We start from the raw sequence: 72,089 nt of genomic DNA, 5'->3' as shown, positions 1-72,089 counted from the left end.
TGCTACAATCATCCTTGCTATACACACCTTTTGAGATGGACACGCATGAATCGTGAATTTATTAGAATACTCTATGTGCTTCACTTATATCTTTTGAGCTAGGCAATTTTTCTCTAGTGCTTCAAATATATCTTTTTAGAGCACGGCGCTGGCTTTATTTTATATAAATTGTTGAACTCTCATGCTTCACTTATATTATTTTGAGAGTTTCTCTAAACAGCATGGTAATTTTCTTTGGTGTCCTAATATGATAGGCATCCAAGAGGGATATAATAAAAACTTTCATATAAAGTGCATTGAATACTATGAGAAGTTTGATTCCTTATGATTGTTTTGAGATATAAAGATGGTGATATTAGAGTCATGCTAGTGAGTAATTGTGGATTGGTAGAAATACTTGTGTTAAAGTTTGTGATTCCCGTAGCATGCACGTATGGTGAACCGTTATGTGATGAAGTCGGAGCATGATTTATTTATTGATTGTCATCCTTTTTGTGGAGGTCAGGAGCGCTAGATGGTTAACTCCTACCAACCTCTCCCCTAGGAGCATGTGTCTAATACTTTGTTTCGATATCTAATAATTTTTTGCAATAAGTATGTGAGTTCTTTATGACTAATGTTAAGTCCATGGATTATACACACTCTCACCCTACCACCATTGCTAGCCTCTCTAGTACCGCGCAACTTCCGCCGGTGCATTAAACCCACCATATACCCTTCCTTAAAACAGCCACCATACCTACCTATTATGGCATTTCCATAGACATTCTGAGATATATTGCCATGCAACTTCCACCGTTCCGTCATATTTTTGTTCTAAGTTTCGAGTTGTAATTCTTGAGTTGTAAGTAAATAAAAGTGTGATGATCATCATTATTAGAGCATTGTCCCATGTGAGGAAAGGATGATGTAAGCTATGATTCCCTCACAATTTGGGATGAGTCTCCGGATTTTATAAAAAATAAAAGAGGCCAAAGAAGCCCACAAAAGAAAGAGGCCAAAGATGTCCACCACAAAAATGAGAGAAAAGAGAGAAGGGACAATGTTACTATCATTTTTTCACACTTGTGCTTCAAAGTAGCACCATGATCTTCATGATAGAGTCTCCTATGTTTTCACTTTCATATACTAGTGGGAATTTTTCATTACATAACTTGGCTTGTCTATTTCAATGATGGGCTTCCTCAAATTGCCCTAGGTCTTCGTGAGCAAGCGAGTTGGATGCACACCCACTTAGTTTATTTTTTAGGTTTCATAAACTTATAGCTCTAGTGTGTTCGTTGCATGGCAATCCCTACTCACTCACATTGATATCTATTGATGGGCATCTCCATACCCCATTGATATGCCTAGTTGATGTGAGACTATCTCATTCTTTTTTGTCTTCTCCACAACCACCATATTATATTCCACCTATAGTGCTATATCCATGACTCACACTCATGTAAAGTTGAAAAAGTTTGAGAATGCTAAAGTGTGAGACAATTTCTAGACTAATACCGGTGTTTTCCATGATTTAATACTTTGTGTGATGAAGATGGAGCATAGGCAGACTATATGATTTTGTAGGGATAACTTTCTTTGGCCATGTTATTTTGAGAAAACACGATTGTTTTACTAGTGTGCTTGAAGTATTATTGTTTTTATGTCAATATTAAAATTTTGTTTCGAATCTTATGAATCTGAACATTCATGCCACAATAAATAAAATTACATGGATAAATATGTTAGGTAGCATTCCACATCAAAAATTATGTTTTTATCATTTACCTACTCGAGGACGAGTAGGAATTAAGCTTGGGGTTGCTTGATATGTCTCCAACGTATCTATAATTTTTTATTGTTCCATGCTATTATATTATCTGCTTTGGATGTTTTATATGCATTAATATGTTACTTTATATTATTTTTGGGACTAACTTATTAACCTAGAGCCTAGTGTCAGTTTCTGTTTTTCCTTCTTTTTGAGTTTTCCAGAAAAGGAATATCAAACGGAGTCCAAACGGAATAAAACTTTCGCGATGAATTTTCTTGGACCAGAAGGCATCCACGGAATTTGGAGATGAAGTCAGAAGAGTCCCGAGGGCACCACAAGCCCTCAGGGCACGCCCTAGGGGGGCGCCCCCTGTCTTGTGGACCCCTTGGGAGTCCACCGACCTCCCTCTCAGCTCTATAAATCCACAACTATTACAATATCAACAAAAGTGTCCACCAAAATACTTTTCCGCCACAGTACCCTTCTATTCCCGTGAGATCCCATCTTGGGGCCTTTTCCGGCATCCTACCGGAGGGGGATTCGATCATGGAGGGCATCTACATCAACTCTATTGCCCCTCCGATGAAGCGTGAGTAGTTTAGCACAGACCTATGGGTCCATAGCTAGTGTCTAGATGGCTTCTTCCCTCTCTTTGATTCTCAATACAATGTTCTCCTCGATGTTCTTGGACATCTATCCGATGTAATCTTCTTTTGCGGTGTGTTTGTTGAGATCCGATGAATTATGGATTTATAATCAGCTTATCTATGAATATTATTTGAATCTTCTCTGAATTCTTATATGCATGATTTGATATCTTTGTTTTTCTCTTTGAATTATTGGTTTGGTTTGGCCAACTAGATTGGTAGTTCTTGCAATAGGAGAGGTGCTTAGTTTTGGGTTCAATCTTGCGGTGTCCTCACCAGTGACAAAGTAGGGGTAGCGAGGCACGCATTTGTATTGTTGCCATCAAGGGTAAAAAGATGGGGTTTTCATCATATTGCTTGAGTTTATCCGTCTACATCATGTCATCTTGCCTAAGGCATTACTACGTTCTTATGAACTTAATACTCTATATGCATGATGGTAGCAGTCGATGTGTGGAGTAATAGTAGTAGATGCAGGCAGGAGTCGGTCTACTTGACACGGACATGATGCCTATATTCATAATCATTGCCTTGAATATCGTCATAACTTTGCGCTTTTCTATCAATTGCTCGACAGTAACTTGTTCACCCATCGCATTATTTGCCTTCAAGAGAGAAGCCTCTAGTGAAACCTATGGCCCCCGGGTCTATTTTCCTTCATATATTTTCAGATCTATAAACCAAAAACCCAAAAATACCTCGCTGAGTTTTATTTATTATGTTTTAGTAATCTTTTATATCTATCTCTATCAGATCTCACCTTTGCAAGTGATCGTGAAGGGATTGACAACCCATTTTTCACGTTGGGTGCAAGTGTTTGATTGTTTGTGTAGGTTCATATATTGGGGACTTGCGTGTTTCTCCTACTGGATTGATACCTTGGTTCTTAACTGAGGGAAATACTTATCTCTACTTTGCTGCATCACCCTTTCCTCGTCAAGGGAAAAACCAACGCAAGCTCAAGAAGTAGCAGTGGCCCGAGGATGAGGGTCACCACCGCCCTCCACCGCTGCGGCCAGAGGCATCGCACCCGCGAAGCCCTCTGGCTCTGGGACCACTAGGAAAGGGTTGTCCCGAGGCCCCTCGTGCAGTTTGGGGAGCAGCCCCCACTGATTGAAGTGTGGCATTCTTCCGGTGAAGGTCTCCTTGCTCGTGTAGTTATACAGGGGAAACCCTTGCTTGGGGTGCTCGCTCGACTCTACATCGGTCAGGACTCAAAGTATCTCGTTTAGCACGTCGGGAGGCAGGCGGGCTAAATCTTTGTCGCCCTCCACTCATTGAAGTATGTCGCGATCATCGGGCGGACCTTATCGAGCCCCTTGAGGTTGAGCACTATGGACCGGCCCAGGGCAGACTTTGGACCCACTCGGTTGTCTGCCACCGCCACCACCGTGCCCCTCTTGCTCGGGGGCACCATGGCGACACAGTGGAGTGAGGGCGGCGCGGGTCTGGTGAGGAAGATGCAAGCTTGCTCGAGAAGGAACGTGCCGAAGGACGAGCGTGCAGGAAGGTAATGATGGCCCTGCGCTGCCGCCCGCCAGGCTTTATGTCAGCCTGTGCAATTGCCAAGGCATCATGGGGAAGTGGGGGCATCCCTCGCCCCGTCATGCACCACGCGTCGAGCCAGGCCTGCAGGCGGTTGGGGCCCACACCATTTCGCCCCTCCAACCAGCGGAATCATGCACGCCGCAAGCCTGGGGGCTACTATCAGGCTCGTGGGATTGGGGGTACCCAGGCCTGTCTGCCTGCGACCCAAGACGCGGCGTGTGGCATTGGCCTAGCACAGCCCATCTTCAAGGCTTCACGACAAGGACCCTCGCGAGGGCCCCGCCTCGCAAGGAATATGTCGCCAAGGGCCCGCCGAGGGCCTCACGCATGGCAGCCTCCCAAGGCTGCCTCCCGGGGCCCCTCACGGGGTGCATATGTCTAGGCTCGCCAAGCCTGCCTCACGCTGCACGTGGGTGATGCAAGCCACGACAAGCGTCGCCAGGAGCCGCGCCAGCGGGCACGGATGAGGAGGTTTTACTCTTCGGTGCTAAAGAGGACAGGGCCAGCATGCGAGTTCCCAAGGTGACCCCCACAGGTTGCATCTTTGGTGCTAGAAGGCCAGGACAGCAGGCTCGCCAAGACGGAGGTCATCGCCAAGCCCACCGGCGCGTAGGGCTGGACTAATGAGCAGCTCGGCTCGTTAAGCTCGTGCTCGTTAAGGCTCATCTTGTTAAGCTCGTTAAGATTAACGAGCAGAAAACCCTGCTCGGCTCGGCTCGTTTGAAGCTCGTTAAGCTCGTGAGCGCTCGTTAACAGATTATAATGTGTTACGATATACATGATGAATGTGTAGGTATGGTTTTCAAGATAAAATATTATGACTAAGAAAAGAAAAGAAGTAGTATGTTGCCTCATATGTCGATTAGATCAAATAGATGGGCTGAGGTGCTACAAAAAGTTTGTCACGTAATATGAAAATATATGTTGTGTTGTTACTAACGAGCTCAACGAGCTACTCGTGAAACTCGTTAGCTCGCTCATTAAGCTCGTTAAGTTTAGGGAGCTAAAATCAATGATTGTCTCTGTTCATTAAGAAGCGAGATATGAGCTTAACGAGCTGAAATATCAAGCGCTCATTAAGCTCGCGAGCTACGAGCTTTTGGTCCAGCCCTACCGGCGCGTCATGGCGGGCAGCTTTAGCAGGCGAAGGCTGCTTTTGCCAGGATAGGTTGTACTCCTGTTCCTCTTCAAAATAGGTTGTTGTGGGCACCCTTCCCGCCTAGCATTTTGGGGGAAGAGGACCGGGCCAGTATAAGTATAGGCTAGTCACTACCTTAGAGGGGGATCGGAGATCATATCCTGAAGCAACGAGCAGATGGTCTTGTGCTCTCCCGAGGCCGCTCATCCCTTGTACTCTCATACTCATCCTCCCTTGCGAGGCAATCCAACCACAAAGCAGGAGTAGGGTCTTACACCGCAAGGTGGCCCAATCTGGGTAGACTGTCGTGTCCCTTGTTCTTCTTCCTCAGCTCTAGCACGCCAAAGCATCGCTGTGAGATGGTGAGTAGCAGGTAGGGCGAGGTGAGGTACTATGAGCACACCCCAGACACTACAAGAAATATGTCAACTTATGACCACCACTATTGGTCACTGAAAGGTCACAAATTTCCATTTATGACCTTTTTGTGACCAAAAACAGAAGGTCAAAAGCTGGCCACCGTAAACTGACTATAGCGACCTTTCTTCTGGTATGGTCAAAGACGTTTACGACCAAAATATTCCTACTGTGGCGTTTTGGTCACTAGCAACCTCCCCCAGGCCACGTAGGCATCCAGCGTGGCAAGCTGATGTGGCACAAGATTCAGCCCGGTCCAATTCGGTTTTCTACATGGGCCGAGCCCAACAATTCAGCCTATTTGTGTTTTTTTTGTATGTCAATTTTTGGTTGGGTTCATGGGCCAAGCCCAATATTGCAGCCTTTTTATTGTTGGGTTGTGGCCTTCTTACCATCAATTGATTTTTTATTTTTCAATCATTTTATTTTAGAGCTGGTCCCACTAGTCAGATGGGCACCACACGTCAAAAATTTCAAAATATCTCAAATTATATTCATAAGTGGGACATAAATTGGTCCCGCTGGTCATGTTTCCATTTCACATCTTTTTAACATACATAACCACTTTCAAATAGGACGGGACAAATATAATTCATCAAATAACACTACATTAGTCTTTTACAATCTATTACAATATTACAATTTACAGTCTACTACAGAACCAAAAAACTCTTCGCTAAGTAGGGCTTCACTGATTCGCACTTGGCTTCATGGCTTCACACTCCAAAAAAATTAGGCCCGAAGCTCCTGTAAAAGAGTGAACAACTTCAATATTAGTGTACTAGTGCTGAGGCCAGAACCAAACAACTTTGATATTACAATAGAAAGAAGTCTCAGGTTTATCAAGCACAACAAAACAGCAGTGTGACTGAAAACAAGAGAGGTCTCAGGTTTAGACTGAAAAGGAAGAGTTAGATATGCATGATGTCCCAGGTTTAAAGAAAAGATCAAGAGCACAATTTTAACAAGAGATATATAGTCAGTCCAATTGAACAAAGGCTGGACAGTAGCATTATGAGTATTTAAGTGGAGATGTAGCAGACAATCAAATGAATATATTGTGGAGACCATGAATAAAATTAGGCAATCATCGATGGAGAGCGTCTAATGCTCCTAATTAAACAAACGGATATGTTTAGCCAACCAAGAAGGAAACACTAACCAAACAGTGGCAATTTGAGGTGGTGAGCTAGATGAGGTACAAACTGATATGACATTCAATCATCCGGTAGCAAAACAAGCTTACTAGCTAGCTAGTACACTAGAATGTGACCATCCAACATGCACACACGCATCATGCAGGAACATATATGAACATTTTCTGTAAGGGGGACATCAAGACCTTGTTTTGGAAGGACTAAAGAGCACTTGAACGAGTTCTGGTCGTCAGGTGCTTCTTCACCATCAGGCTCATTTGTTGCTGCTGCTCATCCTCCTACTCCATCTACATGGACAAGAGCAAGTTAGTTGTTTGCATGGCATTCACTTAATAAAACTGCATGTATATTCATCTACATTACTTCTTCAGTATAGTACAGTACAAAGGATGGATGGGTTTGAGTTCAAATGTTTGCTTGCACATGTACTACTCATATACTTAGGCACATGGAAAATCAACTACAAGCAGGAACACGATGAGCCAGAACAAGCTAGTAAGACACTAGCAGTAGAGCAACCATAATATGAAGCAAACAGAGGAATCACAAGGTAATTCTACTAATTTCATTGAAACAATAGTGACAATTTTAGGCAGTGTGCTAGATGAGGTACAAACTGAGATGCCATTCAGTGAGATATAGTAAGAATGATTGTGGCAGCAGTAGATATAGTAAGAATGCAAAAGTACATTCAGTGAGAATTGTATTCTTCTAAGCTACCAGCAGAGAAGCAGAAAACAGACGAACAGCCTGGCCCTACATGTGAAATATTTTTCAATAAATGAACTCGTCTAAGAGGACATGACACAATATCTACCAGCTACAAATCCCAGGAAATATCTACTAGCACAGTTAACCAGAACAATTACAAACAGCAGAGGAAATCATGAAAAACATTGCATTTCACAAACTTCTGTCATGCATAAGACATCCAGATACAAACTTGCATATAAGAACAGCATATATAGATGAATCATGAAAGAAATAGTCTATCTACTCTCGATGGACACACTGCACAAGCAACAGCCTTAAACAAACTATGCAGAAGTAACAGAGTTGATAACCAGAGAACCTGTCATCGTCTATTACTACTAGACACGCCGGATAGGATCAGCTGGCTAGCATGCCCCGTGCGCGAGCCAACAGGGCGCCAGCGGTCAATCGGCTAGCTGGACGGGATGCAGACAGAGGAGGGAGAGCCGGCCGGCCCGGAGACGAAGCGCGAGAGGGGATCCGATTGGAACCTCGGTCGGCCGGCCAGGGCAGGAGGAAGGGGTTGGGGGGAGTCCGTACCGGCGAGCAGAGCAGAGCGGAGGAGGCTTGTTCCGTCACGGCGACACCGTACCACGCCATGTCCTCCTTGGTGTTCACCCCCTCGACCTGCACCAGCGACGTGCTCTCGTACTGGTTCGGCTTCGACCTGCAGATCAACCCCCCACATCGCCATCAGCGCGCCACCCAATCTCACCATGAAATGAATCGCCAGATTCGGTGAGAGCATGGCCAAGAACGGGGTTGCTCACCTCTTGAAGCCGAGGATGGTGCTCCGGACGTAGAGCCTGACGTGCTGCCCCGTGCGTCCCTTCACCATGGCGGCTGCCGCCGCTTAGGGTTTCAACGGGATGAGGACATGGGAGGGGAGGGGGAGGGGGAGAAGGTCGGGCGCGGGGGGGGGGGGGGGGGAGGCGATGGGCGGTGCGGCGGCGAGGGGAGAGGGAGAGGGGAGGCGAGGCGGCGAGGGGAGAGGGAGAGGGGTGGCGGATCTGGATCTAGAGAGGGGAGGCGAGGCGGCAAGGGGAGAGGGAGAGGGATGGCCTCGTTCCCGACGAGATCAAGCTCGGATGTGGCCATGGACGTGCGGTTTGGTTGGGTGAGGGAAGGGGAGGGGTGAGAGGAGTAGGGCGTGCGTGAGGCCATGGACGGCGGCCAGCTCCGCCGGAGGAAGGTGCCAGCGGCGATCTGGAAGGGAGGAGGCAGCTCTCGTCGGGCAGCGAGGAGACCTGGAAGGGAGGAGGCAGCGAGGAGATGGATGGGTTGGTGTGGGGGTGGGAAAGAAAGGAGGCGGGGGGGTGGATGGAAAATGACCAGCTAGGGTTTCGGGGTTGGTGTGGACAGCCGTTGGATCCATGAGCATCCAACGGTGTATGATGCACGATCCGCGTGAAGGGTCTACAGACCAATCAGAATGCAGTATGATGCTATGACCATCTAAATTGGTCATAGTTGTTTAAAAATAATATGTTAAAATCATGACAGCTATTTTATGACCTGAGAAATTCAAAAAGAAAATAGAAAACCTTCTCATTGTGTCACCAAAATGTGAACGAGTTTTCAGAAAAAAAATAACAAACACGAAAAAAGATAAATATCTTCAAAAAGGTGTAGTGAGAAATGAGTTTTTTTTTGCAAAAATAAACATTTTTCATTTTTCGAGTGCCCAAAAGGAGGTATTTTGTGAAGGACCTCCCAAATAATTGTTGCAAAATCGGACCAAATCATTTTTCTAAAATACTAGGCCATATTTAATGTACAATTGACAAAATGGTTGGGTGTCAAAAGTTTTGATCCACCTCTGGTGAAAAAGACAAATTCCCGCCGATTCAGTTGGAAGCGGGTCAAATTTGAACTGTAGGTGCCTCATAGTTTGCTATTTATTTTTTCCAAAAATCATTTCTAGGTACATAAGTACCTATTTAATCAGAGAAACGCCAAAAAAATTCCAAGATTCAACCACTAGCTAGGAACGGTCATTCCCGCCGTTTTGACCGCATTTTGAAACGGGCATAAAAAATTCAAAAAAATTCAAAAAATTGGGAAACCTTCGCATTGTGTCATTATATGTGGCCAAGTTCCCAGGAAAAATAACAAACTTGTAATACGGCAATTATTTTAAAAAAGTGTTCTCAGAAACGAGCTATCACGTGTGGAGATCAATGACTTTCAAGCCAAATGATCAATCTTATGGCCACATTCATGGCATAGTTTGTTCAAATGATCTCATACTGTGCACAAGAGTGCATATTGGAATGGCAAACAATGTTGCCTAAGGAAGTTTTCATTTTCTTTGGACGAAAAAACCATTTTCCATTTTTCGAGTGCCCGAAAGGAGGTTTTTTTGTGAAGGACCTCCCAAATAATTGTTGCAAAATTGGACCAAATCATTTTTCTAAAATACTAGGCCATATTTAATGTACAATTGACAAAATGGTTGGGTGTCAAAAGTTTTGATCCACCTCTGGTGAAAAAGACAAATTCCCGCCGATTCAGCTGGAAGCGGGTCAAATTTGAACTGTAGGTGCCTCATAGTTTGCTATTTATTTTTTCCAAAAATCATTTCTAGGTACATAAGTACCTATTTAATCAGAGAAACGCCAAAAAAATTCCAAGATTCAACCACTAGCTAGGAACGGTCATTCCCGCCGTTTTGACCGCATTTTGAAACGGGCATAAAAAATTCAAAAAAATTCAAAAAATTAGGAAACCTTCGCATTGTGTCATTATATGTGGCCAAGTTCCCAGGAAAAATAACAAACTTGTAATACAGCAATTATTTTTAAAAAGTGTTCTCAGAAACGAGCTATCACGTGTGGAGATCAATGGCTTTCAAGCCAAATGATCAATCTTATGGCCACATTCATGGCATAGTTTGTTCAAATGATCTCATATTGTGCACAAGGGTACATCTTGGAATTCCAAACAATGTTGCCTAAGGAAGTTTTCATTTTCTTTGCACGGAAAATTCATTTTTCATTTTCCGAGTGCCCAAAAGGAGGTTTTTTTATGAAGGAACTACCAAATAATTGTTGCAAAAATGGACCAAATCAATTTTATAAAATACTAGGCCATATATAATGCACAATTGACAAAATGGTTGGGTGAAAAAAGTTTTGATCCACCTCTGGTGAAAAAGACAAATTGCCGCCGATTCAGCTGGAAACGGGTCAAATTTGAACTGCAGCTGCCTCATAGTTTGCTATTTATTTTTTCCAAAAATCATTTCTAGGTACATAAGTATCTATTTAATCAGAGAAACACCAAAAAAAATCCAAGATTCAACCACTAGCTAGGAACGGTCAAGCCCGCCGTTTTGACCGCATTTTGAAACGGGCATAAAAAATTCAAAAAAAAAATCAAAAAATTGGGAAACCTTCACATTGTGTCATTATATGTGGCCAAGTTCCCAATAAAAATAACAAACTTGTAATACGGTAATTATTTTAAAAAAGTGTTCTCAGAAATGAGCTATCATGCGTGAAGATTCATGGCTTTCAAGCCAAATGATCAATCTTATGGCCACATTCATGGCATAGTTTGTTCAAATGATCTCATATTGTGCACAAGGGTGCATATTGGAATGGCAAACAATGTTGCCTAAGGAAGTTTTCATTTTCGTTGGACGGAAAAACCATTTTCCATTTTTCGAGTGCCCGAAAGGAGGTTTTTTTGTGAAGGAACTACCAAATAATTGTTGCAAAATTGGACCAAATCATTTTTATAAAATACTAGGGCATATTTAATGCACAATTGACAAAATGGTCTGGTGTAAAAATTTTTGATCCACCTCTCGTGAAAAAGACAAATTTCTGCCGATTCAGTTGGAAGCGGGTCAAATTTGAACTGCAGCTGCCTCATAGTTTGCTATTTATTTTTTCCAAAAATCATTTCTAGTTACATAAGGACCTATTTAATCATAAATACATGGTTTGGTGGTGATACATCGAGGTTTGGGCGGTGGCCGAGGGCCCCAACTCTAGAGCGCGTAAACTCGCATGCCCGCCGCGTGGTCACCGCGTGACCGTGGCGTTGCCATGTGTTCTGCGCGGCCTAGGCATGTCTAGTGGGTTGGGCACTCCCCAGGTTGGTGCTAGGAAGAAAATTACAACATAAGATTCTCACGAGGAGACCGATCGATGCTCAAACATGAATTAGCAGCCAAGTGTTTGATTAGCGGTACGGGAAATGTACATGGCTAATGGGCGTGAGTTTTGGCTGAGGATGATCAGTTACTAAGAAGACCGTCTTCACAAATTTTCAGCTCAAAAGGAGGAGCCTAGGTGGTACTTGCTTTGCAAACCACCACACTGGACATAAATACGAATGTTGAAGCTCGGCTCAAAATAATGAATGGATTGAGCTGGCATTTGGTGGAGGATGGTTATTTGGGCATAGGAAAGCACTGTAGAAAATGGATACCATTTGGACATGCCAAAGTGGTACTTCCTTCACAAAGTGCTGCTCTAAACAGAATAGGAAAATGAATATTTTTGAATTAGTTTTGAACTAGGCAAGGAAGATTTTTACATATTTGACGAAGATATGACCCAAAGAATTTATGAGATTTTTTTGGGAATTTTGGGAATGACAGAAATATAGGTTGCTTCACAACCTAGGGTAAAAACTGCCACATGGACATGACACATAGGCAAAACTGATGAGGTGGCGCCTAGTCATAGCAACCCACCAATTTACAAGGCTATGACCATCTATATTGGTTGTTAACAACTAGAAATAAGGCAGCAGACTAGCGCTGTTTGCTTTATGACCTTTTCGTGTGAGGAAATTACGACCTTTCTGACCAAAATGGTCGCAGTGGTTTAGGGTTTGGAGCCCCCCGAACAGCTTTTGACCAATTGGTCTGAAATGGTCATAAATTTATGACCAATTCTTCGAGGGTCACTGACAGAAGGTCATAAGTTGACATATTTCTTGTAGTGAGATTTCGAACCTTTCTTGGGTCCCCGTAGCCTCGATTCCGACAATAGATGCCATCGCTACCTGGTTATCCGGCCCCTTCTGCTTGTAACGGGCCGCGTCGTTTGTCTCGTTATAACATCACAGGGGATGCATCCTTTGTTAAATAGGTTACACGCATTGAGTAATGGCAGCGAACATTACGTGAATAATGGTTAACCTGTTGTGGGCTAACAGCATCACCTTGGCGGCCAGACGCTGCACCTCGGCACTTTCTTCTTGAGAAGTACTTTTTGGCCGCCAGTTGAACCGCTTCTTTAAAGGAGAGACCGAGTATTCGGGCAGACCCCTCCGAACTAGTTTGAATAGAGGAACGTCTCCAATATAAAACCATTCCGGGGTCCACTCTTCAGAATCCTTCTTTTGGGTCCCGACGGGATACCCCGTCCTGGCTATGCGCCATACCTCGATTCCACACACTTCAAGAATTGACCCCCCCCCCCCCCCCCGCAGGTGCGGGATACAAGGCAGAAGTACTTCCTCCATAACTCGAAGTGGGCCTCGCAGCCCAAAAACATCTCGCAAAGGGCGATGTAGCCCGAGTTGTGCAGTATGGATCCGAGGGTGAGACGATGGAGCTGGATCCCGTAAAACTCTAGCAAGCCCCTCGGGATGGGGTGAATAGGGAAGCACAAAGCTCATAGAAGAAAGGGCACGAAACATACCCTCTCTTCCTTGGTTGGGGCAGGGAAGTTCTCCGCAAGAGCTTCACCATTCGCGGAGGTCAATCCAGTGCGAATAGATGTGAAATCTGAAGCGAGAAGATATCCTTGCATTTGGAGTCTGCTTAACTGGAGGTGAGAAACTGAGCAGCTAGCCCAATCGCCTAGGAGAGGGCCGTGATGGTGTGAGGGTGAGCCTGGGGCACCAGCCATTTTTTCATATCTCTCTGGTCTTGTCTAGGCTTCTTGATTTGGGATGGATGAACTACCCGTCATGCTCCTGACCTATTAAATAGGTACATCCTACCTGGCCCCGAGGGGCGTATCTATAAAATACTACTAGGCTGTTCTCCTCCTATCGGCCCACAGAAATCAAGGGTGTCTTTAATCCTTAATACAAAATTGATGTTGAGGTCCCCATGACGACTCGACAGATTGAAAGGTAATTGGCGACCGAACTATCAATAGCTGAGCATGGAAGGGGTGAAGAACTCATCTCGCAAGCCGGAGACTTTGGGCGCGCAGGGCTGCTGGAAATCACGAACCCCGGTGTTGAATACTAGTTCGCGGGACTACCGAGGGAGTCCTGGACTAGGGGGTCCTCGGGTTGCCAGCCTATCTCTTATGGGTCGGACAGGTGGGCCACTATACGACTACTATAAGGCCGAACTATAAAGGCGACTCCTTGTCTGGGCAGGAAACCTTCGAAGCCTTGGTGTGTCCTCCAAGTCAAGATTAGAGAATCGGCATGTTTATTCCTTCCTTGTAACCAACCAAGTGTACCTAGTACCCTTGGTGTCTATATAAACTAGAGGGTTTTAGTCTGTAGAGGCTAGAAGAACAACCATCATCCTACTCACCTAGGGTTTAGTTCATCTGATATCGTGGTAGATCGACTCTATAATCATCCTATACACTTCAATATAATCAAGCAGGACGTAGGGTTTTACCTCTTCGAGAGGGCCCGAACCTGGGTAACGTCGTGTCTTTCGTCCCTTGTTCCCCATTGATCTAAGATTCATAACTCGGGACCCCCTACCCGGGATCCGCCGGTTTTGACACGGACAGAGTGGGTGCCAGACGGGCTGAGTGCGTGTGAATTGTATGACCCATATATATAAGCTCGACCGTTGGCTGGTTACTTAGCGATTAAATAAAATAGCCCACATTTCCTCTTTTTCCCTGATCTTCCCTAGTTTCCTTCTTCTTCCCCAAGTATCCCCTCCTTTGATCCCAAATCCGAGCGAGAAATTCTTTGTAGAGTGTGGCTAGATATCAGACTTAACCAAGTCCTAGTCAAGTGACACAACATGTAAAAAAAGTCTAAAAGAAAATTTTGCATGGATCTCTGCATGAGATCTCACGAATATAACATTGACTGAGATTGGTGAAGTCTCATTCGACTGAGATTTAGCAATCCTGATATGACAGCCTCGGTACAGAAAATAACCTCATGAGTTTTTTTTTCTTTTACAAGGATATGTCAGGAATGACATATTGATATCATAGATAGAAAGTGCTGAGGCGGCACAACTCAACCACGGCTAAACAGCCACCCCACTGAGCTTATACAGACTACTCGCCACTAGCCAGCCTATCCACCCTAACCGGGTAAGGAGTTGCCTTCTCTAAACAGAGCCACTACCCTCCAATTTTGGCCATCCATGGCAATTTGATTTAGCACCGCGTCAACCGACGGTGCCGCACCATTGAAAACAATGTTGTTCATGTGCCTCCATAGTTTCCATGCTACCAATGCAATGACCGTCCAGGTTTCTTCCATTAGGCCATGTTGTGGGTCCAGGGATGTCCACCAGTCCACTAGTTTACTATTATGATGTGGTACCCATGTCGGCCTTCCCAAGTTGTTAGCAATGATCGTCCACACCAGCCTGGCTAGGACGCACCCTAGAATTATGTGATTGATGTCTCAGGTTCTTGATCGCAAAAAGGGCAAGTGGCTGGATGAGGGAGTAGATGATGCTACAATCTATCTGCAGTCCAGCATCTGTCTTTCATGGCCAGCCACGCAAAGAATTTGCAGGTTGGCGGGGCCCGCGATTTCCAAATTTATGTGATGCCGGGGCCTCCACCCTGCCAGTGAAGAATGCCCGGTAGGCTGATCTTGCAGAGAAAGAGCCATTCGCCTCCCACAGCCGAGCGATCTTGTATTCCACCCCTTCCATTAGTTCAATGCCTTGCAGTCGGTCGACCTGGGCCAGGAACTCAAGCAACGCCTGGGAGCTCAAATTTGTTGGGACCTCCTGCCACCATCCAACCGAGAGAGCATGTCGTACTGAGCAGTCAGTTACTGCTTTCTTCTTGACAATTATGAATAAGGCGGGCATTAAGCTCTGAATTCTTCCCTCCGAGAGCCACCAATCTGCTCAGAACCTGACCTTGGCACCATCTCCTAGCATGCACTTAGTGTCCGCCTTGTAGATGGTCATCAATTCCGGCGATACCAGGAGGTTAAACTCCTTCCACGACCTGTCATGGTCCTTCCTCGTGATCCATGTGAAGGAAATATGCCCAATAATAAAGTTGTTATTTAATATTTCCTTATATCATGATAAATGTTTATTATTCATGCTAGAATTGTATTAACCAGAAACTTCGTACATGTGTGAATACATAGACAAAATATAGTGTCCCTAGTATGCCTCTACTTGAGTAACTCGTTAATCAAAGATGGTTATGTTTCCTAACCATAGATATGTGTTCTCATTTGATGAACGGGATCACATCATTAGGAGAATGATGTGATGGACACGACCCATCCATTTGCTTAGCATTATGATCGTTACAATTTCATTGCTACTGCTTTCTTCATGACTTATACAGGTTCCTCAGACTATGAGATTATGCAACTCCCGAATACCGAAGGAACACTTTGTGTGCTACCAAATGTCACAACGTAAATGGGTGATTATAAAGGTGCTCTTTAGGTGTCTCCGAGGGTGTTTGTTGGGTTGGCATAGATCAAGATTAGGATTTGTCACTCCGTGTTTCGGAGAGGTATCTCTGGGCCCTCTCGGTAATACTCATCACTATAAGCCTTGCAAGCATTGTGACTAATGAGTTAGTTGCGGGATGAAGTATTATGGAATGAGTAAACAGACTTGCCGGTAATGAGATTAAACTAGGTATGATGATACCTACGATCGAATCTCGGGCAAGTAACATACCGATGACAAAGGGAACAACATATGTTGTTATGCGGTTTGACCGATAAAGATCTTCTTAGAATATGTAGGAAACAATGTGAGCATCCAGGTTCCGCTATTGTTTATTGACCGGAGATGAGTCTCGGTCATGTCTACATAGTTCTCGAACCCGTAGGGTCCGCACGCTTAACGTTCGATGACGATTGGTATTACGAGTTTATGTGATATGATGTACCGAAGGTTGTTCGGAGTCCCGGATGTGATCATGGACATGACAAGGAGTCTCTAAATGGTCGATACATAAAGATTGATATATTGGACGGCTATGTTCGAACACCGAAAGTGTTCTGGAGAAGTTTCGGATAAAACTGGAGTACCGGAGGGTTACCGGAACCCCCCCCCCCACCGGGGGGGGGGGATTAATGGGCCTTAGTGGGCCTTAGTGGAGAAGAGGGAGGACCGGCCAGAGGTGGCGCCCCCCCCCCTTGCCCAGTCTGAATTGGACAAGAGAAGGGGGTGCGCCCCCCTCTCCTTCCTTCTCTTCTCTCCTCTTTCCCTTCTTCTCCTTCTTGGACTAGGAAAGGGGGGAAACCTACTCCTACTAGGAGTAGGAGTCCTCCCCCTTGGCGCGCCCCTTGTGGACGGCCAGCCTCCTCCTCCCCTCCTTTATATATGGGGGAGGGGGCACGCCATAGACACACAAGTTGATCTTTTAGCCTTGTGCGGTGCCCCCTTCCACAATTTTCCACCTCGGTCATATCGTCGTAGTGCTTAGGCGAAGCCCTGTACCAGTATCTTCATCATCATCGTCACCATGTCATCATGCTGACAGAACTCTCCCTCGGCCTCAGTTGGATCTAGAGTTCGAGGGACGTCACCGAGCTGAACGTGTGCAGATCACAGAGGTGCCGTGCGTTCGGTACTTGATCGGTTGGATCGCGAAGACGTTCGACTACATCAACCGCGTTACATAACGCTTCCGCTTTAGGTCTACAAGGGTGCGTGGACACACTCTCCCTCATTGCTATGCATCACCTAGATAGATCTTGCGTGATCGTAGGAAATTTTTTGAAATTACTGTGTTCCCCAATAGTGGCATCCGAGCCATGTCTATGCGTAGATGTTATATGCACAAGTAGAACACAAAGAGTTGTGGGCGATAATAGTCATACTGCTTACCAGCATGTCATACTTTGATTCGGCAGTATTGTTGGATGAAGTGGCCCGGACCGACATTACATGACCGTGTTCATGAGACTGGTTCTACCGACGTGCTTACACACATAGGTGGCTAGCAGGTGTCTGTTTCTCCAACTTTAGTTGAATCGAGTGTGGCTACACCCGGTCCTCATTAAAGGTTAAAACAACACACTTGACGAAAAATCGTTGTGGTTTTGATGCGTAGGTAAGAACGGTTCTTGCTAGAAGCACGTAGCAGTCACATAAAACTTGCAACAACAAAGTAAAGGACGTCTAACTTGTTTTTGCAGGGATTGATGTGATGTGATATGGTCAAGGCATGATGTGATATAAATTGTTGTATGAGATGATCATGTTTTGTAACAAAGTTATCGGCAACTGGCAGGAGACATATGGTTGTCGCTTTATTGTATGAGATGCAATCGCCATGTAATTGTTTTACTTTATCACTAAGCGGTAGCGATAGTCGTAGTAGCAATAGTTGGCGAGACGACAACGATGCTACGATGGAGATCAAGGTGTCGCGCCGGTGACGATGGAGATCATGATGGTACTTTGGAGATGGAGATCAAAGGCACAAAATGATGATGGACATATCATGTCACATATTTTTATTGCATGTGATGTTTATCTTTTATATTCTTATTTTGCTTAGTTCGACGATAGCATTATAAGATGAGCCCTTACTAAAATTTCAAGGTATAAGTGTTCTCCCTGAGTATGCACCGTTGCGACAGTTCTTCGTGCCGAGACACCACGTGATGATCAGGTGTGATAAGCTCTACGTTCACATATAACGGGTGCAAGCCAGTTTTGCACATGCAGAATACTCGGGTTAAACTTGACGAGCCTAGCATATGCAAATATGGCCTCGGAACACTGGAGACGGAAAGGTCGAGCGTGAGTCATATAGTAGATATGATCAACATAGTGATGTTCACCATTGAAAACTACTCCATCTCACGTGACGATTGGACATGGTTTAGTTGATTTGGATCACGTGATTATTTAGATGGCTAGAGGGATGTCTATCTAAGTGGGATTTCTTAAGTAATATGATTAATTGAACTTTAATTTATCATGAACATAGTCCTGATAGTATTTTGCAAATTATGTTTTAGATCAATAGCTCGCGTTACAGCTTCCCCATGTTTTTTATATGTTCCTAGAGAAAACTAAATTGAAAGATGATAGTAGCAATGATGCGGACTGGGTCCATGATCTAAGGTGTATTCTCATTGCTGCAAAGAAGAATTATGTCCTTGATGCATCGCTAGGTGACAGACCTATTGCTAGAGCAGATGCAGACGTTATGAACGTTTGGCTAGCTCAATATGCTGACTACTTGATAGTTTAGTGCACCATGCTTTACGGCTTAGAACCGGGACTTCAAAAACGTTTTTGAAATGGCACAGAGCATATGAGATGTTCCAAGCGCTGAAATTGGTATTTCAAACTCATGCCCGTGTCAAGAGGTAAGAGACCTCTGACAAGTACTTTGCCTAAAAGATGGAGGAGAATTGCTCAACTAGTGAGCACGTGCTCAGAATGTCTGGGTACTACAATCACTTGAATCAAGTGGAAGTTAATCTTCCAGATAAGATAGTGATTGACAGAGTTCTCTAATCACCATCACCAAGTTACTGGAACTTTTTGATGAACTATAGTATGCAAGGGATGACGAAAACGATTCCCAAGCTCTTCATGATGCTGAAATTGACGAAGGTAGAAATCAAGAAAGAGCATCAAGTGTGGATGATTAAAAAAGACCACTAGTTTCAAGAAAAGGACAAAGGGAAAGAAAGAGAACTTCAAGAAGAATGGCAAGCAAGTTGTCACTCCCATGAAGAAGCCCAAAGCTGGACCTAAGCCTGAAACTGATTGCTTCTACTGCAAAGGAAATGGTCACTAGAAGTGGAACTGCCCCAAATATTTGGCGGATAAGAAGGATGGCAAAGTGAACAAAGGTATATTTGATATACATATTATTAATTTGTGCCTTACTAGTGCTTGTAGTAATCCCTGGGTATTTGATACTTGTTCGGTTGCTATGATTAGTAACTCGAAATAGGAGTTGCAGAATAAATAGAGACTAGTTAAGGATGAAGTGACGATGTGTGTTGGAAGTGGTTCCAAGATTGATATGATCATCATCGAGCACTCCATATACTTTCGGGATTAGTGTTGAATCTAAATAAATGTTATTTGGTGTTTGCGTTGAGCATGGATATGATTAGATCATGTTTATTGCAATATGGTTATTCATTTAAGACAGGGGATAATTGTTATTCTATTTACATGAATAAAACCTTCTATGGTCATACACCCAATGTTGATGGTTTATTGAATCTCGATCGTAGTGATACACATATTCATAAATATTGATGTCAAAAGATGCAAAGTTGATAATGATAGTGCAACATACTTGTGGCACTGCCGTTTAGGTCATATCGGTGTAAAGCGCATGAAGAAACTCCATGCTAATGGACTTTTAGAATCACTTGATTATGAATCACTTGGTGCTTGCGAACCGTGCCTCATGGGCAAGATGACTAAAACTCCGTTCTCCAGAACAACGGAACGAGCTACTGACTTATTGGAAATAATACATACAGATGTATGCGGTCCAATGAGTGTTGAGGCTCGTGGTGGGTATTGTTATTTTCTTACCTTAACAGATGATTTAAGTAGATATGGGTATATCTACTTAACGAAACACAAGTCTGAAATGTTTGAAAAGTTCAAAGAATTTCAGAGTGAAGTGGAGAATCATCGTAACAAGAAAATAAAGTTTCTATGATCTGATCATGGAGGAGAATATTTGAGTTACGAGTTTGGCCTTCATTTAAAACAATGTGGAATAGTTTCACAGCTCACGCCACCTGGAACACCACAGCGTAATGGTGTGTCCGAACGTCGTAACCACACTTTATTGGATATGGTGCGATCTATGATGTCTCTTACCGGTTTACCACTATTGTTTTAGGGTTATGCATTAGAAACGGCTACATTCACTTTAAACAGGGCACCATCAAAATCCGTTGAGACGACTCCTTATGAACTGTGGTTTGGCAAGAAACCAAAGTTGTCGTTTCTTAAAGTTTGGGGCTACGATGCTTATGTGAAAAATCTTCACCTCATAAGCTCGAACTCAAATCGGAGAAATGCGTCTTCATAGAATACCCAAAGGAAACTGTTGGGTACACCTTCTATCACAGATCCGAAGGCAAGATATTCGTTGCTAAGAATGGATCCTTTCTAGAGAAGGAGTTTTCTCTCGAAAGAAGTGAGTGGGAGGAAAGTAGAACTTGACGAGTTGTACCCTCTCCCGAATTGGAAAGTAGTTCATCACAGAAATCAGTTCCAGTGATTCCTACACCAATTAGTGAGGAAGCTAATGATGATGATCATGAAACTTCAGATCAAGTTACTACCGAAGCTCGTAGGTCAACCAGAGTACGATCCGCACTAGAGTTGTACGGTAATCCTATTCTGGAAGTCATGTTACCAGACCATGATGAACCTGCGAACTATGAGGAAGCGATGATGAGCCCAGATTCCGCAAAATGGCTTGAGGCCATGAAATCTGAGATGGGATCCATGTACGAGAACAAAGTGTGGACTTTTTGCCCGATGATCGGCAAGCCATTAAGAATAAATGGATCTTCAAGAGGAAGACGGACGCTGAGAGTAGTCTTACTATCTACAAAGCTCGACTTGTTGCAAAAGGTTTTTTGACAAGTTCAAGGAGTTGACTGCGATGAGACTTTCTCACCCGTAGCGATGCTTAAGTCTGTCTGAATCATGTTAGCAGTTGCCGCATTTCACGATTATGAATTGGCAGATGGATGTCAAAACTGCATTCCTGAATGGATTTCTAGAAGAAGAGTTGTATATGATGCAACCAGAAGGTTTTGTCGATCCAAATGGTTCTAACAAAGTGTGCAAGCTCCAGCGATCCATTTATGGACTGGTGCAAGCCTCTCGGAGTTGGAATAAATGCTTTGATAGTGTGATCAAAGCATATGGTTTTATACAGACTTTTGGAGAAGTTTGTATTACAAGAAAGTGAGTGGGAGCTCTGTAGCATTTCTAATATTATATGTGGATGACATATTGTTGATTGGAAATGATATAAAATTTCTGGAAAGCATAAAGGAGAGTTTGAAAGGAGTTTTTCAAAGAAAGACCTCGGTGAAGTTGCTTATATATTGGGAATCAAGATCTATAGAGATAGATCAAGACGCTTGATAAGATTTTTCAATGAAGACATACCTTGACAAGTTTTTTGAAAGAGTTCAAAATGGATCAGTCAAAGAAGAAGTTCTTGCCTGTATTACAAGGTGTAAAGTTGAGTAAGACTCAAAGCCCGACCACGGCAGAAGATAGAAAGAAAATGAAAGTCATTCCCTATGCCACAGTCATAGGTTCTATAAAGTATGTTGTGCTATGTACCAGACCTATTGTGCACCTTGCCATGATTTTGGCAAGGGGGTGCAATAGTGATCTAAGAATAGATCATTGGACAACGGTCAAAATTATCCTTAGTGAGGACTAAGGAAATATTTCTCGGTTATGGAAGTCATAAAGAGTTATGTCGATGCAAGTTTTTACATCGATCCAGATGACTCTGAGTCTCAATCTGGATGCATATTGAAAGTGGGAGCTATTAGCTAGAGTAGCTCCATGCAGAGCATTGTAAACATAGAATATTTGAAAAATACATACGGCTCTGAATGTGACAGACCTGTTGACTAAAATTCTCTCACAAGCAAAACATGATCACACCTTAGTACTCTTTGGGTGTTAATCACATAGTGATGTGAACTAGATTATTAACTCTAGTAAACCCTTTGGGTGTTGGTCACATGGAGATGTGAACTATTGGTGAAATCGCATGGCGATGTGAACTAGATTATTGACTCTAGTGCAAGTGGGAGACTGAAGGAAATATGCCCTAGAGGCAATAATAAAGTTGTTATTTAATATTTCCTTATATCATGATAAATGTTTATTAGTCAGGCTAGAATTGTATTAACCGGAAACTTAGTACATGTGTGAATACATAGACAAAACATAGTGTCCCTAGTATGCCTCTACTTGACTAGCTCATTAATCAAAAATGGTTATGTTTCCTAACCATAGACATGTGTTGTCATTTGATGAACGAGATCACATCATTAGGAGAACGATGTGATGGACATGACCCATACATTAGCTTAGCATTATGATCGTTACAGTTTCATTGCTACTGCTTTCTTCATGACTTATACAAGTTCCTCAGACTATGATATTATGCAACTCTCGAATACCGGAGGAACACTTTGTGTGCTACCAAACGTCACAACGTAAATGGGTGATTATAAAGGTGCTCTGTGTGTCTCTGAGGGTGTTTGTTGGGTTGGCATAGATCGAGATTAGGATTTTGTCACTCCGTGTTTTGGAGAGGTATCTCTGGGCCCTCTCGGTAATACTCATCACTATAAGCCTTGAAAGAATTGTGACTAATGAGTTAGTTGCGGGATGAAGTATTACGGAACGAGTAAACAGACTTGCCAGTAACGAGATTGAACTAGGTATGATGATACCGACGATCGAATCTCGGGTACGTAACATACCGATGACAAAGGGAACAACGTATGTTGTTATGCGGTTTGACCGATAAAGATCTTCATAGAATATGTAGGAACCAATATGAGCATCCAGGTTCCGCTATTGGCAATTGACCGGAGATGAGTCTCGGTCATGTCTACATAGTTCTCGAACCCGTAGGGTCCGCACGCTTAACGTTCGATGACGATTGGTATTATGAGTTTATGTGATATGATGTACCAAAGGTCGTTCAGAGTCCCTGATGTGACCACGGACATGACGAGGAGTCTCGAAATGGTCGAGACATAAAGATTGATATATTGGACGGCTATGTTCAGACACCGGAAGTGTTCCGGAGAAGTTTCGGATAAAACCGGAGTACCGGAGGGTTACCGGAACCCCCCGGGGGATTAATGGGCCTTAGTGGAGAAGAGAGAGGGCCGGCCAGAGGTGGCGCGCCCCCCCTTGCCTAGTATGAATTGGACAAGGGAAGGGGGGCCCTCCTTCCTTCTCTTCTCTCCTCTTTCCCTTCTTCTCCTTCTTGGACTAGGAAAGGGGGGAACCTACTCCTACTGGGAGTAGGAGTCCTCCCCCTTGGCACGCCCCTTGTGGTCGGCCGGCCTCCTCCTCCCCTCCTTTATATACGGGGGAGGGGGGCACCCCATAGACACACAAGTTGATCTTTTAGCCGTGTGTGGTGCACCCTTCCACAGTTTTCCACCTCGGTCATATCGTCGTAGTGCTTAGGCGAAGCCCTGCGCCGGTATCTTCATCATCACCATCACCACGCCCTCGTGCTGATAGAACTCTCCCTCGGCCTCAGCTGGATTTAGAGTTCGAGGGACGTCACTGAGCTGAACGTGTGCAGATCACGGAGGTGTCGTGCGTTCGGTACTTGACCGGTTGGATCACGAAGACGTTCGACTACACCAATCGCGTTATATAACGCTTCCGCTTTCGCTCTACAAGGGTACGTGGACACACTCTCCCCCGTTGCTATGCATCACCTAGATAGATCTTGCGTGATCGTAGGAAATTCTTTGAAATTATTGCGTTCCCTAACACCATGACCACCGCGATCAAAGCGCCATGTTGGCACGCCGAGTCCACCAAGCTCCTTGGGGGGGGGGGCACACCTTATCCTAGGCTACGAGGCAATGCCCGTCACGGCGCCCCTTCCATAAGAACCCTCTTCAGGTCTTGATCACTGCCTCTAGGATTTTCATTGGCAAATCTAAGGCAATCATGCCATTTATGGGCATCGCCGCGAGGGTGGTCTTCAAGAGAGAGCTCTAGTTGTGTATCATTCCATTGATAGGTTAGAAGGGAATACATCGGGAAAAGAGAGAGCTCTAGTCTCCTAGAGCGATGCAGCAGCCTTGCCTGCCACGTCGGTAGTCGATCCGCCATCTTAGGGCATGTACAATGGGAGCATCACCCTGATACTGCCTCAACTCTTAAACTAATCAAAAAGTAAGGAAAGCCACCGTTTTGAAAAAAATTATGGCCAACCGTAGCCACACTGTTGTAGCGGGACCCATCGTCCTTAACATGCGTAGTATTTGTTCTTCCTCTCTCTATCTCTCTCCTTGCATGCATCAGCAGAGGTGCCCTTTTCTTTCTTTCTCTCGCTTTTCACACCGAAGAGGCCGGCTCTTCTGCAGGCTACACCTGCTAGTGCGAGGCTATACATTTTAGTCCAAACCTAACTCCGATCCTACGTGGACCTGCGGGGCAGCAGATTGAGGCCACCCATTGGCCATGCCCTTATCAACCAGGAACTGCAGCTGGGCTGCCGTGGCTTTTCTCAGCCCAAGGACCAGCCAGCCCAGGACCTGACAGCCCCCAACTCAAAGACTAGCGTACCCGCTCGGTTGAGCATCTGATCGGATGTGCCGAGCACTTGGCGATGTTATAGTTGGCAGACCCGAGGCCACGCCAAAGAAGAAAACGACATGTACAGAATTGTACAGGTACTGTTTCCATCACGAAAGTAACCTGGGCCTATGTACAATTGTACATGCTATACTCCCTCCGTCCGCTGTCAATCAAAAAAGAAAAAAAACGAACGCAGGCAGGCGCTAGCTGCACGACATGTGGTCAGTGGCCATTCGGCACCACAGGTTAACCGGAGGCGCCTTTCGTCCCGGGCGGTCGGCCTCGCGCTGCTCTGCCCCGCATGTTTGATTGCGCCGCGCGCGTCGCCGTCGACCCCAATCACAATCAGCGGGGAGTTAATGGGGGAAAACGGACGTGCATAAAACCGCTTCTGTTGCGGTTGCCGGTTACTATGTAGTAGTAGTAACAGAGCCGAGTTGGATGGCCGGGAATCGGCCATGTCGACGATCTGTAAGCTGCAGCTCGACTTCACCCGGTCGGTCGAGCCGCTCTGCTAGCTGCCTGCAGTACAAGCATTACCAAGCCCCACTTTTTTTTTCTTTTTCTTTTTTATGTACAGATCTCACAAACTGTATCCATCCATCTTTATCACACAGACCCGAGGAGCTGCGGAAAGGGAGCTCGATCCTACCCCGACTTTCTTCCCGGGTCGAAATCGACGGGAAGGAAGAGCCTTCGGTTACGCACTTGAGCAAGCAAAGCAAAGGAGGTTTTCGCTGGGCAAACGCGATTACTATCGCTCGAGCCGGTTGTCAGTGGCGCCGGCCCATGCCTAGCCAAGCTAGGTGAGCAAGAGTCCACGCCAACGTACGTACTAGTAGCCAGGAGCCGGGAGCTTTTAGTTAGTACGTTGTCAACGACGGGGCCGCCCTAGCTGCCTAGGATGTGCACGCCGCAGCGGCACCGTCGTGCCGTACGTACCATCCGTCCACGTCGCCTGATCTCGCCGATCCCCGCCGACCTGCATCTTTTCGCCAAGCATTCAATCAACGCCGCCGCGGTCACCATGCATCAGTTTCATATATAGCCATAAACAATAAACTCATGAAAAAGAAACAGAGACACAGCACACTCTAGTGAACTGGATGGGACGATCGTACCGTCAAAAAAAAGAGGACTTCAATATAATAAATCAGATGCCAGATCACGCGTGCCAATTTTTATTTTTTTAGAAAGTATGGTTGCATTGAAATCATGAAATAATGCAAAGTTCTTGACCCGTACAAACACACCCTAACACACACACAAAGAATCAGAAAAACAAAGAACGCCATAAAACAACTAGTAAAGCACGAAGATCTCTAGAATTCTGTGTCATCATTCCTGAACCTTGCGAGAAGACGCCTACAACACAAAAAATCTACAACCAGAGCCAAGCAGGTCATCATTTTCAACCATGGCATAATCACCGCCGCGCTGCTCCCCTTTTCTTCGCATGGCACCGAAAAGACAAGGACACACATGTGCATCCAGCACGCCTGCGCTAGCCTTCCCCATCTATGGCTTTGAGTACCGCTATATGTGTCCCTTCCAAATGAAAGAGAACTCGGATCCGATTCAGGCGTCACGGCCAGGCCAACCACCCGGGCAAGCAGGACATCCCTCTAGAGCAGCAGCACAGAGTAAGAGGAGGAACATCAACAAAAAATCATACCGATGAGCAGGAAGAAGAATCTCCGTCTCCACACAACCACCTCCCATCCGAGGACCCGACCGGCCAATGTCGATCGACCTCCAGACACCCATAGCCCGCGACCTCGATGAGATCTAGGGATCCTCCACCCCGCTGGCCCCTAGACGAAGACAAGAGCTTCACCTGACCGTGAACGCGGCCCGGGGAAACTTATACAGACGCGACACCGCCGCAACAGCCTCGGCAGCGTCTCCCTCAACCTTAACCCTACTGCGAACCCACCCCGGGCTCAGATCCGAGGTTCCCCCTCCCTCCCGCCGCTCGGCAGCGCCGGCGGCACGCAAAGGGCAGGCCTGCTCGCCTCCTTTCCCGACCCGCTCTACAACATGAGAATTTTTCTATTGATTTTTTTATGTCACATGGCGATTTTTACTAGTAGTATAGAATTTTTTTAGGGCTAAAGCGACAAGTTTATCTGTTTCCGTACGGCAAATCTGACGTTGATCGTCAGATTTTTAGTGCCAAAAATCTACCGTTCAGATTTTTAACATTTCCGAAAGGAAAAATGGACGAGCAATCGTTGTACGCAGGCTCTCAAACACGCCTTGCAATTTACCCGTGCACCATCCGTGCAGTGCGGGCTGGTCGTCTTTACTCCGAGGAGAAGATATGATTGGCGATGGATGGAGACGGCTGGCCTCGCCGGGGTCGCTTTCGACTGGCTTTTCGAGTGGCGGCGGGAGCAGCAGCTTCCTCTTCATTCGCGGCGCCACCACCAACCAACGCCGGCCCGATGAAAGAACCTCACTCAAAAGCGAGCATACATACATACGAGCGAGCCAGGGAAGAGGCCACGTAACACCATAAACCTCGAAATTAATCGGCATGGGCCATGCGCGCCCCGGCTCCGGCTGCTACGGCCTTTATTCGTGCACGTAGGCCGCAATGCAGGCATTCTTCCTTCTGTTGCTCAATTTAGTCAACATGTATGTATGTGGGCAATTCTCAAAAAAAAATGTATGTGGGCGCTGCTCCTTCCTACATTTGACTTGTTGGATTGATTGATTGATCGATCGATCGCTGGTTTTGGTACTTCCCTCTTAACTCCTTTTGTCCAGTCCTTATGAAGCCGTTTGACCCCCCTCCTCTCTGGGCTCTTGTGCAGAAGCAGCCCTTTGGGGTCCATTAGTAGGACCAAGATCAAGGCCCCACATTTCTTCACACACCTCAGAAAAAAAAAGTAATATAATTTCCTTTCGAAAAAGGGAGGACCTCCCTGGCTCCCTACCTTTTACATCCACTATGAACATACTCCCTCCGTTCCTAAATGTTTGTCTTTTTATAGATTTCAAATGGACTACCACATACGGATGTATATAGACATATTTTAGAGTGTAGATTCACTCATTTTGCTTCGTATGTAGTCACTTGTTGAAATCTCTAGAAAGATAAATATTTAGGAACGGAGGGAGTATTTCGTTTAGAGATTCTAAGAAGCAAATACTCCATCTGTATCAAAATATAAGAAATGTCTTATATTTTGACACAGGGGGAGTAGTAAACTAACTAAAATATTTTTGTTTTTTTTTCACATACTGAAGTTCAAGGTTTAACTTGAGGCTGCCCTTAAAAGAAGCACTTTCCAAGGAAATCAAACTGGGTTGGTTACATCATTTAGGGGCAATACAAAATTATGGGCTACATGTTTAGAGTGAATGAAAAAATCAATAATGACCGGAACTGATGTAACAAATCACAACATTCACCATTGGAATTAAACTAGTCAAAACCTTACATCTACCAGACAAAAAACATTATTATTTTATGATTGAAATCAACCATCCAGGACCTCCACAATAGTAGCTGGACCGGTAATCCTTGATAAGAAATTAATGATAATAACAGTAGAATGAAACATGTTGGAAAGGAAGCAAGCACAGGAGGAAGCGGAAAAAGTAGCAAAGTCAAAAGGGCTCGAGGAAATCAACAGGGAATTTGCTGCTGATGCTGAAAGGATGGATTTCACAAGTGATGGATATTCTCAACAGCAAGTTGACTTCGGAGAGGATATGGTGGAAAATACACAAATTATACAAGAGAGGGTGCTTAAGGAATATGGCGGATGTGAGGAGGAGGTCCTTGACTCTCAACCTGCAAGAGCTGCTGGGGTAGTTTCAATTATATCTGACTCAAGACAGGTTAACAAGCAGATCCTTGGAGAGAGAGCCTAAAAGACATAAACAAGAACAAATATGGAGTGGTGGATGAGGAAAGAAGGACTCAAAGAAACGTTGGTGATATGAACTCAATGGATAAGGCCGTGGACAGGGCCAAGGTCAAGAACTTGGAGACTATCCCAGGTATGTTTGATAAAAAAAATTCCTCCCCATGTAAAGATAGTTCTCCTGCTAGTATACCTTCTGTTTTAGAGACTGCTCATGGAGAGATAGTTGATATTGCTGCTAAATTAGGATTTAAATTGGGAGGGGCTGAGGAAGTAGTTAATAAGGTCGAACATCTAAAGAACTTGGAAGCTTCTAGACTTTCTGTTTATAATGCCAGCATCGATAAAAACAAAGAGAATATTGTGATTAATAACCATAATATTAATGAGGGTTTTAGTATTGAGGAAATAGAGGATTTGCTTACTGATGATGAAGGGAAAGAGCAAGATAATGAAGAATTAGATAGTATTATTAGAAGTATTGCTGGACTAGGGACTGTATGTACTACAAAGAAAAAAAGATAGTAGGGAATTATACAAGGGTGTTGTGGTTGGAAAGTTTAGAAGTAGAAGTAAAGGATATTTTAAAGGAACTAAACTTTTCTAATATGGCTGGTTTATTTTGGAATGCCAGAGGGCTGGGTGACCCTGAGAAAGTAAACTTTCTAAAAAATGCAATTGTAGAGTTTAATCTGAGATTTGTTGGCATTCAGGAAACTAAGAAAATATCATTTACTTTGAGCTGCTTAGAAAATGTAAGTGGTAGTAGTGCTTTTTCCTGGTGGTTTGCGCCTGCTGTGGGACAGTCAGGAGGGTTGCTGTGTGGTGTTAACACTGTTTTTTATGATGTTGTAGAATCTGAAAAAGGCAGCCATCATATTAGGTTTTTGGTTAGAGATAGAAAAAATGGAGAGCTTTTAAACATAGTGAATGTATATGGTGCCCCACACAAAAAAGATAAGGAATATTTTTTAGTTGAATTAGTCCATATATGTAATGTTAATGCTTTTCCCATTTTTATTGAGGGGATTTTAATATCATTAAAAAAAGAGGAGAATCTAATAGAAATAAACCTTTAAATAAATGGTCACATCTGTTTAATGTTATTATTGAGAACTGGGAGATGAAGGAAGTTGAATTAAATGGTCGATTGTTTACTTGGTCTAATAACCAAGATAATCCAGTTTTTGAGAAACTTTTATCGTTTTAGAGCATTTTTCCGCTGATGTTCCTTAGAGCTCTTCCTAGAGTTTTGTCTGACCATGCTCCCTTACTACTAGATTTTGGTCTGAATTTGCCTAAGATAACTAAACCTTTTAAATTTGAATTGTGCTGGTTTTGAGAGAGGATCTAGATGCGGTAGTAATTGGTGTTTTATGTAATTCTTACTATGGTAAGTCTTTACAAGATCAGTGGCAAAAGAGAGCTAGAGTTTTTTCGGAGAACACTCAAGGGTGGAACCTTAATTACGTGTGGCTTTACAAAAAACAGAAAGTTTTTCTTACGAAATCTATAGATGAGATTGATAGAGAGTGAGAATATAGGTTTAACTAGAGACAAATACATCTTACGTAAGAATCTGGAGGAGGAACTTTCTAAGATTCATAAGAGGAAATCCAATGGTTATAGAGATCTAAAGAAAAAGAATTGTTAGAGGGAGATGCATTAACTGCTTATTTTATTTCTAAAGCTAGTAGTAGGAAAAGAAAGAATAGGATTATTTCCCTTGATAATAATTGTAATGAGGTAATCCAAGGAGATAAAGACTTGCTGCTTTTTGCGACTGCTTTCTATAAGACTATAAGAGCTTTATTTGGGCCTGCAGAGAAAATATCTAATATCTCCCTTGAAATTGACATGCCAGTTGTACTGGATGATATAGATAGAGTTTACTTTAGATGAGATAAAAAAAGCTGTGTTTGAGATGAAAACCAACAAAGCTCCTGGACCTGATGGTCTGCCTATAGAGTTTTATCAGAAGTACTGGCATATCATAGGAGTAGATATTTTAGATCTTTTCTGCGATTTTTACAATGGGAAGCTTGATCTAGCTAGGTTTAACTATGGGGTTCTTGCACTTATTCCCAAATGTGCTGATGCTCAGACTTTGCAACAGTACAGACCTCTTTGCTTACTAAATGTGATTTTTAAGATTTTTTACAAAAGTGCTCAACAATAGAGCCATTGCTGTAGCAGATAAAGTTGTAGCTCCTGTCCAGACAGCCTTTATTAGAGGTAGATACATTCTGGATGGGGTGATTGTGTTGCATGAAATATTGCATGAAGTACATAGGAAAAAAGAGAGTGCTGTGTTTTTTAAAGTAGATTTTGAAAAAGCTTATGATAAAATTAATTGGGATTTTCTGTATTTTGTCATGGAAAAGAAGGGTTCCCCTCCTAAATATAGAGAATGGGTCAAACAGACAGTAGAGAGGGTCAGAGGGGTAAGGTAGCTGTTATGGTGAACGACCAGATTGGTCCTTTTTTTGAAACGAAAAAGGACTGAGGCAAGGAGACCCTTTGTCCCCAATCTTGTTTAATATTGCTATTGATATTCTTAACTTGCTCATATTAAAAGCTCAAGACTTGGATCTGGTCCAAGGCCTAGTGCAAAACTTAATACCAAATGGGATCAGTATGTTACAATATGCCGACGACACTATCTTTATGTTTAAGGATAATCTGGAGAGTGCTAGGAACATGAAATTGGTTCTTTGTCTGTTTGAACAACTTTCAGGTCTCAAAGTTAACTTCCATAAAAGTGAGGTTTTTTGTTTTGGGGAGGCTAAAGAGAAACAAGAGTGTTATTCTAGTATTTTCACTTGTGCTGTTGGTAAACTACCTTTTAAGTATTTAGGGTTACCTGCTAATGCTGTGAGGCTATGTAATAGTGATTGGAATTGGCCTGAGGAGAAGATGGAGAAGAAATTGAGTGTTTGGAAAGGTAGAAATAGATCATATGGGGGTAGATTAATACTAATTACTTCCAGTTTGTGCAATATTCCCCTTTATATGATTTCTCTCTTCGAATTACCTAAAGGACCTAGTAAGAAAATGAATTTCTACATGAAAAGAATGCTATGGCGAGAGGAAGATGTCAAGAAATATCATTTAGTGAAATGGGAGGATGCGTGTAGACCTAAAGAGATGGGAGGTTTAGGTGTTTTAGATTTGGATATAATGAATATTTGACTACTTTGTAAGTGGATATGGAAACTTGAAAATAATAATGGACTATGGCAAGATTTAGTAAGGAAGAAATACCTGAGCAAATGTACTCTTAGGGGGTGTAAAAAGAAGGTTGGGCAGTCTCATTTTTGGCAAGGGATTATGAGAGTCAACCCTATTTTCCTACAGTATAGTAGAAAAATAGTGGGTAATGGAGAGAGAACTATGTTCTGGAGCGATATTTGGCTGGGAGACAAACATCTCCGTGTGCAATTCCCTAGATTGTATGCCCTAACTTTCAGTGCTAATTTTACTGTTGCTAAAGCCTTATCCGAGAACATGAACTTGATAAGATTTACTAGAAGGATATTGTGGGGGGACACTGCTGATATGTGGTATGAGCTGAAAAGCATCTGCAGCAGTGTAACCTTGAATGATCAGGAGGACAAGTGTAGTTGGTTGTTAACTAGATCAGGAAAATTCTCCGTTCAATCCTTATATCTAGCTCTTAAAACTAATCAGGTAGCTTGGCCTCATAGAAATCTATGGAAAGCTAAGATTCCTCTAAAAGTTAAAGTTTTCATCTGGTTGATCTTCAGGAACAGTGTGTTGACTAGAGATAATTTAGCTAAAAGAAACTGGAAAGGTAAAGATAAAAGTTGCAGTTTCTGTGATCATTCTGAAACCGTGGAGCATCTTTTTTGCACTTGTGTGGTAGCCAAGTTTGTGTGGGGGGTTGTTAGGAATGTCACTGCTATTTATGATATTCCTTGCAAAATTGAAGAGTTCAGCAGCTAGATAGAGATGTTTCCTAAGAAGATGAGACAAACAGTAGCAATGGGTGTAGCGGCGGTATTCTGGTATTTATGGAAAGCTAGAAACGCTGCCACTTTTCATCACATTTACCCGCATGATCCGAGTGTGCTGTTTTTCCAAATAGCTTACTGGATGTCATACTGGGCTGGCTTACAGCAACAGAAGCTGCGCGACATGGCGGCGTTGTTGGTTGATGTTGCAAATGGCTTCTTCAACAAGAGCAGAGGATGGGCGCCAATGACAAAGACTGACTGGGAGTGGGTTGAGAGCTTTTCTATGTTTTGAGTTTTCTTCACTGGAATATCTTGTAGTCTCTGTCTGGATAGTATGGTTGTTCTAAGCTCTGTCACTGCTTGGAAAATGAGGGTAGGGGATGGAGCCCTGTGTGGTAACCATTTCTCCCATAGTGCTTCTTTAGTCTTTTCTCCCCCTGGAGGCCAAGGTAGGGTGTCTGGGGCTGAGAAACAAATTTTTTTATGACTCTGTTTATTCGGTTTCCTTTCATTCAATGAAATGAAATCGGGGTGTGCCCCCTCAATTAAAAAAAAAAGTAGAATGAAATAACCAGCACATCATATTTGCCTGAATTAGTCATTTCCAGGAGGGGAATTTTCTTTTTCGAAACGGATCCAGGAGGGGAATTAGTCTACGTGCAGGTGGCCTTGAGCTCGTCGGCATACCTGAACATCTCAGCCTCCTGGGCACAGTTGCATGTCTCCCTTAACTAGTCCTCTCCCTAGTAATATTGTTATACTTACCAAAATTCATTGAATAGCCAACCTCCCATGTGTGAACAGTTCCCTCTACTTTTCAGCATTTGCGATAAACCTGAGTGTGCTGTAAAAAAAATCAACAGGAAGGAGATTGTCTCCTAATTTGGCTCAGCAATGGAACACTATGCCTGTTTCTACTACTACCGTTCCTCTTGACCCTAAACCTAATGAGATATGGTGGGCTTTTGCCAAGAAATATATTCTTACTACTAAATCCATGTATAAATGTTTGGAGAGTAACATGGCTGGGGGTCATTACAAGTAGATTAGGGATGCCGAAATTCCATTGAAAATTAAATGTTCTTGTGGTGGTTCTTCCAAGATATTGTTCTAACTAGGGAGGTGATACAACAACAACAAGGCCCTCAGTCCCAAACAAGTTGGGGTAGGCTAGAACTGAAACCCATAAGATCTCGCAACCAACTCATGGTTCTGGCACATGGATAGCTAGCTCCCACGCACCCCTGTCCACGGCTAGTTCTTTGGTGATACTCCCCTAACTAGGGAGGTGATGAGGAAGGAAAATGGTCTGGTAATCCTATGTGCTCATTTCATGACCAGGTTGAAACTTCTCAACATTTGTTGTTTTGTGGCCAATAGGCACGATTGTGTGAAGACCTGTTGGTGCTGTCTTTGGAACTTCGTTTTGTAATTAGGTGCCAGATGGTGTAGTGGCCTTTTCCTATTGGAAATTGTGACGGTGACTATATGCTTATTTGCCGGGAAAAACTACAGTTTTTTTTACATAACCCTATACCCACAACAACAGACTAACAGATAACAGAGGCTTATGAAGCCCCCTAGTAAGATGTAATGCTTGCAATCTACATGTTTCATCCAGGAGCATGGGGCAGAAGCCAGCATTACAAACTATGTACAGTCTTACAAGATAATGGACAAGAGCTGGCTCGAAGAGGTGAATGAAAGGTTAGGCAAGCATGGCACAATAGCTGCACTAGGTGCCAGATGGTCAGTACCTTTTTGAGGCAAAAGTTGATCAGTACTAGGATCCTGATTTTTTCTTCATATTCCTCCATTTGACTCTCAGATCACTCGCAAGGCGTGACCTGTGAAATGTATCCTTGCCATATTCTAATATCTGAGTCCACGGAATTGGTGCATCATCCTTTGGGGTGAACTTTAGCATTGCATCCTGAGTCAGAATAGCCAATGGTGTGATGTTAGCATGCTAGCAAGAACACAACTACATACAAGTTAGTAAATAGGAAATTTAGCAGAAGATGGCATAAGATTTTAGCATCAGTAATGTCAGTTAACAGCCTGGGGTATGCATACCCTCAAAGCTTGCTCTTCTTCTTCTGTCCAACAGAGCTTTGGGCGCCTTCCAGGTGGTGCAGGAGAATTACAGCTGCAAAGACATATATGGCTCAGTTTCTGGAATTACAAAAGCAGACGCTATTATAATGTACACTTCCAAATATATAAAGTTTCACAATAATTGGAAAACATATTCAGTTAAATAGAGTCTAACTTCACTATCACATATGTAACTTCATTGTAACCATGAATTCTCAAAAGCCCTTGCGGATTTGAAATTGACCCTGAATAAAGAGGCTGACTTTCCTCTATATCAAATATCATGAAACAGAGTGGCAAGTCCGATTAGAGATATAATCTCCTAAAGTTTTGATCATCTCGAAGCTAATTAGCATCATACTATCTACGGTGCTGAACAAATAATAGAAAGTGCTTGTGCAAGAGCACTGGAACTCAGTAAGTTCGGTCTCACAAACATCCACCCTACAGCTGTTTTTTATCTCAGATCGACTATAGAGATTTACTTATCACAAGTCTAAATGAAGATGTTCAATGTCGTTTGATTATAGGTCAACCAGTCAGATATTTTTAAGTACTCCAAAGAACATGATCGGGGAAAGAAGTGCTTATGAAGCTCCTTCCTAACACTTACTAACGCTTGGGTTGATATCGTTTGCTTGATGGTGAAGGCATCTGCTGATCCTGGCATCGCAATGCTTTTTTAGAATTATAAGATACCACTGTCTCCTTTTCTTGGGATCTTGCTTTGTGGCGTCTCATGTTTCGCCAAGGAGGCGACGACCGATGGCCAGAATTATTTGAAGATGTGGCTTCTATTTCATCGGAACTTTTGGGGTCGTGAGAATTTGTAAGACTGTCATGTTTTTCAGCCTCAACACTCTGATTGGCAACAGGACTGCGTCTATTCTGAGATGAATGTTGCGCATCATAAAATGAATTGCCATTACCATCTTCATGGGCTTCTGCACCTTCCACAGACTGCTCAACTTGTTTTCTTTTATTTTGGAGTACACAATCTTTATTGGGTGCAATATCACAATTCAGACCAAAAGATGCCTTTTGAGCGATTACGCCCTCAGGACAAGCGTCACTTGTAGCATTTGTTTTCTGCTTCTTCCTCTGCTGACCAGGTTCCTTATGAGAAAGATTATATGTATCGGACTGATGGTTACCTTGCCTTTTGGAAGCATCACACCCATTCAGCTGACCCTCTTCAGGATGTACATCACTTGTATCATTTGTTCTCTGCTTTTTCCTCTGCTCACCAGGTTCTTCACCCTTATGAGAAGGGACATCTGCTTCAGACTGACCTTGCCTTTTGGATGTATTATGCTCATTCGAGTGATCCTTGCTATTGGTAGCTGTTTGCTGTTTTCCAGTAGATTGTTCATGGTGTTCCTTTGGGAATTGCTTTGTGCCAAGGAAAGCAGGTAGGCTCTTCCTAGCTTCCAAATATGTTTTTTTAGCCTTTTGATATGCTTCGCTAGCTTTAGTATAGAAACATACAGGGCAATAAAACTGGCCAGAAACATCAAATGTCACTGATGACCCAAAACAGCTTTCATGAGAAACTAATGAGCAGCTGCTACATTTCAGCAACTGTCCATCTTTACCACATTTTATGCACAAATCTTGTTCCGTAAAGTCCTGAGTGGAACCATTGGCATCTTTATCCTGACTACAGGAAGGCATATTGCCCATCAATGATAGAAGACAAGTGGCTGCAAACCCACTGGGACTGTCATTGGAGCGGTGCACATTTGATGTTTCCATCGCATTGCAGCGAGAATCTAGAGCAGTCTTCCTACCATCGGATGTATTATTTACCAAGATGTTGCCATCATCATGTAGTGCTGGATTGGCTTTGTCAGCACAACTGACTTCCAGAAGAACCTTATCATTTTTCTCCTTAAACAATTTAGAAGGCCCTGTAGCATTCTCTTGTAGAATGTTGGTTTCAGATTTATCTCCTTGAACAGCCCCGTTGCAGCTAACAGAAGGTACAACACCAGCAGTTCGTAGATTCCATTCATTATGACCAGAATCCTTTTCCACTGGCTCAATCCTAGCACTACCCTCATCCAAAACATGACTTGCTTTCTCACTGCTGTCATGTTGCGGTGAACTCTTTCGAGTTTTTCTGCCATGTAGTTCTGCAATTACGCCTGTACCATCCACAGCAACAAACTCAGGCAAGGATCTTGTTTCAGATGTATTTGCCAGTAAAGCGTCAGTGTTTCTGTCAGAATCTGGAGCCACCGTAGCCTGCATGGTCAATCCTTCATGGCTGAGATTCTTTGATAAATGAATGTTGGTGCCATTACCATGTGATCTCTCTCCATCATTATCGTGGAATGAGTTTTTGTTCTTGTCTCCACAGGATTCTCGTTGAAGAATGGTAGTTGGACTCTTTTCTTGGGACATGGTAGTCTCCGCCGCAACCTGCTTTGACATAAGTTCAGTATTACCTCGAAGCAAAGCAGCACTGCAGGTAGCTGAAGCAGGCTCGGCTGTAATGGACCTGTTTCTATTATCACTACTTGGACTCGTTTGTGCGGATCTGACACTGACACCAACACCAATGGTATCTTCTTGAGGGCGGTCGTAACACCTACTGTACAGCGTAGATGGTTCACAGAAATCGGGAGTTGGCACCATAGGATCCTTCTGCACATTTCTTGTGAAAGTTCCGTTGACAAAATCGGTTACACTCTCTCGCTGAAAATCAGAACTATCTGTAGGGCACCCATGCCTCTCTGCATTTACATGATGATCAGGGTTGATACTGGGCAACGACTGGTCATTGCCATTGTTCTTGCCACCCTTCTCCACTGGGGGCGGTGGGACCATACACGTGATGTCGGGTTTCACTTCTCTAAGCTGAACATAAAAAAAGAAGATTAATCATACGTGAAGCGAGTCCTTTTATTTTCAGTTTTGAGAATAACTTTTTTGACATACCAACTCCAAAGAAGTTTCTTGTAAAGCCGGTGTCTTGATGCATATAAACTTTTGGATATCCTTGCTAAAAGGTGGAAGCATATCTTTCTCCAAGCTTCCTGAACTCCCAACCTGCAGATATTACATTCATGTAAAGCAAAAAAATCAAAAACATCTGGGCACTAGCTAAATAGCAGCATGTATTAGCTAGCACAAGTTAAAGACACCAGAGCATATGATGATTGTTTTGTATAAGGAGAGGTAATCATAAAAGAGCACCGGATATGTGAAACCATTAGAAACATGCATAATTATGTGATGTGCAATATCTAACATGGCATCCCTGCTTCTTACACAAGTTAAAGAATTTAAATATTCAACTGTAAAGTGATGCTGTTATGATCTTTAGGGACATCGTAAACGTATAACTTGCTAGAATACCCTTTGCTGAGGTAATGTCTGTTGGGCGTTGGCACTTGGAATGACTTGAGACACAATTGCCAAGGGATATAATCATGTTCCATATCACAAGAAACATGAGCTCAAATAATAACATCGTCTAGCCTAGCAACATTGGTGAACTACAGCACTGGATCAGTGAACAACTCATTAGGTACAAGCAGTAAGTTCTCCACAGAGAACATAACATATTAAAGGTGTATGCTTGCTTTCAGCCTCAAAAAAGCCCACTACTGTTGACTAAATACCAAAAATGAGATGCCTGTCAGAATGCTGCCATATTCTGAGTCATTGGTAAACACATGTTATTACATACTGCAAACAATAAGCAAAGTATGCTCTTGTTATGTTCACGGCTATTGTCGCTAAACACAATCACTTTGTGAATCAGTGAAAACATAACTCTACCACCTATGGAAGAAATGCAAAACTAAATAACAAGCCCCATCCGTGGAATCAATTGCTGATTCGCTGTATAGTGGAGCCCGTCGTCTCCAACTTTTAACTGCAAGGACTACATTTCGGCCACCGGATGAATCAACCTTGAATGAGCATGTTTTGCATTCTTTAAGGAGGGAATTAAGATTATGAGTTGTGGTCTGACTTTGCATCATGAATCTGGACAAGATTTAATCTAACTAGCACATTAGTTAGGAGCAAATGCAGAGACGGTGTGTTCCATCTTGCTATACTTTTGTGCCTGAACCAAATTTCAATCACTTTACTACACAAGTATTATTCCAGTGATGACAAAAGGTAAACCAAAAATTTGAAGTTATGAACCACCAGAATGCACGTGGTAACAAAAGGGCTGCATACCTGTCCGAGCAACTCAGTCAGCAATTCCTCGCAAGGGCGTGTGGCATCAACCCTAAGCGTCCCGCCACCCGCCACCGCCGCCGCCGCGGCCTCGCCCTCGCCCTCGCCCGGGGCGGCGAGGGAGACGACCTCCTGCAGGCATCGGAGCGCAACCCGCTCCCGCGTCTCCTCCGGTGCGCCCGCGAGGGACTCCGGCAAGACGCCCACCAGCGCTGCGGAGCACCGATAACCCTTGGTGAGATCATTGAAAGCGTCGAGGTGGTCGGAATAGGCAGAGGGTCCTCCCACAGTGCTGATGGTACCTTTGATGAGGGAGAAGTCGAGGGCCTCGTCGCCGGCGAGGGCGTCGACCACCCAGCAGGCGGCGAAGCGGCAGGCGGAGAAGGGGGCCGGCATTGAAACACCCAGAGGAGTTTGAGGGGCAAAACTGCAAAAAAAAATGCTCAACTTCTTAGCAGATCAAACCGAGCGCGGCGTCGCGCCCGGGCGCCGCACGGGACACTGTGCTGACATTTCGTTACTTCTCCGTACGTGGGCTGGCCCAGCAGCGTGAGATTTCCCCAGGCCCCGCCTACAGCCTATTGGGCTGGGCCGAAACAATTCCGCACAGCGCGGGCAGACAGTTTTGGATTTGGTTATTTATATATTTGATTTGATCCTATGATCCTAAAAAAAAGGTTATTTATATATTATAAAAAATGTTGTATATAAAAAAGGGTACCCCTGAAAAAAAGGGGTTAGCGATCTGGTATAGCCGCCGCCGACAGCCGAGGTTCCTCGCACAAAATTCAAGCGCTCAATTATTTCTTCTTCTCTCCCACGAAATCTGTGCCTAGGTCTTGTAGAGTAATTCTTCTCCTATTCACATCGGCGCTCTCATCGTCCTGGTCGTCAGGGAGGCACGGGCTAACCGGCACTGGGCAGGCTCCACCGCGACGGCGGCGGCTGATTGACCGGCACTCACAGCAGCAGAAGCACAGTGCGTGTTCCAAACTTTGTTAATCTTTTTCTCCATTTTAGTAGTACTTCCGATCTCTCCTGGTAATTGAGAATACGGTGTGATTCTTAGTTATTGATCGATTAGTTCATCCTAGGCTCTTACCAGTCGATCAAATTCAAGCAGTAATTTTGCAAATTTAGCGATCGTTCTAATTAACCTGGTGGTAGAGTCGTACCACGATCATCCGTAGCGCCATAATCAAAACCTTGGCGGCCAATCTGGCACACAGTTATTGGATGCAAATAAAAACCTTGCACGGAAGAAGTAGGCATGCATGGCAGTGCCTTTTTATTTCTTTGTGTGGTCATTGACCAATACACATAGAGTTTCTTTTAGAATTGAAATACCTTTTTGAGAGTACGCAAATTGCATGTCATAGTTTTTTATATATTAGAAAAAAAAAGAATTATAAGTACAAGGCGACTACCACTCGCCGTGAACAATAAGCGTAGCACAAGCTCACATCCGGCTAGTCAAACGGCAGCCACCCTGACAACACAAACTACAACACAAAATAGCCTACCCAAAACCGAGAACCTCGCCGCGTCTCGATCGACATCGTTCTCCTCCGAAGAACATCAGCTCCCGCCAAGCTTCTCTTGTTGACGCACCGTCCCCCTTGATGCCTAAGGAGGTGGCAAGAGATTGGCAGGACTCGATCAGACCCGAGGAAGGCGCCGTCTTGGATTCACCATCCGGAGAAGAACGATCAGGACAGCCTCGAACACCGGAGGAGCGCAAGATAGGAACTCCATGTCTCATGGCACGATGCTCCCAACAGAGGGACGATGTCGAAGACGCCACCATCGTACCGATCCAGCATCGAATCGAGTCTTTCGCCTGGAGACAACTACCAACACCAAAAGCGAGGGAAATGGCAACACACTCAGCGACGCCTGCAGGGAGGGGAACGATACCCACGGGTGCCATCATCGCCGACCCAGCCAAAACAGAACAAGATTTTCATTCATAATGTCGTGCATCTCCACTCCTCCAAGGTTGCAGACAGCACTGTCCAAGATGCCTCACATCGCAGTCACCATAGCAAATTGTCCTCAAAGTCGAGCAGCAATGGATCTCCCCCACCCACACTGCCGAGAGACTGCGACCTAGACCACCACCGGCAACTCAGACGAGCAGCAGCCACAACCAGCCATGCCATGTCAGGGCCAGATCCACCGCGTCGTCCTTCACACCCACACCAAGGATTGCCACTAGATCGGATCTAACCTGCAACACCGACCACACCCCGACACGAAACTCCCGAGGCAACATCGAGACGCCCCTCACATGGAGGCAGCCAACGGCCCGCTGCCCGCCAGGATCCTTGCTGGTCAGGCCTCCTCGGCGCCGCCACCTCCACGTCTAAGCTCGTGCCGCCGCCACGAGCAGTGCCAGCGCACCACCCTCCTCCATTGCCCCGCCGCGCTCCCCCCTTCGCCCCTTATCTCTTCACCACCGTCGGTTTCGTTACTTGTGGTATTCATTTAGAATCTTGTTGACCCTACTCGCTTACTCCTATTTTCCTTATTTCTTTTTCGACATAACTAATTAGCACTTTCTTGAAAGAACGGGGTTCTCTCTGGGGCACACCCTCTCTTCCTTTTTGAGAAAGATGGGCTTGTTTTTTGTTCAATAAGTTCTATTGCTTTGACACATTTAGTATATAACATAATGTATAATATATATATATATATATAAAAGTACTAAAGGCGGAGGGCATTCTGTTGTACAGCTACTTTGCTATAGTTAGAAAGGTAACCGGTAGGTGACTGTTAAATCACCGGGAACCACCGTCCCGTCGAGCTCCTCGTCGTGCTTCGACAGCCATCACCTCGAAATGCGCCGCCGGCCGCTCCACCACCATGGCTACCCTGGAGACGCCCGCTCCACGTGAAGGGAGGCCACCGAGGGGGCTCAGCCAGCACCGCCACCTTCATCGACCGAGTGCGGCCGCCAACCTCGGCGGCGGCAGCGGCCGGAGGGGAGGGGATCTGAGGGCCTCCTCGACCTAGGGTTTGGGAGGCCCCCGGAGCCGCACATCCAGGCGACCCAGGAGGCATGGGTGGCCAGATCCCGGCGCAGACTTTTTGACCAGAACTGAAATACTCGTGTATGTAATGCTGCACCCATGAGAGCGAGACATTTTTTTTGCAATTTCATTACTCTCCCATGTTCATCATGTCATTTACCCACAAATTGTCAGTTGTTTTATGTTACTATCGGAGGCTATTTCTCTTGTGATTTTTTAATAGTAGATGGAGTTGTATGATTTTGAAGAATATTTCTTTAACAAATTCAACTCATGCAAATTCACTCAAGTCTCCATGTGTACCGGAGTTTGCAACTGAACCGATCTCTGGTACTAGCTTCTTCCATGTGCACTAAAGTATCCAGCTCAACTGATTCAAGGGAGTGAATTGCAGAAACCATCGACATTAAAGGTTAGGGTCGCAGAAACGACACTTCTACAATTTTGTGCCAAAAAGCACTAATTCTGAAGCTAATTTTTTGCAGAAACACTAGTCGCCCATTTAGGCCGTTTTAAGCAAGATTATGATAGGTGGGTTCCGCTGGACAGGGATGCCATGGCAAAAAAAGTCAATTACATCCCGATACAATTTTATTTTGCAAAAGTACCTCGTCTCCCACCGGTCCGGTGGCGGACACTGGCGGCCATTCCCTCCCTATGCGTGGTCGGCACGGCTGTTGCTTGCTCCGGCGGCCCGGCATGGTCGAGGACAGACAAAAACGGCGAGGATCCGGCAGTGCTGTCCGTTAGGACGGCTGGGCAATGTAGCGCGGGTAGGGGTTCTTCTGGTGCTTGAGGGCCAGCTGTAGCTGTTTGCGCCGCCACGTGGTAGACAAGCGACCGTGCCCGCCGGATCCGGAGGGGCGAGGGGTGGAGGCCACGACGATGGCCCAATGTCTGGCTTGCGATAGCGGGGGCCCGATGCGGTCGAATCTGGGGGGAGGGAGGGGCGGCGGACCGGGGAAGGAGGGCGGCCACGTGAGCGCATACAGGCTTGTCAGCGGCGGGGGAAGTGGCTTCTGGTGGCGGGGCCTGCCGGGGCAGCGTGGTAAGTGAAGAGTTGTGCCAGGCAGGGCAGTGAGCATCCAAGGGGTTGGCTGTTCTCTTTTCTTTCTTTAAACAAATGACCTTATCCTCTTAGTTTATTTTACAGTTTAGTCCCTGCAATTTTGTCTATTTGCTATCCATTATGTCCTGTCATGTCACCCTGTCCGGTGGGACCCACTTGTCATAATCATGCTTAAAATGGCCTAAGCGGACGACTGGTGTTTTTTGCAAAAAAAAATAGCCTCGGAGTTAGAGGTTTCTGGCATAAAACTGTAGAAGTGTGGTTTCTGCAACCCTAGCCTTCAATGTCGATGGTTTCTGCGATTCACTCAATTCAAGTTGATGCGTAGTTGAACACTATAACAAATTAACCAGTCATCTATTTCTTCTTTTCTTTCATTCCAGACATTACGTGATCAGTCTTAATTTTTCCACAATACCTAAACGTCAGTCGCTTAAAAACCCAATTTAGGTTAGTCGATTTTCGCCAGAAGAAAGCAGGCGCCGGCGGAAGGGAAGAAGCCACCGGAGTGGAGGACGAAGCTCGCTGGCAAGCTAGCACATCATCTATCTTAGGGTGGGGGTGGGGTGGTGTTAGGTGGTGCAAGTTCGCCGGAGAAAAACCGGTCATCTCCAGGGCTAGAGGGATGTCCGGGGCGACCGAAGCACAGTGATGGGCGGTGGTTGAGGGAAGGGTGGGGCGGCCAGGCTGGCACGAGAGCGCCGCCGGTCGCGGGTGGCGGAGGACGGCGGCTAGGCCGGTGGTACCCGTGGCGGTTTCACCGAAGAAAATGAACCAGAGATGTGGCCGAAGGTTGAAGAGAACAATCTGGCTGCTCATTTTGCATCTGAGGAGGGTTGAAACGGATCGACTGACCCAAATTAATTTTTCAGTCAACGTACCCCTAGCTAGTCCCTACTTTTTCAGGCACAGCGCCTCCACTTTACGCAGCATGCTCCATGATTATGTACACACACACACGCCAAAATCATCCTTCAAAATCCACTTTCATTCATCAGTTTGAATGTTGACACTTGAGGACAACAATCGACACAATTACACCTTCATTCATCACTCCGAGTGTTGACACTGGGATTCCATTTATTTACATGATACTAATTTGCTATACTGGTATACATATCTATTGTATCTGACCAAGGTTTTGGTTACCAAATGAGGTAATTTTACCGAGGAGGACTGATAAATGTGGTTACCACGGTTACCGAGAAATACCGACAAATACCGAGAATATTTCGAGCGAATTTTATATTTGAATTTTGAATTCAAATAAGAAAATGAACGAATATTCAAACCAGAGACCTCTCAGAACAGGAACTAGGTTGCTACCAACATGCCATAACCAACTTTCATTGCATTAATTAGACCCTACATACCTTACTGTAAATCGAGTGTTTAAATTCAAAAATTTCAAAAAAATGGTATTTTTTGCTCGGTATGACGATTTACCGAGGGGCACGGAAATACGTGGTAACCATGGGAAATCTTGAAATTTCGACTGGTAACCAAAACCTTGTATCTGACACAACTCAGGCGGTGGTAAAAGAATAAATTTGATCTCAGGGCGAATACTATATTTAAAAGTATTTCACCCAGCTGACCCCTAATGTGCAGCGTCTGACAACAGGGTGCTGCACTCTACTGTTCAACGTCTAACACTCAGGCCCACACCTGTGCAGCGCCCGACAACTAGACGTTGCACTACACTGTGTAACACCTACCTGTAAGGAGCTGCACAGTAGAATGCACCGTCTAGCTGTCAGGCTCTGCACAAAAAGGCCAGCGGTGTGTGAATTATTTTTAAAAACAGTTTAGTTTGTGAAATACTTTTGCTTTAAGGTCAAATTTGTCAGTTTTGCCCGGAGGGGGAGGCGGTGGCGCAGGTCGTGGTGGTGGGGAATCCAGCTGTGTGCCCAACGGTGGCCACTTCGGCGAGGTACGGGAGGAGGTCGCGGTGGCAGCCGCCGCCTCACCATTTCCAGCGCAGGAGGAGGTTGTCACGGTGACAATCTACGTCCTCTCGCTGTTGAACAGCCTAATGACCTGTGTTCCCCGTGCGTACACCTTGCGTTTCATGCGCGGCTGTGTTTTGAGGGATTAGGATTTAGCAGGTGGTTTGAGATCGATGTGAGTTAGGGATGACGTATCAACACCACGACCCGTAGCGTCATGATGAAAACCTTGGCGGGGAATCTGGTACACGATTGTTGGATCCAAGTGAATCCACTGGATTCCATTCACTAATTTAGTCTTTGTCGCTTCTCACAAACAAAGGAGCTGACCCCCAATGGCGTCATCCTCTAGCTCTAGCTTCGCTCCCTGTGCTGGCCGATCCAATCTGTCTCCCAGGCAAGCACACCGAGGCAGGCTGGCCGTCGAGTCCAAAAACTTTGATTGATTTCCCGAGGAAGACAACGCACACATAGAGAAAACCAAGGGGAAATGCTGGAGATGGCCGTTGCCATGGCAGGAAGGCGAGAAGGTTATAAGTTGTAGCCCTCCACAAGGATTTGGGAAGGCGAGAGAGAGAAGATAGATAAAACTGAAGAGCGGTCACGTCCTCTTGTGTGATAGCCCAGGGTGGAAGAAGCTGTCAAACAGGATGAAAGAGCCGAGTCGGTCGGAGGAGGCCGTATCAAGTTTTGAGACGAAGAAGCAATGTACGTGCATAAACTGTTCGTCGTGTTCGTTGCCTCTTTGCCTCTGTGTTTTTTGAACATGCATTTCTGTTTCGACAACATATCTCCCGTGTTGAGTCGCATGCATGCATGCAGCATTTTCCAGTATAGTATTGATCCACGTGCAAAAGGTTAAGAAAGCATCAGGCGAGGCAACATGTAAAATTTTGAGATTAGAACACAGCTAACTATGTCATGGAGATCGCACAAATGCAGAACATTCGCAGTAGACTCGACTGAACATAGCAGACCGAGCTAATCCAAATTTCGTTTCTTGGCCATCAGACGAGAAGAGCGAGGCTGCTGCTGCGGTTGCGGCACCGCCATTGTTGAGGGGAATGAAGCTTTGCAAGAAGGGGTGTCCCGGGTGCAGGCTGGATGAGATCAACAAGACCAAGACCGGCATCCCCTACCTCAACTTCTGCTACATCTGGATCGTCTGCCTCTGCTCTAGTAAGTGTAAACCACTCCATTTCGTTTGCGTTTCTTGGCTCTGCATGGGACGAACGTTTCTTACCTACTTGCTCTTTCATTTACAAAGAGCTACTGAACAAGTGGCACTCTATATTTCCATTGCATGGTTGTGGTCATATTTTATTAGCTATAAAAAATAAATTCGTCCGTCCAAAATATAAGCCCCTATGGATCGTGTAGCGACACCACCACCCCCGGGAACATGAGTCACTCCTCGGAGACAAGACTTTTGCTGAAAAAGCACATCACTCCATCATCCCCTAGGGAGGGGATTCAGCCATGCCGACAGTGGTTGCCGCCCAGATCCAACCAAGCTCTGCTTTTGGGGGACCTCTTCGATGACGCCTCCAAGATGGACAGAGACGCCCATGGACGCCTTCATCGATGATACTGACCCCCATCGGCCAAGGCTATCGCCCAGACCCGAAACCCTCCACCTCGACGAGCCCCTTGGGAGGACCGGAGGAGGCTTGAACACCGATGAACTCCAAACCAGCCATAAACACGCCCATGCCAGAAAGCCAGTGACAAACCATGCTAATAGGATGAGAGAGCATGCGTCGATGCCACCACATGCACCAAAACACCAAGGAGGCTAGCCACACCAGAGGCTACCTACATCGCCATAATCGAAATGTGCTTGCGGAGACGCCGGCAGAAAGTGCTCTTTGACCACCGAGGCTACCACCATTGAGCCCCGCCTCATGACCCCAAAACTCGCGCATTTCCCCTCCAAAGCACGTCGTCACGTGATCTAGATGACACCCAGATCTGCGATGTACAATTAATCCTTCGTCTAGCCGCCACAAGTGGTCGTCACACCGCCGAACAAAGAGGATCACTGCCGTCGACTCGGCAAGGGAACGCCGTCCCAGCCGATGTGCGCGTGTCCCCTGGCCAAGCGTTGTCGCCGCCTTTGGCTCACACAACCACGCATACATGCTGTATCGAGCCCAGTCGCCTTGTCCAGGCGAGGTTCTGCAGCAGCGTCACACTCACGCTAGCTTGGGGCCAAATGTGTCTGGACCTGGCCTACCCTCGCCGCCGCCTCACACCAGTCGCTGCTGACCGCCGAGTCGGACACTGCTGACCAGGATTAGGCCCCTAATCAACACCATCATATCAAAGCAAGAATGCCTTGTCGTCACCGTCATCGTGAGCCCATTGGCTCATTCGGGCGGCGAGGAAGGGAAAAGAAGCGGGGAAAGGAAAGGTGGAAGCTAGGGTTCCCAATCGCCCCAGAGGAAGCGACGCAGGGCAGAGCAGCTAGCCCGTTGGCGGCCTATATGTCTTACTCTTTCTTAAGTACTGACTGATGATCTACTCCGTCCGAAAATAGTTATCATCAAAATGAATAAAGAAAGATGTATCTCGAACTAAAATACGTCTAGATACATCCCCTTTTATCCATTTTGATGACAAGTATTTCCGGACGGAGGGAGTATGTACTAGCATATCTCTCATACTTAAAAATATTTATGGTTTGGTCTTATGTTATTTTTTTTCGTCCGACCTCCCACTCCACCTCCCCTGTCGGTTTTGCTTATTATTTTCGACCGGCTTCCCTCCAAAACTGCCCTAACCGTCCCAATTCCGATTCACATAGCAAATAAAATGATGGTTTGTTTGATCGGCACCTAAAATCCAACTTTAATATGTAATCACATTAATTAACAATAGTAAATCATGGTGATTGCGGAAGTATTTGTTCCATATTGCAATGCACGGGCAATTATCTTGCGTGTGTGTGTGTGTCTTGGAAATTTATAAATTTGCTGGGTACTCGAAAAATCAACTTTCTAAACTCGTTTTCTTATAACGAGCTAAAAATATCAGCTTTCTTGAGGTAATCCAGCCGAGCTCTCTCCCTAAAAAAAAGACCTCAGATCAAAGATGGGGGCATCATCCCTAAAATGTTTTTTCCGGTCGTTGGCAAATACGACGACAATGTCAGCGATAGAGGTGAGAGGGACATGTTGACACTGAACTGATCGATGTAAACAAGGCAAGGAAGAAAATCAACTGATGTCCTTGCGTACTGAAGGCGATGCTAAGAAGTATTGACATGTCTAAAGTTCCTTACTAGTATTGCAGGTGTATCAGCACTGTGCCCAATAGTGTCAAGTTGTGAGGAACTGAGGTTGCTCTCATGATGAAGCGGTTAATTAAGAGTCATGTCTTTGTTTGTTTTTTTGGATGGACGACGCTGAACTTTGTGTAGATGGACGACGCTGAACGGTGCCCAATAGAGTCTGAACTAAGTGTATGTTCTCATGTTAGTCGTGTCAGTCAGTTTGTGTGTATCGATGAGAAAATAAATACCAACGTAAAGATAAACACACAACAATTAAGTTAAGAGAGTGTGTGTGTGTTTAGTCTATATGCCCAAAACTACTAGTCCGGGCGATGGGTCGGGTCTGGTCGGCGAGTACAGTAGTGTCTTAGGCCATATACAATGCAAGGTGTTTACGAAAACAAATTGGTTATTTTTTCAAGCATCGGTGCTTATTTGTAAGCATATGCTCTTACTTAGGAACCTCTGACATCGAAATAAGCATCGGAGAAAAATAATAATTTAATTTTACAAACACTTTTCTAAACACCTTGCATTTTCATGGTCTTAGTTTTGTATACCGTGTGTCGGCATGCACACAAGGATTTGTCCTTGTAGTATTATGTACTCCCTCTGTAAACTAATATAAAAGCGTTTAGATAACTATTTAATTATTTAAACGCTCTTATATTAGTTTACAGAGGAAGTAGGTAGTAGTACATGTCGTTACTGTCTCTTGATCGGCCTGGAAAGGACTTTAGGAGGTAGTCCCAAACATATGTCCTTACCATTTAATTCATGGTTTTTTCCTATACTCTTACAATTTATTTATATAAATCATATATTTATCACCTTCTTAAACAAATTTGAATATGTCCCTCTTGTTTGTTTTTGTTCAACTACATCAAACTAGGTCAACGCTCCCAAACTAATACCTTGTTTTCTTTTTGTCTTTCCAGCATTCATTGTTCCCCCAAACTAATACCTTGTTTTATTTTTTTTCTTTCCAGCACTACCAATTCATTCATTGTTCCCCAAACTAATACCTTGTTTTCTTTTTGTCTTTCCAGCACTACCAATTCATTCATTGTTCCCCTATCTATACTTTATGGTACGCAGAGATGTTGTTATAGTTCACAACATTTATCTTAATGATATTCAGTGAAGTTATTGTTTAAATTCTTACGCCTAATGCCGACTAATTGTATGCTGAATTTTGCTATGGTGCAATAGATTAGAGACTTGAAAGTCGCAAAGCAAGAACAAGATATCGGGTTCTATGCTGGTTTTGTCGGTGAGCATTGCCCCTTCTCATGGTTTGACAACAAAGGAAGAAACAAGAAGGAAATGAAATACAAGTACACTAAGTAGAGTAGTAGACTTTGATAGCCTTACGTGACAACGATTATTTTCGATTAATAATGACTGACATTATACTCTGTGTGTTTAGGGGCTACTTACTTCCTTGCAAGAACTATTAGTGCTGTGCCATGGGGCATGTTTGCTGACAAATATGGGAGGAAGCCTTGCATTGTGATCAGTATCCTCTCAGTGTATGGCAGATTCATGCATAGTTTGGAAATATATTTCTCTACGATCAATTAAATCGAAGTAAATCTTATTCTACTTCTATTTCAGGATCATATTTAACACCCTGTTCGGCCTTAGCACGACTTACTGGATGGCAATTGTAACTAGGGGGCTACTTGGGTTACTTTGTGGTATACTAGGACCAATCAAGGTAATTTATTGATTGTGTAGTTACTATGATTAACTAAGCGAATGATACTTAGTTGTTGAACTCTCATGGTTGTGTATGCATTCCCTAGGCCTATGCTTCGGAAGTCTGCAGGATAGAGCACCAAACTCTTGGAATTTCTCTGGTAAGAATTGTTCATCTTTTTTTTAAGAAACCACCAAGAGCCCTAGCTATTCATTAAGAGGAAATACGGGAGAGTCCGGACCCCAAAACCACACAATCCTCGATAATTAAAACTTGATGAAACCACACAAACCCTATCTAAAACTAGGTATGTAGCAACGCCAACCAACCACAACCACAACTTCTTCACCGATGGGGAGAGAAGCCAAAACCAAAAGGAAGCAGACATGAACCCTTCCACCATCATAGAAGATGGCAAGCCCTGACACCCCTGCCAATGTAGATCACACACCCTACTATATCCAAAGGTGATGATCTTCCACCAATATTGCCTTGCCTGCCACAAAGGTTTGCCACTCAAAAACAATGTCTCCAAGAAGTACATCACATTGATCATGACGCTACTATTCAAATCGGCGAAGTCAGGTTTGGAATATTTCACCAGAAAAGAGACCCCAATGGGTGGATGAGCATCAAGTCCATGACAATCACATCAGGTGCCACAATCATTACTGGGTTGTTGCAAGGGTAGTCTGCCACACCACTCACTAGAGGCACCACCTCGCTCTTCCTAGCAAAAGGCGTACCCGGTGAAGAGTTGCCTCCCACCCCCATACCATCACACCAGATATACGCTCCAAAGTGGCCTAGCAAACCGCCGAGGGTGTTTCCACCTTGAGTTCATTCGCTCACACTCAAAATGCAACATTGCACACTCTACACGTCCTACAACCCAAACTGTGTATGAAGACTACCCGCGGACCTTGATTGTCAATTAAGACCTAGGTTTGACTCCTTATCCATGTGTGTTAACCTATCCTATGAGCCGGGTGGATGACCCCAATGCCCATAAAGCCGAGAGACACCACCATACAGTGAGGAGCCATGGCACTACTTCCTGGATCCACTATCATATTGAGTGGGCCTTTTCATAGTGAAACTGTGTTGCCCTGGAATCTTCGTCTCCTACCAGCGAGGTCTCATCCAACAACACCTTCATGTATCCCACCCGTTACAAATCTGGATGGGTGGGGCCAAGCTCGCTCGCTCCAAATCCAAAAGTGTTGGAGGATCCCCATGTTGGTACATAGTGGAACACTAGGAGGGGAGGTATCCAAGTCCATAGAGGAAAGCACACTACCAAGGGCCCATAAATGTCACACCACCGACATCCACACCACTCACCATGCAACGTTGCTCCTATATAACCCTCAGTTCTTAGCTACACACCGATGGCCTCGCCTCCCACTCTGCCCCCCATGACTATGAGGAGACACCATCTGGTAATTCAGGGCCACCATCCTAGCTCGCCGGCTCTACCATGCGAAAAGTGTTGGGTAGAGCCCCACCCCTTGGGAAGACTAAGACTATCACCGATGCCATTGAGGGCAGCGACAATGGTAGCGAGGGTCTATCATGGGGAGGCCAGTGGTGTTGGAGGGGGGTCGCCCATGTTCGCCCCAAGCGAGCTTAACAGGTTTGGGGGTTGCAAAAATGTTGTGATTCCGAATAGTTTGCCTTTTTGTTTTGTGTTTCTGGTTGTCTGTTTTTATTTACTTGAAGGCTTAGATTATAATGCTTATATCATTGTAAACAACTGTACACTTATGTGCGACACTATATGTAGGTTACATCTTCGCGAGCAATAGCTTTTGTTATTGGACCAGCCATCGGAGGATTTCTTTCCGAGGTGAGGATCAATCCACTTTCAGTAGAAATATGGAAATGAAAAAAATTCTTGTGTAGTTAATGTTGCATTTTAACAAGTTTATCAAACTAACGACAAGTTAGATCCAGGAGCATAGAGCAGATGTTGAATATGGCAGTCCTAGAAGGTCATTGCTACATAACTCATTAATTAAGAGGCTACAAATGTATGTAGCCATAATATATAACTTAAAATAATAGATAATATACTAGTTGGTGCAAAAATGTCAACACCCACAAATAAGAAACACCGCTCTCCCAGTCGTCCACATGGGACCCATGAGAAACTATGGCTTCCCCTAGCAAGCCATTGTATCCTCTCACCTTCACTCATGAGACCGTCACGCACATGGACTCTCCTTCCTTGTCTTTCTTCCTCATTGGTCGTGTGAGGGAGATGCGTGGAGATAAGGATGTGAGGCTACCAATCAGCGCAACGCTTACGGATCATAAAGGCGACCATGACATGAGCATCCATTAATAGGTAGTGGAGAACGCAATGGTTCTGTGATTTCGGCAGATGGTGGCAATGACATGTTTTTGTAGGTTGCAGCGTAGGGTGTGTCTTGTGTTGGTTGGCTCCTTCTAGTTTAATTGAATTTTTGTACTTCTCATATCAAGGCCCTTCAACAAGACATTTGGCAATCTCATATGTGTACCCTTTAGTCAGCATCAACTTGCGTTTGGGTAACTTGCGTCATCCACTAGGCAGATCGCGGAGTGATAATGGCAATTATCAAATGAGAGAGTGCTAGTTAAGACATGGAGTGGTGGTATAGTCTTTGATTGGATCCAATCCAACAATGGTGGCATTGAGGTCTCAATCGGCAATTCATGTACTCCCTCCGATCCATATTACTTGTCATTCAGACTAATGTATCTAGCACTAAAATACATCTAGATACATCCGTTTGAGCGACAAATAATATGGATAGGAGGGAGTACTCGCTATCTAGGTGAAAATCTAGGCTTGGCTATTTAGACCGACTAGATGGCACTCTTCAACATTTTCTACCTGAAGGTGTGACTATGGGGTACCGATACATGATTCTTGGATGAAAATCTAGACAATGTCAGTCATATCCCTTGACAAAGTTATCTCTTTGAAACTATGCTCCTCTACTCATTAATGTTTAGAATTTCTTGTGTGCGAAGAATCTCTTGGTAGCTCCCGATGTATGGGTAACAAGGAACTTGCTTTGGCATGTATTTGTGTTCGGCAATATGCCATGATGTGTTTTTTCTCATTTGTTTTCTAGTTTGTGAGGTTTCTAATTGTGGCTATATGTCTCCTTGGTTGATCTCAAACTTCCATATCATGGTTTCATAATGAAAATTGCAAGGTTCAGAAATGCTTTATTCTAAGTGGGATTTAGCTGAATTCATATTTAATGATTTAAAGTAATAACCGTTTGGAAGGATGAACATATCCTCTCCCTTTCGAGACTTTACTCATGTACACTAACTGGCATTGAGAATTCTCTATCGTGTATCAGCCTGCAAAGAAGTATCCCAATATTTTTTCGGAGAAATCCATATTTGGAAGGTAAATTATTACTCATACTATTACAATGATATAAATATTTGCATCATTTAGACCAAGATAACCTTTCAGTTACATGTACCTTTAGGTTTCCATACTTCCTCCCTTGCTTCCTTATATCAGTTCTAGCAGCAGGAGCATGTGTTGCGTGCATTTGGCTTCCGGTATGCCCCTTGCCCTGTACATCTCTCTATGATACATTCTCTCCCTTGAATTCCTACTTAAAAAATTATTTTTTTTAGGAAACTTTGCACATGCACCATGATGACAATGTAGAAGCCATTGATACAATGGAGGCACAAGTTGTTGATCCAAACTTAGTAAATGTGAAAGGTATACAATCTAGATCAGGGAGATTCACATCTACAATGAGCCTGTTAAAGAACTGGCAATTGATGTCAGCAATTACCCTCTACTGTGTGTTTTCTCTCTATGATACCGCTTATATCGAGGTAAATCTATATTTATGTATCTTCAACATATTCAACAACATTTCAATATGAAAAGATGCAAGTGCTAATATTATATATACTATAGTTAACCATTCAATTGCGGAACTCAAGAAACTTCACGTGTTCATTGTCTATGTAAATTCCATGTTCAGATATTTTCACTGTGGGCTGTGAGCAGCAGAAAATACCGGGGACTAAATTTTACATCTGAGGATGTTGGTACTGTGCTAGCTATCTCGGGTATGTGTAGTTTCTTTGCATTGTATAGTATGTTGATTGTGGGAGAGACATAGTCAGCAAAAAAATGCGTACATAAGTAAACTGACTACTTTACACATTATATGTAGTTGTTGTTTTGAATTCTTTACCTTATGATCATCTTCGCTTGATATTGTAGGTATTGGTATTTTTGTATATCAACTCGTGATTTATCCATTCCTTGCCAAGTATGCTGGGTTAATCAAGCCATTCCGTTCTGCAGCGGTATGTGAGAAGAACATTTTATGTTGAGATACTTTTGTAATATCACAAAACTATTGTACAATACTAAATGCATGTTTGTTTTTCCAGGTATTATCTATACTACTTGTTGCAACATATCCATTCATAGCCAACCTATATGGTGTGGAGCTCAAAGTACTCATCAATATAGCTTCGCTTCTAAAAAATATGTTTGCAGTAAGTTCACTTTTATGATCAAAGCAAAACTATTAATATATTATTATTTTTTATTCTTCATTGAAAGTGAAAGTACAAACTAGGGGTGTTCATCGTTGGGTTAAAAAAATACATACAAACCCATCCTATAAATATATTTTAGTTACCCTACTAAACAAATATTTTTGGTTCTATACGTGTATGTATAGTATAAAAAAGTAAGACATGAGGTAGGGGTGAAAGCTTTGATCTTTTTAAACCAAAATCTTATGCAAACATGTTGATCATCTTGGTGCAGATGTAAGAAGATCAACCATATTTCCCTTTTCAAAAAGAAAAATAATAATTTGTTGATTACAATTTTTGGGAGGTTTGGAGAATCCATATTCAAGCACCCTCGTACAAATGAAATAAAATTACCCTTATAGAAACAAGGACGGTGGAAAGTGACTTAATAGATAATCTATCGTGAACATATTTTCATGTGTATCTTAAATGAAACAGGCAACGATTACGACTGCGTGCAATATTCTGCAGAACACTGTGGTGGTATGTATAACTATCATATATACCTGCAATTGTATTAGCCTCATGGCATTTTCTTTGACCCACTTTCGCTATGTTCTAACTTCTTTGATGGAAAATGTATAGAGGCAAGAACAAAGGGGTGTTGCAAATGGTATCAGTGTTACTTTGATGTCAATCTTCAAAGCAGTAGGTCCAGCAGCAGCAGGAGTTCTGTAAGTACAATGTTTCTTTTCTTTTGTGAGTAGAAATCCCTCTAGTTCCTTCTTTGCTAAGTGTGTTTCCTAGCCAATTAACTTATTTCTTTTCTTTTTGTAGGTTTTCATGGGCTCAGAAGAACACAACGGGGTTGTTCTTACCAGGTAAACACACTCTTTTCCAATCAATACTAATTGCATTTACCTTTGCTTTAACCTGAATGGAATCGGGTACATATTATCAGGCAATATACTTATTTTATTTATCATGTGACATACAGGTGACCAGATCCTTTTCATCTTCTTGAATATGGTGGCAATAATCGGACTCTTGATGACGTTCAAGCCATTTTTTTCACTGCCGAGTGCGACAAAATAATGACCCCACTATTATGTATATTTAGAAGGTGTTTGGTTCGCCATTGTTAACGTGAAAATAACAAGAATCTCATTATAGGATGATCATTGAATGTTATCAATGTTAAAGCAAAGCTTTACTACATATTCACAAAGGACATCAACGCTAGCTAGTACATGATCCACCCAGGTACAATAGTCACCAGGATTCATATGGCACAAAGTTGGTCCATCTCAGAGGCCAAAACATTGGGACCTCTACGACAAGGAATAACAAAACATGAGGCAAACCAAAGTTTCAACTGGACCTTAAGGTTTTAATTTGAGTAGCCACTGGGTATGAGTCCAATATCTTCTATTATGAGCATCCATCCCACCACGTTGCGAATTGCATTGATGGATGTCACCGTGTTGATTGCTTCCTCCATGACGCATAACTCAACTATGAATGGGTCATGGACAAACTCCCGGCAGTCTTCTCTCGTCTCAATCACGACACCAGAGTGATCCTTCGCCACAACAGTCTATCCACTATTTGTTTCGTCCCATCAACATTGATCTTCAACGTTTGAGCATAAGTGCCTCCATTTTATCCTGATGCTCATTATTTGCTTGCACACGGGTATGGAAAAATCTCCAAGGCTTCTGCACATGAACATCTCACTTGGTATGCAATCTCAGTGACTATTGCTCCTTTGATGCCGCCAGGCAACCACATATGCGTAATTTCCAATGTTGCACACAACTAGCTTAAAAACCCTATATGGATTAACAACCCTCAAAAACCTATATGGAATAACAGCTTTGAGTGGAGCTGTTGAGACCATCACGTTGACCCATGATATGTCCACGGGCACTAGGAACGATCCCCATGTGTCCATCCTTACAATGATACATAGAGGGGGGGGGGGGTTGCACGGACGTCTTTGTGTCTAGACATGTCCGAACTGTCTGTCTAAATATACAAGGAAAGTTTTGAGGAGCGCCCTTAGAGGTTCTCTATAATCTCACTCGAGGGGAGATTTGATGCCACTTGTGGCTGTCGACACAAGATTCGGACTTATGTTTCACTATAAACACTAAAGTTTGAGTGGAGAGGGATAATTCAGTCCAAAAAAACTATATGGTATGTGTGTTTGTTTGTGAGTCTTCATTGTTCTGTATGCTTAATCTTTTTGTGTTTTTATCTTAGTTTATATTGTTTCTTGTTTCCTTCATAATTATTAGATAAAACATGCCTTCTGGGTGTCTTTTCGAAAAAGCGGTGATGACTCGATGACAAAATTCTACATTGAGACAGTTGGTTTTATCGGGGAAGATGACCCCCATGGTTGTAGCATCGTTGTCCTGCAGGGTTCGGTCGTAATATGTGAGGGGCAGGTGTCTCTTTTTTGCAAAAAGGCCAAAGCTCATGTATTAATTAGCACAAACCCTTACAAAATTACAAAAAAGGAAAATACATCCAAATACTTGGGGGTGATGCAACCTTCTTCCTGGTGCATCTACCTGCGGCACACCATGAGCAAGCCCGTTGTCAGCTCTGGGCCTTCGTCTCAGCGGAGCAAACTTGTTTAAACCCAGAAGATTGAAGAAGCAATAGCCTGGAAGTTGTCATTGTGGACTAGACGCCGACGCCTACGATTTGCGTATCAGATAGACGTCCTGTAGAAGAAAATGACAAAGAGGGCCAGTAGAACGCCCCAATTTTGGCAAGACAGAGTCAGGACTATAAACCTCACATGCCCTCTGATGACGACCGAGATTGACTAACCTTTGTCGATCAGAACTGGAGTCAGAGGACCAACACGAACAACCATAGGACAGCGCAACCGCAACAAACCTGTAGAAAAAATGTAAGACCTGAAGAATCAGATCTAAAGACACGCCTGTCAGTGATACGATGAAGTATCGTCGGAATGAGGACCGGATGGGAAGACCTTATTCCATACCGGTTGTGTTGGTCATTTGGTCGGATTATGCTCTATGTGTTGGCCATTTGACCGGATATACCACATGTTCCCCCGTGCGTGCAACTTGTTCATGTGTTGTTGGTTGAAATTCAATGGGCAACCCAAGTGCAACTATCAATTGCCAATTCCATCAAGACCGTCAACATCGGCAATGAGGAAAAAGCGGGTGATCCAACTGACCAGTGATAGAGCCACCCAAGAAGGTTAGAAGGGCATTTCGGGAAAGAAGGGGGAGGAGAAGCGAGAAGGGGTGGCGGCCAAGATGATGGAGTGGTTCGAGGGCATCTTGGCGAAGGAGGAGGCATGAGTCAAGCGCTCCGACGTGAAGGAGAAAAAAAAGGCGGAGAGGTTTGACATCTTGATGGCGGCGATTGAGAAAAAAATTAATCTCGAAGAGAAGAAGACCAAGCTCGAAGAGACGAGTGTTAAGCTCGCAGCCGCTTTGAAGGATGCCAAAATGTTAGCCATTAGGATGGACGAGTTGGATGCCGATGTGGCGATCATCGTGCGCACCGTCCATGTTAGAATGTTGAAGTGCTTGACGGTCGTGCTAGAGGTGGCTGAGAAGGAGGCGATGGTAAGGTGGAGGCGGTGGCAGAGCGAGGGAGGAGACTTAGACAAGCGGTCTGGGAGGGCAAAAAGGTCTTTATTGCACGAACTGTCGAACTGGTTTTTTTATTAGACGCATGTGAAAGCTATAAACATATGCCTTTTTTTACTGTGACCGTACGCTATGGACACCATTTGAAATGAATTGGTTGAACCTGAACGGACATTTAAGGCATGCAGTTGGATGATCGGCCTCCCGTATCTATGTTCGCGGGCTCATTCGGACCAATCACCCATAAATAGTGTATATCCGTTGCTAGGGACGGGGTTGAAGATGCCTGAGTCTTTTTACAAAAAAAGAAAAAGAAAAAGAAAAGCCTTGACCCAGCACGTAATCCGCCCGTATCAAAGCTGCAGCGCCGAGGGAGAAAGCAACAGGCCAACAGCTAGCTAGCTACGTTCTGAAGTTGGTAAACAAACAAACGACGACCTCAGTTGCTGCCGTTGACCTCCCTTGCCGACGCAACCGACGACCCTCCCATCGCTGCAATCGCCGGGCGGCAAACAGAAGCGCGGCGACTTCCCCGCTGCGAACGAGAAACGAAAGGGCGCGGCGACTTCCCCGTCCGGCACGCACGCACGCACGCACGCGAGATGCAGGCAACGCAACGCAGCGGGACCGCTCATGCGCGCGCGGCAGTCGGCACGCATCAACTTGCCGATACTCGCGGCAGATGCGGGGGCGAGGGAGAGACGAGAGGACAGCGCGCAACCTCGTTGGATTGCGCGCGAGCGGGGCTGTAGTATAGTACTTTGCGCTGCTGTGCAGATCTGGCAACGCTCGGAGTCCTAGATTAACAATGCGGCTGGCTTCCCATGTGCACATGCCAAATTGGCGTATTAAACAGCTTCGTTAGCCGCCACTGCCACTGCCACTGCCGATCGATGCTCTTGCTTCTCTGTTATGCGAGCAGCATCTGCATGCCGGCTCCTGTTCCGACGAAGGGGCGTCAAAAGAAGAAGAAGCGGGCGGCTAGGTCAGGCGAATCGCGCATCAAGTGGACGTCCAAGGAGGAGGAATGCCTCGCCGAAGCATGTAAAGTCCTCTGCCTCGACCCGACCACCGGCGCGAACCAGAGCTTGGACACGTACTGGGACCGCATCAAGGCCGAGTTCGACGAGCGGAAGCTCGTCGACCCCTACTTCAAAGGCGTCTACACGCAGCGCGGCTCCAAGGCGATGGCAAAGCATTGGGGGCGTATCCAGTTGGCGTGCAACAAATGACATGGAATCGTCGAGGAGGTCGCGGCTCGCCCGGAGAGCGGCGCCAGCGTTGAGGATCAGGTACGCACACCGTTCGCCCACATATCTTCGTCTCCTACGCCCGCCGCCTGCCAACTGTTTGTCCCTCCGCGCAGTTGCTGCGTATGTTCGCCATGTATCGGGGCGACAACCAAGACGCCAACTTCAAGCATCTCTACGTCTACAAGCGCATTGACAAGTGCGAGAAGTGGGCGGAAGTCTGACGTGCCCTCGACAAGGCCAAGGAGACATACAAGCCAGACGCGATGACTCCGGGCGCGTCAGAGGGACGGCCGGACGGCCACAAATTAGGAAAGAAGGGGAAAAGCGCCGACGCGGCAACCGCGCGAGTGCAGGAGTCCATCGAGCATTGCCTCGCCGACGCCCAGGCCCGGGCCGTCCTACGCGAAGAGAAGACCGAGGCGCCGTGGTCGTCGCTAATGAAGAACAACGCCATCAAGCTCGACCTGCTCCGGACGAACGTCGCCACGAAGAAGAGGAACACCGACATGGCTTTTTTGATGAGCGGGGCGGACATGCTCCAGAGCAACGACGAGAAGCTCAAGGCGTGGTACCTGGTGCAGCGCGGCCTCATCCTGAACGAGCTGCCGACGGCAACGCTGCCGACGCCGACGACGCCCACGACCACACGGACGCCAAGCCCGAACGACGCCTCTACATCGCCTCCCAGCAGTGCCGAAGCCGCGCCGACGCAGCCCAGCACCGAAGCAGCTCCGACACCGACGAGCACGCGCACGCTGACTCCGCCAACGCCTGGAGCCGACCCCGCCGAATGAATCGTTGCGCACGCGAACTTGCGGCGGCGGCGCTTTATTTTTTGTAACGTCAGACTACGTCCGATCGCCAGATTTGCAGCGTCTTTTGAGAGCGGGAACGACCAAGTTTAAATTTCCCGCATCCTGGGGCCGGCGCGTGGGGGTGTGACTGGGAGGTAGGTCGCCCCTAGAGGCCGAACTAGCGCCGGCACGCCCTCAGACCGCTCTATTTAGACGCCCTGGGGCCGAACGGCTGGAGATGCCCTCATACGGTCACATGGGACGGGAGGGACGGACGGAGACAAAACCGGCATGGTTTCGTGCGTCCGTGCGCGCGCAGGATGGGAGGGGGGCTGGTTTGCGGCGAGCTGAAAGAAACCACGCTACGGGTCGCCGCGGGAAACAACCAAGGGTCCCCGTACGGGTAGCAGCGGCACCAGATCCGGATGAAATGCTGCTGCTGCATGTTGAGCTGCTTTTGCTGTACTGTTACAGGGTGACCTGCAGAGTTGGCATTTGAGTATTTTGGGTGCCTTGTTCACGCGAAGTAAAAAAAAAACTGGTTTGCATTCTCTCTATATTTTTTGAAAATGAGTTCTTCTAAGAAATACAGTACCAACCAAGACGCAACATATAAGCATATCATCATCCTGTGAATGTGCACAACTTCAAGGGACCGAGCCAACGGTTCTTGCAGTTGACAAAATTGCCACAGACGCCTCATGGTTGACAGACATGCCATACCGCTCAAAGAATAGTACCGGTGAAATGGTCAAGATGTCATCTAGAGGAGGGATGAATATGTGTTTTTTTCCGGATTTGACTTTATTGTAATAAACTAAGTAGATACTTTTCAAGCACAAATCCTAAATATACTAGGCTCAACTAAGTGCTTCAACAATCAACTTTTTAAACAAAATTAGCACAAACTAAGAGCCATAAAGCAAGCGAGTTCACAAGATATGGAAATAAATGATGCAAGCTAGCAATCCATACTAGGCACAAGATATACCAATAGTAGCAAGTATGAATTGCGGAAATAAAGTGTGAACCTAAACAATTTATATGGTGAGATATACAACCTATATAATACTTGCAAGTCAAGTGACGAAAATCAACCAAAAATAATGAGCTAGGGTTACAGATAAGCGAGTACATAGGAGACAAGGATGTATCCCGATGTTGACTTTCTTGGAAGGAAGCTAATCACCGTCCGAGGGATGGGTGTTACGGAGGCACACCAATACCATGAACGCTCACTCTATTCTCCTTGAGATATCAACACGAAGGGGATTCCTAACCACTAGTGATAGACCTTGAGGTGGCCTCCAAACTTTTTCGGGGTAAATCACACGTCGATTCCTCACTGAAGAACTCCTATCGCCCATGAGACTCCAAGCTCTAACATTAACAAGAATCAAAGGAGATATGTTTGGAACTTTCTCAAATCACGAATTGCTTTGGCCAAAAGAGAGAGGATAGGTGGATCTATTCATGGATGGAATCTCTCTTAAAACTCTCAACAATCTCTCAAGTAATCACCGATTTGGGTGCTGGAATAAGAGGGAGCCATTTCTTAGATCTTATGAAGTGTATGCAAAGTGGTCAACCATCTACTGGAGTGATAGGTGGCTTATATAGGGTAGGTGGGGAACCACCCATTGGGTTGCATAAATAAATGCAGGGTTATACTGGCAAAATTTTCCCGGTATAACTGGCCACTTACTGTACCATAACCCTAAGAACATGAAGGCAAAATCCAATTCCGCGACCCGAAATATACCGGCACAACGGGCCAGTATAACTGGATCTTGTAGATCAAGTGTTCAGGATAAGACGTAGGCCAAATGGCTCGTCGTTTATACTGGCCGAAAATGGTCCGATATAACTCGCTCGGATTGATGCCTCTAGCCAAACATATTAGGAGTGTTGTTTGGTCCTATCACCATGTATTGACTTAAGGACCAGTGTTTCCTTTTGAGAAATCTTGAGGGCCAGTTATACTTGGGCAAGATGCCCAGTATAACTGGCCCTTAGGAGGGTTAGTTTTCTGCATAATGTTCATAGTTACTTTTTGGTTATATGGCTTTGGATTTTTGGCTCGGTGTAAATGCAGAGAATATGTTCATGACTTGTGTTTGTTCCTTGCAGCCCAAGGATTTCCTCTTAATAGTGCGGGGTCCCTAATACTAAAAGAAATCAAAAGAGCTATACTAGAAGCTCCCAGAAATCCATTCTTGACTATATACCTTTTTTAATGGTAATCGGTGTGTGCCACTAATTACCTTTGCCTTGAGCGTTCCACTTGAGCTTGACGTTGATGTTCACGCTTGCCTCAAGTTGGAAATACAATCTTGATCATAGTCACTTGCTGAAGACTTAAAGTAGATCCCCCATAAACCATATGGAAAGCATTGTCTTATATACCATCTTCACATGTACCCATCATCCATAGATGGACGTTCAAGCTTTAGAAATATGTCCATTCATCAATGTCCCACAAAAAGTTTGGTGAAGTTTTCAAATTTCTTCCTCATATACTACGGGAAGCCTCTTCTTGTAAAACATCTTCACATGTCCACCACATGATCATCTGCAAGCTTCAAGCATGTGCACCTTCGGGATGCCTATATTGAACTTGCCCTTATCAATCTTGACGATCATTGTTAATTGACATCCTCACATGCGCTACTTGAAATCTTTCTTTTGATGCGAGCCCATGAGAATCACCTAACCCACATAGACATACAAAACACATAGTATGGGTTAGTTCGCAAAGGGCAACTAGCAATTTCTTACCATACCACAAGACCCCATGTGCTACTTCATTTGCGCTTGTGTGTTGACTATTTAGAACTTAATATTAGAGCTTTATTTTGATCAACATTTGTCGTTAATCCATGTTTAATCTTGTTGTCTTAAAGGCCATATTCAATTCTTTATCGTGCTTAATTGCTTCAAGACATGATCACCAAAACCTCAATTCTGTCATGATCATTTTGAGTTTACTCCATGAATAGCAATTTTTTATCACTTGCTCTTCTTCATGCTCCGTCACAATCTCTTGAGAGGCACAATGAATTCTGCATAGTAATTACTTGCTTCAAGACTTGTTAACCATGAATCACCATATGATCATCATGATGCCATCTTGAAGCCATATCTAGAATTCTTCTCTTTATCATTCTCTCAAAATCTTGACCAAGCCATACCCATCATGGATCAACTCATTAGCCCAAGCATGTCAACCTCTAAGATCCTCCAAAGAACTCCATCTTGATCATATCTTGTTCATCACATGGAATTCGTTTTGATCATATTTCAATCAGTCATTGAACTCAAGCTTGATGCATATTTATATGTTGATGACATTAATTCCAAATCCATCCAATCTCCTTATTTCATCACCCAAGGAACATATCTTCATATATACATTGATGCCATTGTTGCTGGATAGGAATTGTGATTCATTACCAAGTCTTGATGCATGTATTTGAGTTGATGGATTTCATCCTTGAATCCATCAAATATTCTTCATCCATTGCCTATGGAACTTCCCTTCAAATATATCTTAATGAAAACATTATTCCATGAGGATTGTCAGTAATTACCAAAACCACACATGGGAACTACACGCACTTTTAACTGGAGAACTTGGAATAAACTAAAGAAATATGCAAGCAACCGTGTCAAGTACATGACTAGGGAAAAGCAATACTCATTATAAATTTCTTGTTATCATCAACATCTTTCACATAATTGCATTAGTCTAATGCCTTTTTCCTATTAAACTGCATGATATACCGGAGGAGGGGGAATTTTTGAAGAACCATGGAAAAGAATGAAGAAAAATACCCACAAAGAAATTAGTCCTCTAAAGACCAAAAACATATATTGGGTTTTTATGCGGGAAGAGAGCCAGGGGCTTGGGACCACTTAAGGAGGTCCCTATGGGGCCCACATGGCCCACCGCCTACACACGTTGTAGGGGTGTGTGGGCCTACAGGAGACCTCTTTGACACCTCTCAGTCTACCGTGATTTTATGGGATTTTTCGTAGTCATCTGCGAGGTGGAACACAAGCAGAGCACTTTTCTACTCCCGAATGGTTGTTTCTCTAATATCATTTCCCTCTGAAAGGGGAGAAATTGAATCCAATGACATCACCAACACTCTGTTCATCGCGGGGCTCATAATCAACACTATCATGGTAACCAACACCATCTGCATCATCGCCCATCTCCACCCCTAGCCTTCAATCTATGAACTATTACCTTAAATCCTTTAGTGGGAATACTTTGTAGTATTGATTACTCTTGTAGTTGATGATTAGAAAGTTTATTGGTGAAATATTCCTATGTTCATATTATTACTCATATTATCATCTCCACTGATCATGATACATATTATATCTTGTGAATAGTCTGTTACATTCTTGAGGACATGGTATAAACCTTGTTGCTACTAATTAATGTGAAGTTGAGCAAAGTTTAATGGTTTGATATTATGTGGCGGTAATTATCTAGTGGTGATGTGCAAACGTTGAATGCATATCACTTGGGCATACATGAGATCTTTGTGTCATTAAATAATCTGTGATGGGTGGTTGGAGTGACATATATTACCAAACCCTATGTTTATGAACCATTGCATGAAGAGTTGTTGGAACCCCAAAGTTTAATGTTATGGTTAGATTACTCTTTTGTATTTTTGGATGCTTTTATAGAGGCTATAATTTATAAATACGTTGTTCATTCAAGTAAGAACAACACATTATTTAGATACCACACAAGTATTATGAAGGCAATGGACACTAACTCAATGGAACTAGGTGAAAGTAACTTGGTGAAATTTACGTGTGTTACCGAGAGCGATTTGATCCCTATAAGTGATCCAACCGGCTTTTCCTCATCACAATTAAGGATCGGGCTACTTGCTACAACATTGCACCTTTGTTAAAATTCACGTTCTTGCAACTATTCTTGTAATAAAACAAACCATCAAACAATTTTTGTAGCTTTTTAGTCATTCCTTACTAGTTTATATCTACCAATTCCTTTAGCTCCTCGTTTGGGCCTGGTGATAACCCACAAGTATAGGGGATCGCAATAGTTTTCGAGGGTAGAGTATTCAACCCAAATTTATAGATTCGACACAAGGGGAGCCTTGCAAGTATTAGCAGCTGAGTTGTCAATTCAACCACACTTGGAGATGAATTATCTATAGTAAAGGGATCCTTAGCAAAGTAGTATGATAGTTTTGATAGTAGTGGTAGCAGTAACAGTAACAGTAACAATGATGGCAGTGATTGTGTAGCAAGTGAAACAGTAGCAGCAGCAGCAGTAACTTAGAAAGAGCAATGTATGAGAAATTCGTAGGCATTGGATCGGTCAATTCATTGGATGATATTCATCATATAACAGTCATAACCTAGGGTGATATAAAACTAGCTCCAGTTCATAAATATAATGTAGGCATCTATTCTATAAATAGTCATGCGTGCTTATGGAAAGAACTTGCATGACATCTTTTGTCCTACCCTCCCATGTCAGCGGGGTCCATAAGGAAACTAAGGGATATTAAGGCCTCTTTTTAATAGAGAACCGAGACAAAGCATTAACACACAGTGAATACGTGAACTCCTCAAACTTCTGGATAGCATATTAATCATTCAGTTTTATTGCTATTTCTTTCTTCATGTCAAATACATATTCCTTCGACTATGAGATTATGCAACTCCCGGATACCGGAGGAATGCTTTGTGTGCTATCAAACATCACAACGTAACTGGGTGATTATAAATATGCTCTACGGGTATCTCCGAAGGTGTTTGCTAGGTTGGTATAGATCGAGATTAGGATTTATCACTCCAAGTATCTAGAGGTATCTCTGGGCCTCTCGGTAATACACATCATAAGAAGCCTTGCAAGAAAAGTGACTAATGAGTTTGTTGCAAGATGATGTATTATAGAATGAGCAAAGAGACTTGCTGGTATACATATTGAACTAGGTATGAAGATACCGACGATCAAATCTCAGGCAAGTAACATACCAATGGACAAAGGGAATAACGTATGTTGTCATAACGGTTCAACCGATAAAGATCTTCGTAGTATATGTCGGAGCCAATATGAGCATCCCGGTTCCCCTATTGGTTATTGTTCGGAGAGGTGTCTCGTCATGTCTACATAGTTCTCGAACTCGTAGGGTCCGCACGCTTAACGTTCGATGATGATATAGTATTATATGAGTTATGTGATTTTGTGACCTAATGTTGTTCGGGGTCCCGGATGAGATCGAGGACATGATGAGGAGTCCCAAAATGATCGAAAGGTAAAGATTGATATATAGGACGATTGTATTCGGACACCGGAAGTATTCCGGAGGGTACCAGGTACATATTGGATCACCAGAAGGGGTTCCGGGCACCCCCGGCAAAAGATATGGGCCAAGAGGGGAAACACAGAAGCCAAAAGGGTATGGTGCTCCCCCCATATGGGCCGGCCAAGGTGGAGAAGGAAACGGGAAGGATGAAAGGAAAGAAAGGGAATAGGATCCCCTCCCCCCTCTTTCCTCCCCCCCGATAAATATGGTAGGGGGCGAATTAGGGAGGGACCCCAAGTAGGATTCGGCCTACTTGGGGTGCCTCTGGATGCCTCCCCTCTCCCTCCCACCTATATATATGTGGGGGGCGCCCTAGCACACCCCAGACAATTGCCTAGCCATGTGCTGCGCCCCCCTCCATAGTTTACTCCCCCGGTCACATTTTCGTAGTGCTTAGGCGAAGCCCTACGGAGATCACTTTACCATCACCGCCACCACATTGTCGTGCTGACGAAACTCATCTACTACCTCGACATCTTCCTGGATCAAGAAGGTGAGGAACGTCACCGAGCTGAACGTGTGCAGAACTCGGAGGTGCCGTACGTTCGGTACTCTATCGGTGGATCGTGAAGAAAGTTCGACTACATCAACCGCGTTGTGAAACGCTTACGCTTATGGTCTACGAGGGTACATAGACACACTCTCCCTCTCGTTGCTATACATCTCCTAGATAGATCTTGCGTGAGCGTAGGATTTTTTTTGAAATTGCCTGCTACATTCCCAACATCATCAGTCCAGTTGTACATGCACAACGGACGTTGTTGCTACCGAAGAGGCTGAACTCTTCGGATGATGGTTGTGGCCATCACATCTATTATAACGAGGCATGTATTTGTCAGGCATCTCACCTTGGCTGCAAGACAAGCCATGTCGGCATCATCCTTTTGGGCATTGCTCCATGGCCTCCAACTATAAAGTTTTTTTGGGGGGGGGGTCCGAGGAGAAGGCGGAAACCCAGGACGAGCTAGGTCATGAAGTGGTACGTCGGCTATATAGAACCATTCGGGCGTCCATGTGATATTTTCTCGAGGGGTGCCGGTGTTGGAAATATGCCCTAGAGGCAATAATAAATTAGTTATTATTACTATATTTCCTTATTCATGATAATCGTTTATTATCCATGCTAGAATTGTATTCATAGGAAACTCAGATACATGTGTGGATACATAGACAACACCATGTCCCTAGTAAGCCTCTAGTTGACTAGCTCGTTGATCAATAGATGGTTACGGTTTCCTGACCATGGACATTGGATGTCGTTGATAACGGGATCACATCATTAGGAGAATGATGTGATGGACAAGACCCAATCCTAAGCCTAGCACAAGATCATGTAGTTCGTATGCTAAAGCTTTTCTAAATGTCAAGTATCTTTTCCTTAGACCATGAGATTGTGCAACTCCCGGATACCGTAGGAATGCTTTGGGTATACCAAACGTCACAACGTAACTGGGTGGATATAAAGGTGCACTACGGGTATCTCCGAAAGTGTCTGTTGGGTTGGCACGAATCGAGACTGGGATTTGTCACTCCGTGTGACGGAGAGGTATCTCTGGGCCCACTCGGTAGGACATCATCATAATGTGCACAATGTGATCAAGGAGTTGATCACGGGATGATGTGTTACGGAACGAGTAAAGAGATTTGCCGGTAACGAGATTGAACAAGGTATCGGTATACCGACGATCGAATCTCGGGCAAGTACTATACCGGTAGACAAAGGGAATTGTATACGGGATTGATTGAATCCTTGACATCGTGGTTCATCCGATGAGATCATCATGGAACATGTGGGAGCCAACATGGGTATCCAGATCCCGCTGTTGGTTATTGGCCGGAGAGTTGTCTCGGTCATGTCTACATGGTTCCCGAACCCGTAGGGTCTACACACTTAAGGTTCGATGATGCTAGGGTTATAGGGAATAGATATACATGGTTATCGAGTATTGTTCGAAGTACCGGATGAGATCCCGGACGTCATGAGGAGTTCCGAAATGGTCCAGAGGTAAAGATTTATATATGGGAAGTCCTGTTTTGGTCACCGGAAAAGTTTCGGGTGCTATCGGTAACGTACCGGGACCACCGGGAGGGTCCCGGGGGTCCACCAGGTGGGGCCACCGGCCCCAGAGGGCTGCGTGGTCCAAGTGTGGGAGGGACCAGCCCTAGGTGGGCTGGTGCGCCCCCCACCAGGGCCCAAGGCGAATAGAGAAGGGAAAGGGGGGAAACCCTAGACTCAGATGGGCCTAAGGCCCACCTAGTGGTGCGCCCCCCTCTCTCCCCCTTGGCCGCCCCCCTAGATGAGATCTAGGGATGGCCGGCACCCCTAGGGGTGGAAACCTAGGTGGGGGCACAGCCCTTCCCTCCCCCTATATATAGTGGAGGTTTTGGTGCTGCCCAACACACGAGTCTCTCTCTCCCAAGGCGCAGCCCTACCTCTCTCCCTCCTCGTCTCTCGTAGTGCTTGGCGAAGCCCTGCTGGAGTACCGCGCTCCTCAACACCACCATGCCGTTGTGCTGCTGCTGGACAGAGTCTTCCCCAACCTCTCCCTCTCTCCTTGCTGGATCAAGGCATGGGAGACGTCACCGGGTTGCACGTGCGTTGAATGCGCATTGTTTGACGCTTAGATCGGAATCGACCGCGATCTAAATCGCCACGAGTACGACTACCTCATCCGCGTTCTTGCAACGCTTCCGCTTAGAGATCTACAAGGTTATGTAGATGCACTCCCCTTCGCCTTGTTGATAGATTACTCCATAGATTGATCTTGGTGATGCGTAGAAAATTTTGAATTTCTGCTATTCCCAACAGTGGCATCATGAGCTAGGCCTATGCGTAGTTTCTATGCACAAGTAGAACACAAGTTGTTGTGGGTGTCGATTTTGTCAATTTACTTGCCGTTACTAGTCTTATCTTGATTCGGCGGCATCGTGGGATGAAGCGGCCCGGACCGACCTTACACGTACTCTTACGTGAGACAGGTTCCACCGACTGACATGCACTAGTTGCATAAGGTGGCTAGCGGGTGTCTGTCTCTCCCACTTTAGTCGGATCGGATTCGATGAAAAGGGTCCTTATGAAGGGTAAATAGTAATTGGCATATCATGTTGTGGTTTTGGCGTAGGAAAGAAACGTTCTTGCTAGAAACCTATAACAGCCACGTAAAAACTTGCAACAACAATTAGTTGCAGCATATGCCGTGTGATGTGATATGGCCAAAAGAATGTGATGAATGATATATGTGATGTATGAGATTGATCATGTTCTTGTAATAGGAATCACGACTTGCATGTCGATGAGTATGACAACCGGCAGGAGCCATAGGAGTTGTCTTAATTATTGTATGACGTGCATGTCATTGAATAAACGCCATGTAATTACTTTACTTTATTGCTAAACCGTTAGCCATAGTAGTAGAAGTAATAATTGGCGAACAACTTCATGGAGACACGATGATGGAGATCATGATGATGGAGATCATGGTGTCATGCCGGTGACGAAGATGATCATGGCGCCCCGAAGATGGAGATCAAAGGAGCAATATGATATTGGCCATGTCATGTCACTATTTGATTGCATGTGATGTTTATCATGTTTTTGCATCTTATTTGCTTAGAACGACGGTAGTAAATAAGATGATCCCTCATAATAATTTCAAGAAAGTGTTCCCCCTAACTGTGCGCCATTGCGAAAGTTCATTGTTTCGAAGCACCACGTGATGATCGGGTGTGATAGATTCCAACGTCCACATACAATGGGTGTAAGACAGATTTACACATGCAAAACACTTAGGTTGACTTGATGAGCCTAGCATGTACAGACATGGCCTCGGAACAAAAGAGACCGAAAGGTCGAACATGAGTCATATGGAAGATACGATCAACATGGAGATGTTCACCGATGATGACTAGTCCGTCTCACGTGATGATCGAACACGGTCTAGTTGAGTCGGATCATGTATCACTTAGATGACTAGGGGGATGTCTATCTGAGTGGGAGTTCATTATATAATTTGATTAGATGAACTTATTTATCATGAACAATAGTCTAAGTTGTCTTTGCAAAAAGGGTTGTAGATCAATAGCTCGCATTGTAGCTCCCTGTTTCAATACGTTCCTAGAGAAAGATTAAGTTGAAAGATATTGTAAGCAATGATGCGGACTAGGTCCGTTGCCTGAGGAGTGTCCTCACTGCTACGCAGAAGGCTTATGTCTTTGATGCACCGCTCGGTGTGCCAACCCCTCCAGCATCGTCTGTGGATGTTATGAACATCTGACAGATACATCCTGATGACTACTTGATAGTTAAGTGCACCATACTTTACAGCTTAGAATCGGGATTCCAATGACGTTTTGAACGCCATAGAACATATGAGATGTTCCAAGAGCTGAAATTGGGATTCCAGGCTCATGCCCGTGTTGAGAGGTATGAGACCTCTGACAAGTTCTTTGCCTACAAGATGGAGGAGAATAGCTCCACTAGTGAGCATGTGCTCAGAATGTCTGGGGTGCTAAGATCACTTGAAACAAGTGGGAGTTAATCTTCCAGATGAGATAGTGGTTGACAGAATTCTCTAGACACTATCACCAAGCTACTAGAACTTCGTGATGAACTATGACATGCAAAGGATGGAGATGATCCCGGAGCTATTAGCGGTGCTTAAAACCGCAAAAGTAGAAATCAAGAAGGAGCATCAAGTGTTGATGGTTTATCAAGATCACTGGTTTCAAAAGGGGCAAGGGCTAGAAGGGAAACTTCATGAATAGCAAACCAGTTGTCGCTCTAATGAAGGAACCCAAGGTTGAACCCAAACCTCGAGACTAAGTGCTTCTATTGTAAGGGGAATGATCACATGGTAGCGGAACTACCCCAAATACATGGTAGATAAGAAAGCTGGCAACTTCAACAAAGTATATTTGATATACGTGTTATTGATGTGTACCTTACTAGTACTCCTAGTAGTACCTGGGTATTGGATACCGGTTCAGTTGCTATTATTAGTGACTTGAAGCAAAAGCTACAGACTGAACGGATACTAGCTAAGGGCGAGGTGACGATGTGTGTTGGAAGTGTTTCCAAGGTTGATAAGATCACCATCGCGCGCTCCCTCTACCTTCGGGATTAGTGTTGAACCTAGATAAATGTTATCAGGTGTCTACGTTGAGCATGAATATGATTAGATCATGTTCATTGCAATACGGTTATTCGTTTAAGTTAGAGAATAATGGTTATTATGTTTACATGAATGATACCTTTATGGTCATGCACCCAATGGTTTATTGAATCTCGATCATAGTAACGCACATGATAATAATATTAACGCCAAAAGATGTAGAGTTAATATGATAGTACCACTTTCTTGTGGCACTGCCGCTTAGGTCATTTTGGCATAAAATGCGTGAAGAAACTCCATGCCGATGGAT

At 44.4% G+C, this 72,089-nt stretch overlaps 2 protein-coding genes across 3 annotated transcripts; one reads left to right on the top strand and one right to left on the bottom strand.

Annotated features, from left to right (window-relative positions):
• Positions 1-27,460: 27,460 nt before the first annotated feature.
• LOC123071684 (uncharacterized) lies at positions 27,461-39,503 on the bottom strand. Of its 2 annotated transcripts, XM_044495270.1 has the most exons (7): positions 39,368-39,503; positions 39,066-39,277; positions 37,809-37,919; positions 35,479-37,727; positions 34,845-34,917; positions 34,526-34,701; positions 27,461-27,783 (listed from the first exon to the last, which is right to left on the bottom strand). In XM_044495270.1, exons 1-6 carry the CDS (start codon positions 39,459-39,461, stop codon positions 34,552-34,554), a joined length of 2,889 nt encoding a protein of 962 aa, XP_044351205.1. In that variant the 5' UTR covers positions 39,462-39,503; the 3' UTR covers positions 27,461-27,783; positions 34,526-34,551. The 2 variants fall into 2 exon arrangements, with proteins under 2 accessions (XP_044351205.1, XP_044351204.1); XM_044495269.1 differs by lacking the exon at positions 27,461-27,783 and having other exon boundaries at positions 34,244-34,701.
• A 255-nt stretch (positions 39,504-39,758) lies between these two features.
• Positions 39,759-55,852, top strand: LOC123071685 (probable peptide/nitrate transporter At3g43790). Its single transcript, XM_044495271.1, has 19 exons — positions 39,759-39,837; positions 39,961-40,044; positions 46,127-46,294; positions 49,439-49,479; positions 49,602-49,662; positions 49,819-49,921; positions 50,007-50,109; positions 50,198-50,251; positions 51,878-51,940; positions 53,454-53,503; positions 53,589-53,664; positions 53,743-53,952; positions 54,105-54,192; positions 54,350-54,435; positions 54,523-54,630; positions 55,114-55,158; positions 55,261-55,349; positions 55,453-55,496; positions 55,613-55,852. The coding sequence occupies exons 3-19, from the start codon at positions 46,180-46,182 to the stop codon at positions 55,708-55,710; spliced, it is 1,434 nt and encodes a 477-aa protein (XP_044351206.1). The 5' UTR covers positions 39,759-39,837; positions 39,961-40,044; positions 46,127-46,179; the 3' UTR covers positions 55,711-55,852.
• The last annotated feature ends 16,237 nt before the right edge of the window (positions 55,853-72,089 follow it).

This window comes from Triticum aestivum, chromosome 3B (genome assembly GCF_018294505.1).
Source record: "Triticum aestivum cultivar Chinese Spring chromosome 3B, IWGSC CS RefSeq v2.1, whole genome shotgun sequence".
Classification (NCBI taxonomy): domain Eukaryota; kingdom Viridiplantae; phylum Streptophyta; class Magnoliopsida; order Poales; family Poaceae; genus Triticum; species Triticum aestivum.
Note: the sequence above shows the minus strand (reverse complement) of the source record. Positions and strands in the feature narration are given on the sequence as shown.

Coding starts and splice junctions, on each gene's coding strand:
- LOC123071685 (XM_044495271.1), top strand. CDS start 46,180: ATGAAGCTTTGCAAGAAGGGGTGTCCCGGGTGCAGGCTGGATGAGATC. Junction 53,665..53,742: donor TTGCGTGCATTTGGCTTCCG/GTATGCCCCTTG, acceptor TATTTTTTTTAG/GAAACTTTGCACATGCACCA. Junction 55,497..55,612: donor AACGGGGTTGTTCTTACCAG/GTAAACACACTC, acceptor TGTGACATACAG/GTGACCAGATCCTTTTCATC.
- LOC123071684 (XM_044495270.1), bottom strand. CDS start 39,461: ATGCCGGCCCCCTTCTCCGCCTGCCGCTTCGCCGCCTGCTGGGTGGTC. Junction 37,920..39,065: donor TGACTGAGTTGCTCGGACAG/GTATGCAGCCCT, acceptor TAATATCTGCAG/GTTGGGAGTTCAGGAAGCTT. Junction 34,702..34,844: donor AAGAAGAGCAAGCTTTGAGG/GTATGCATACCC, acceptor ATTCTGACTCAG/GATGCAATGCTAAAGTTCAC.